Source organism: Eubalaena glacialis, chromosome 8 (genome assembly GCF_028564815.1).
Source record: "Eubalaena glacialis isolate mEubGla1 chromosome 8, mEubGla1.1.hap2.+ XY, whole genome shotgun sequence".
Classification (NCBI taxonomy): domain Eukaryota; kingdom Metazoa; phylum Chordata; class Mammalia; order Artiodactyla; family Balaenidae; genus Eubalaena; species Eubalaena glacialis.
In genome coordinates this window covers 24,332,880-24,404,968 of record NC_083723.1, presented here as the reverse complement: position 1 = coordinate 24,404,968, position 72,089 = coordinate 24,332,880, and the positions used below count along the sequence as shown (strand labels likewise).

At 36.5% G+C, this 72,089-nt stretch overlaps 1 protein-coding gene across 1 annotated transcript; it reads left to right on the top strand.

Annotated features, from left to right (window-relative positions):
* The first annotated feature begins 20,262 nt into the window (after nt 1-20,262).
* Nucleotides 20,263-67,906, top strand: LOC133097016 (guanine nucleotide-binding protein G(t) subunit alpha-3-like). The gene is given in 10 exon segments (XM_061199017.1): nt 20,263-20,380; nt 39,676-39,718; nt 40,612-40,711; nt 50,849-51,006; nt 55,558-55,686; nt 65,128-65,254; nt 65,451-65,586; nt 65,930-65,962; nt 67,723-67,869; nt 67,872-67,906. Coding segments are annotated over 10 exon segments (1,026 nt in total).
* Nucleotides 67,907-72,089: the final 4,183 nt, after the last annotated feature.

Genomic DNA, 72,089 nt, shown 5'->3' with positions numbered 1-72,089 from the left:
AACAACAAACATCTCAAATAAACAACCTAACCTTAAACCTAAACCAATTAGAGAAGGAAGAACAAAAAAAACCCCAACGTTAGCAGAAGGAAAGAAATCATAAAATCAGATTAGAAATAAATTAAAAAGAAATGAAGGCGACAATAGCAAAGATCAATAAAACTAAAAGCTGGTTCTCTGAGAAGATAAACAAAATTGATAACCCATTAGCCAGACTCAAGCAAAAAAGGAAGAAGACTCAAATCAATAGAATTAGAAATGAAAAGGTGAAGTAACAACTGACACAGCAGAAATACAAAGGAACATGAGAGATTACTACAAGCAACTATATGCCAATAAAACGGACAACCTGGAAGAAATGGACAAATTCTTAGAAAAGCACAACCTTCTGAGACTGAACCAGGAAGAAATAGAAAATATAAATAGACCAATCACAAGTACCAATCACAAGAAATTGAGACTGTGATTAGAAAACTTCCAACAAACAAAAGCCCAGGACCAGATGGCTTCACAGGCGAATTCTATCAAACACTTAGAGAAGAGCTAACACCTATCCTTCTCAAACTCTTCCAAAATATAGCAGAGGGAGGAACACTCCCAATCTCATCCTACGAGGCCACCATCACCCTGATACCAACAGCAGACAAATATACTACAAAAAAAGAAAATTACACACCAATATCTCTGATGAATATAGATGCAAAAATCCTCAACAAAATACTAGCAAACAGAATCCAAGAGCACATTAAAAGGATCATACACCATGATCAAGTGGGGTTTATCCCAGGAATGCAAGGATTCTTCAATACATGCAAATCAATCAATGTGATAAACCATATTAACAAACTGAAGGAGAAAAACCATATGATAATCTCAATAGCTGCAGAAACAGCTTCTGACAAAATTTAAAACCCATTTATGATAAAAACTCTCCAGAAAGTGTGCATAGAGGGAACCTACTTCAACATAATAAAGGCCATATATGACAAACCCACAGCCAACATCGTTCTCAATGGTGAAAAACTGGAACCATTTCCTCTAAGATCAGGAACAAGACAAGGTTGTCTACTCTTGCCACTATTAGTCAACATAATTTTGGAAGATTTAGCCACAGAAGTCAGAGAAGAAAAAGAAATAAAAGGAATCCAAATCGGAAAACAAAAAGTAAAGCTGTCACTGTTTGCAGATGACCTGATACTATACATAGAGAATCCTAAAGATGCTACCAGAAAACTACCAGAGCTGATCAATGAATTTGGTAAAGTAGCAGGATACAAAATTAATTCACAGAAATCTCTTGCATTCCTATACACTAATGATGAAATATCTGAAAGAGAAATTAAGGAAACACTCCCACTGCAACAAGAATAAAATACCTAGGAGTAAAACTACCTCAGGAGACAAAAGACCTGTATGCAGAAAACTATAAGACACTGATGAAAGAAATTAAAGACGATACAAACAGATTGGGAGATATACCATGTTCTTGGATTGGAAGAATCAACATTGTGAAAATGACTGTAGTACCCAAAGCAATCTACAGATTCAATGCAATACCTATCAAACCACCTATGGCATTTTTCACAGAACTAGAACAAAAAATTTCACAATTTGTATGGAAACACAAACGACCCCAAATAGCCAAAGCAATCTTGAGAAAGAAAAACGGAGCTGGAGGAATCAGGCTCCTGGACTTCAGACTATACTACAAAGCTACAGTAATCAAGACAGTATGGTACTGAGACAAAAACAGAAATATTGATCAATGGAACAGGATAGAAAGCCCAGAGATAAATTCACACACACATGGTCACCTTACCTTTGATAAAGGAGTCAAGAACATACAATGGAGAAAAGACAACCTCTTCAATAAGTGGTGCTGGGAAAACTGGACAGGTACATGTAGAAGAATGAAATTAGGAGACTCCCTAACACCATACCCAAAAATAAACTCAAAATGGATTAAAGACCTAAATGTAAGGCCAGACACTACACTATCCTCTTAGAGGATAACATAGGCAGAACACTCTATGACATAAATCACAGAAATATCCTTTTTGACCCACCTCCTAGAGAAATGGAAATACAAACAAAAATAAACAAATGGGACCTAATGAAACTTAAAAGCTTTTGCACAGCAAAGGAAACCATAAACAAGTTGAAAAGACAACCCTCAGAATGGAAGAAAATATTTGCAAATGAAGCAACTGACAAAGGATTAATCTCCAAAACTTACAAGCAGCTCATGCAGCTCAATATTAGAAGAACAAACAACTCAATCCAAAAATGGGCAGAAGACCTCAGTAGACATTTCTCCAAAGAAGATATAGATTGCCAACAAACACATGAAAGGATGCTCAACATTACTAATCATTAGAGAAATGCAAGTCAAAACTACAGTGAGGTATCACCTCACAGCAGTCAGAATGGCTATCATCAAAAAATCTAGAAACAATACATGTTAGAGAGGGTGTGGAGAAAAGGGAACCCTCTTGCACTGTTGGTGGGAATGTAAATTGATACTGGAGAACAGTATGGAGGTCCCTTAAAAAATTAAAAATAGGACTATCACACGACCCAGCAATCCCACAACTGGGCATATACCCCGAGAAAACCATAATTCAAAAAAGTCACGTACCACAATATTCATTGCAGCTCTATTTACAATAGCCAGGACATGGAAGCAACCTAAGTGTCCATCGACAGATGAATGGATAAAGAAATGTGGCACATACACACAATGGAATATTACTCAGCCATAAAAAGAAATGAAATTGAGTTATTTGTAGTGAGGTGGATGGACCTAGAGACTGTCATACAGAGTGAAGTAAGTCAGAAAGAGAAAAACAAATACCGTATGCTAACACATATATATGGAATCTAAAAAATAAAAGTGTTTTGAAGAACGTAGGGACAGCACAGGAATAAAGACGCGGCCGTAGAGAATGGACTTGAGGACACGGGGAGGGGTAGGGTAAGCTGGGACGAAGTGAGAGAGTGGCAAGGCCATATATACACTACCAAATGTAAAACAGGTAGCTAGTGGGAAGCAGCCGCATAGCACAGGGAGATCAGCTCAGTGCTTTGTGACCATCTAGAGGGGTGGGATAAGGAGGATGGGAGGGAGACTCAAGAGGGAGGAGATATTGGGATATATGTATATGTATAGCTGATTCACTTTGTTATAAAGCAGAAACTAACACACCATTGTAAAGCAATTATACTCCAATAAAGATGTTAAAAAAAAAAAAAAAACTCACAAGGTGGTGTCATCCCAGGCTTAGATTTCTTTCTCATATTTCTAAAATAATCTTCATTTTCAGAATAAAATAACTGTGTCTCTCTTGAGTACTAATCATGTATTTTCAAATGTCTATTATATGCTGCCTAAAGGAGACCTGCTGTTATAGCAAATCAGACAGATAAAATGTTAATCGTCTTATTTTCTATTTCAAATATGTTGTTTTTTCAGCTATCTTGTTCTTCTTTTCTATTTCAATCCTGTTTATTGATGCTATCATAATCTCAATTCAGAATTTAAATTGCCTTAGTACCCCATCATATTATAATCACACAGCAAATTCAATGGTATCACTATTTTTATTTTACAGATTAACTAACTGAGGCTCATGGAGATTTGGTATATGATTAAATTGACAGAAAGAGTGAAGGCAGGTTTTTGAGCCCAACTCTCTGACTCCAAAAGAAGGTATTCCTTCCACTGCATCGAGTTTTCATTTTATGCTCCTCTTTTCGTCAAGCATCTATTAGCTTTTTCTAGAAACTAGTTCTTATGTTTGTACATTATTTTAAAAATTACTTTTCCACATTTAATACCCTAATTCTCATCCTTATTTCCTAATGTTTTAATTACTGTAATAGACTCCTGACTTGAGAATCTATTTCTATTCCCTTTCTTCCCCGCCAGCTGACATGGTACTGGTGGGTTTATATTCTTAAGACATCACTTCTACTTGGCTACTCCCTTACTCAAAAATATTTATTGGCTCCTTCCAATCTTTATAGTAAACTTTCTACCTTGGAATACAATTCCCTTCACCATCTTCTTTCAATCTATTTTTCTAAGTATATCTCCCATTTTCCCCAAATACACACAGTCCTTGAGCCAAACTGATCTGTTCATGGCAACTCACCATGCTGTCTCTTAAACTTACCTGTGTCTATAGGGATTCCTGCCTCTGCTTCTCAGGACATGCCATTTTCTTCATCTGGAAAAGCCATAAATGCTACTCTGTACTGAATTCCTATGATCCTCCAGGAACCATGCTAGGAGTTTTACAGACATTATTTCTAATCTTCAAAAGAACATTGTAAACAAAAAACAAACAACCCAAATGAAAAATGGGCAGAAGATCTAAACAGACATTTCTCCAAAGAAGAAATACAGATGGCCAATAGGCACATGAAAAAGATGTTCAACATCACTAATTATTAGAGAAATGCAAATCAAAACCTCCATGAGGTACCTCCTCATGCTGGTCAGAATTGCCATCATGAAAAATTCTACAAATAGCAAATGCTGGAGAGGGTGTGGAGAAAAGGCAACTCTCCTACACTGTTGGTGGGAATGTTAGTTGATGCAGCCACTGTGGAAAACAGTGTGGAGGTTCCTCATAAGACTAAAAATAGAATTATCATATTATCCAGCAATCCTACTCTTGGACATACATCCAGACAAAACTATAATTTAAAAAGATGTATGCACTCCTACGTTCATAGCAGCACTATTCACAATAGCCCAAACATGTAAACAACCTAAATGTCCACTGACAGATGAATGGGTAAAGATGTGGTATATATGTATACAATGGAATACTACTCAGCCATAAAAAGAATGAATTAATGCCATTTGCAGCAAAAGGGGTGCAACTAGAGATGATCATACTAAGTGAAGTAAGTCAGAAGGAGAAAGACAAATACCATATGATATATCATTTACATGTGGAATCTAAAATATGACACAAATGAACCTACCCATGAAACAGAAACAGACTCACGGACCTAGAGAACAGACTGGCGGTTGCCAAGGGGGAGGGGGTTGGGAGAGGAATGGAGTGGGAATTTGGGGTTAGCAGATGTAAGCTTTTACATATAGAATGGATAAACAACAAGGTCCTCCTGTATAGCACAGAGAATTATATTCAGTATACTGTGATAAACCATAATGGAAAGAATATTTTAAAAAAGAATGTATATATATGTATAACTGAATCACTTCACTATACAGCAGAAATTAACACAACATTGTAAATCAAGTATACTTCAATAAAAAAATTAAAACTGAAGAAAAAGAACACTAAGCCTCTCACTCCTTAAATACTAAGGAATTTGTACAAGATGACACAATTACTAAGAAAATGGCATGTCTGCCTACAAATTACATGTCCTTTCAGTATTCTACACTGTGTTCTGAATGCCTTTTCTTTTATTTATTTTAAATTTTATCTATAATTAAAAGTATAGCTAAAATCATAACTTCTTCATATCACATTTCTTATATATAAAAGCATGTAAAAACCATAGGTCTCTCCTCTGAACTCCTTAAATCTTGTGTGTGTGTGTGTGTGTGTACAATTCTTTTGACATTAACTATAAACCTCATGTACCATAGTTCTCTTTTCATGTATACCTGTAGTGTTGTCCTAACTATATTTTATATTCTTCAAGAGTATCACTTTTCATTGTGACTACAGTTCAGAACTTCGATAGAAATGTAAGTAGGGTTGAATAGGCAGATAAATCACTTGACGAGTTGCCAGGGAAAGGATAATTCAATGAAGACGTGAAATTATTCTTTAGCTAGCACAATGAAGGGCGAGAAAAAGGCACAGTCATTGAAACAGGTTCATTTCTCTTCCTGCTCCCATCAAGCAGCCAGTAATGTCTCTCTAACCCATATGTGGGTGGAATATAGAAATGACAACAAACAAGAATGAAAATACAGGAACAGGGGTTAGCGTTTTTGTGACTGCTTTCAGGATTTCACGTGCTTCCGGTGGTACGGGAAAAGGAGGAAATAACCAGATTAGGATTCACGTAGCGTGAGTCATAGAAAGGGGGCCAAAGTTGGTACATACAGTGAAGTTCTGCAATAGCTGGGTGAGGTCTGAACCTTAACGCAGCGTTCACAGCAAGGGTTTGAACGGGCTGAGATGAATGGATTTTGCAGAGGGAGGTACCCCAGGAAATCTTAGAGTCCATATGCAGGCCAAACATGTAATATCGAAAAGCCACTTGCAGTTATTTAAATAAAAATGATTAAAATTAAATAAAATTTAGTTCCTTAGTTGTACTAGCCACACTTCAAGTGTTCACTAGCCACACACAGCTAGGGGATGCTGAACTGGGCTGTGCAGATACGGAACATTTCCTTTCACCGCAGAAGAGTTCTGACTTAAGTACCAATAACGTATAGTATTTCAGAGTTTTGTTTCCAAAGCCTACAGCGTGTCAATTAGTATGAGTAATAAGTTGGATACATAATTTAAATAAACTGCAGTAAGTTCAATTAGTACATATAGTATTTCAGAGTTTTGTTTCCAAAGCCTACAGCGTGTCAATTAGTATGAGTAATAAGTTGGATACATAATTTAAATAAATTGCAGTAAGTTCAATTAGTGCTATAAAAGTGGTGCCAGTAAAATTTTCTATTTTTCACAGAATATTACTTTCAAGTTAGGATGGAGTTGAAAGTACTCGATGCAGTTGCGTTTGAATTCGACATTAACATATTTTTTAAGTTTAGAAAGGGCAGTGTGGCAACAAGAAGAGCCCAAGGTTAATGATGAAAGGCATGAAGTTTCACAAAATGTGTGGGAAATAGTACGTGATTCCTTTTGATTAGGATTTAGAATAAACATAGGAAAGAAATGTAAAATTTAGGAGAAAGGTGGATTGAGATCAACTAGTGTAGGCTTAAAAGTTTGTCTTAAATTTAAACAATGGATGTGTCGTAAGAGACGTTGCCATTTGCTCCTTGGGAATATAAATCTTCCAGCCCCATGATGCCAGACTGAATAAGCGTGTCATTAAAAGAAAAGAGGAAGTGAGATTCTTTACGGGACTGCTCCAATAATCAGGGAGAGAGAGGGAACTATGTGTCTGGATAAGGGAGTTGGCAAAGGAAGTGGAAAGGGAGAAAAGGATTTGAAAGTGCTTTTGAGTGCTATCGAACTATATTAAACATAGGAAGAAAGGAAGAATCAGAAATGGCTCAGATTTCAAGTGTGAGGGATGAAGAGAATTACGCTGCTGCTCAAGGGAATGGGGGAGGGTTCATCAGGAACTATGGTGAGTTCACTTTCAAACACTTTCACTTTGAAGTGCTGTAGTACTAGCCACAAACTGAAGTGGGGGTGGTCTATGTGGCGGTAAACATTTGGGGTAAACAACTTCATCTCGTGATCGTTGAACCCTAAAGAGGAAATGAGATTGCCTGGAGAAGGAACAGGGGATTTAAAAGACAGAAACATGAAAAAACCTGGCTTTAGAAATGAGTAAGAGAGAAAGAATTTAGCAAAGACAAGGTGTGAAGGCAGAAAAGGAGAATAGCCCTAGCATGAAAGCCCTAGTGAGAGAGGCTTCAGAGGAATGAGTGGTTAGCAATCTCCAGGTTTGCAAAGAATTCAAGGACAACTCCTAAAAGAAAAAGGATTGGATGATTTGGAGAACGTGAATGGCTGTTGAGACATCTTTGGTAGAGCCGGATGGGTGGGGTTGCATGACTGATACAAGGAGTTATTTAAATAAGAGCTGATAAGGAAGTAGGTCACTATTTTATTCTTTTTCTTTTTTTCTTATATCTCCAACACATGTTCCCACTCTTGCTTACTATTTCACTAAGAAAAGCAACCAGAAGAGACATTTAAACCCTTCCACCATCACACCTAACCTCTATCTGCTTCTGTATTTAGTTACTTTTCCTTCTCTCTTGTTACTGTGAATGAACTGTCTGGTGTTCTAATAGAAAACAACCATCCACGGTGCACCACATCCCATTCCTCATCACCTACTGAAGGATATCACTTTGACAATACCATCCCTTCTCTATTATGCACTATCAAATTTTAACATTTTTCCTCTCCACTGTGTCTTTCTCATCAGCATATACAAAACCATCCTTTTTTTTTTTTAATTGGGGTATAGTTGCTTTATAATGTTGTGTTATTTTCTACTGTGCAACAAAGTGAATCAGCTACATGTATACATATATCCCCTCCCTCTTGGACCTCCCTCCCACCCCCTCTGCCCCCATCCTCCCACCTAGGTCACCACAGAGCACCGAGCTGAGGTCCCTGCGCTATACAGCAGGTTCCCACTAGCTAAGCTATCTGTTTTACACATGGTAGTGTATATATGTCAATCCCAATGTCCCAATTCATCCCTCCTTTCCCCCTGCCCTGTGTCCACACATCCTTTCTCTACATCTGCGTCTCTATTCCTGCCCCGTGAATAGGTTCATCGGTACCATTTTTCTAAATTCAACATATATGCATTAATATACGATATTTGTTTTTCTCCTTCTGACTTACTTCACTCTGTATGACATAGATGGACCAAAAGCAGCCTCTTTTCTTTTTTTAACATCTTCATTGGAGTATGATTGCTTTACAACGTTGTATTAGTTTCTGCTGTATAACAAAGTGAATCAGCTCTATGTATACATATATCCCCACATCCCCTTCCTCTTGCATCTCCCTCCCACCCTCCCTATCCCACCCCCCCTAGCCCACCCCTCTCGGTGGTCACAAAGCACTGAGCTGATCTCCCTGTGCTATGCGGCTGCTTCCCACTAGCTATCTATTTTACATTTGGTAGTGTATATATGTCAATGCTACTCTCTCACTTCATCCCAGCTTATCCTTCTCCCTCCCCGTGTCCTGAAGTCCATTCTCTACGTCTGCGTCTTTATTCCTGTCTTGCCCCTAGGTTCTTCAGAACCTTTTTTTTTTTTTAGATTCCATATATATGTGTTAGCATACGGTACGTTTTTCTCTTTCTGACTTACTTCACTCTGTATGACAGACTCTAGGACCATCCACCTCATTACAAATAACTCAATTTCGTTTCTTTTTATGGCTAATATTCCATTGTATATATGTGCCACATCTTCTTTATCCATTCATCTGATGTTGAACACTTAGGTTGCTTCCATGTCCTGGCTATTGTAAATAGAGCTGCAATGACCATTGTGGTACATGACTCTTTTTGAATTATGGTTTTCTCAGGGTATATGCCCAGTAGTGGGATTGCTGGGTCATATGGTAGTTTTATTTTTAGTTTTTTAAGGAACCTCCATACTGTTCTCCATAGTGGCTGTATCAGTTTACATTCCCACCAACAGGGTAAGAGGGTTCCCTTTTCTCCACACCCTCTCCAGCATGTACTGTTTCTAGATTTTTTGATGATGGCCATTCTGACTGGTGCAAGGTGATACCTCATTGTAGTTTTGATTTGCATTTCTTTAATGATTAGTGATGTTGAGCATCCTTTCATGTGTTTGTTGGCAATCTGTATATCTTCTTTGGAGAAATGTCTATTTAGGTCTTCTGCCCATTTTTGGATTGGGTTGTTTGTTTTTTTGATATTGAGCTACATGAGCTGCTTGTATATTGGGGGGATTAATCCTTTGTCAGTTGCTTCATTTGCAAATATTTTCTCCCATTCTGAGGGTTGTCTTTTCATCGTGTTTATGGTTTCCTTTGCTGTGCAAAAGCTTTTAAGTTTCATTAGGTCCCACTGTATTTTTGTTTGTATTCCCATTTCTCTAGGAGGTGGGTCAAAAAGGATCTTGTTGTGATTTATGTCAAAGAGTGTTCTCCCTATGTTTTCCTCTAAGAGTTTGATAGTGTCTGGCCTTACATTTAGGTCTTTAATCCATTTTGAGTTTATTTTTGTGTATGGTGTTAGGAAGTGTTCTAATTTCATTCTTTTACATGTGGCTGTCCCATTTTCCCAGCACCACTTATTGAAGAGGCTGTCTTTTCTCCATTGTATATTCTTGCCTCCTTTATCAAAGATAAGGTGACCATATGTGCGTGGGTTTATCTCTGGGCTTTCTATCCTGTCACATTGTTCTATATTTCTGTTTTTGTGTCAGTACCATACGGTCTTGATGACTGTAGCTTTGTAGTATAGTCTGAAGTCAGGGAGCCTGATTCCTCCAGCTCCATTTGTCTTTCTCAAGATTAAAGCAGCCTCTTTTGATCAACTTCCCCTACCAGTTACCATGCTAGTCCTCTCATTTCCTGTACAGGAAAGCACCTTGAAAGCAATGTCCATTGCAGTCTCTAATTTTTCTCCCTTACCCCCCCCCTTTTTTGTTCTTTTTTTTTTTTCCCACCCTTGACAATGCCTTGAAACCACTATTATCCAGGTCAATGTTTCTAAATTCTGTACCACCTCTAGAATCAGTCAACAGGGTACACTTCCCTGGGCCCTGCAACTTGGAAATTACTGCTCTGGCCCTTCACAGGCTGAGCTTCTCCTCAGTGGAGTTCAGGGGGCCAAGGGAAAATGCCCACCTGGAGCCTACACTCCTCCTGTAGCCCACACTCCAGGCAACCAGAACCCCATAACTTCCTGCTAAGATCATTTAAACCCACTTCACAATCTGCATGGGCCTCTTCTGTGAGTCTGACCACTCAGGAGTAGATCACACCACTGACATACTTACCCCTAGGCCAGAGGGCTTGCCAAAAGGGCTTGCCAAAAGGGATTGCCAAAAGGCAGCCTGTCTGTCGGCTGTTAACAGAGCTTGGCCAGGGCTTGCCTGTGCAAGAGTTCTCATGACAGAGCACTGAGTGGATAGTGGGAAGAGAAGGGGGTAGGATCCTTACACTTTCATATTTCACTAATGAAAAGGAGGCAAATTGTGTTAAATTTGAACATGTCTTTTCATAGCATTATCAAGTTACTTTTTTAAGTAAGAGGAAAGAATTTTTCTTTTAAGGTTGTAAGCTTGATTTATAACATAAATATTTAGATGTCTAGTACGCAGGCTTTGAATGATACTCTGGCCCTGGAAATGTTAGATGTAGGCCTTATTGGACTCAATGATTAATTCTCAGTATATTTTTTACTTGACCAGTCAGTAGCTTTTGACAGAGTTAGTCCATTTTCTTAAGACCCTTTCTTCCCTTGGCTTCTAGGAGGACAATCTATTCTCCAGACTCTTCTCCTTCCACGTTAGCAGCAACTTCTCAGACTTCTTTAAATGACCTTGGACACAGTCCCTGAACCTCTTTTCTCTCTTTACATGTTCCCTTGATTATTTCATCTACTTTTGTAGCTTTAAATGTCATTATCTGCTGATGACTTTCAAATTACATTCTAGCCCTCGTATGATATTACTTATATGTGGAATCTGAAAAAAATGATACAAACTAACTTATTTTCAAAACAGAAACAGACTCCCAGACAAAGAAAACAAACTTATGGTTATCAATGGGGAAAGCTGTAGGGGGATAGGGGGAGGGATAAATTAGGAGAATGGGATTAACATATACACACTACTATATATAAAATAGGTAAACAGCAAAGATCTACTGTATAGCACAGGGAGCTACACTCAATATCTTGTAATAACTTATCATGGAAAATTATCTGAAAAAGAATACATACATATGTGTATGTATGTATAACTGAATCACTTTGCTGTACACTTGAAACAAACACAACATTGTAAATTAACTATACCTCAGTTTAAAAAGTTATATTCTAGCCAAAATTCTGACATTGAAACGCATGTATGGGTAGCCTGCTTGAACACTTAATGTGGCTAATAATTTTTCATATATGATATTCAGAATTGAGCTCCTGATCTTTCTCCTCCAAATCTGCTTGTTCCATAGTATTCCTCATCTCAATATGTAGAAACTCCATTCTTACAATTACTCAAGCCCCTTTCTTTCTCTTAAACACTGCATCTCAAACCCTGCCAGTTCTACCTGTAACATGTGTCTGAAATCTGTCCATTTGTTACCATGGCAACAATCCAGCCTAAATCACGTTGCCTTTTACCCGGACTACTGCGAAATTTTCCTAATTTTCAACATGTTATCCATAATTCTCCTGTTAACATGTTGGTTCTATCAATTTATTCCCCTGGTCAAATCCCTGCAGTGTTTTCCAAACTCTCACAGGGTTAAGTCCTGAGCTAATTAAAGAGTCCCTCAATAATCTGAAGGACCCACCCCATGCTCACTCACTCTTTTCTTCTTCTACTACTGTCCCTGCACTCACTCTACTCCAGCCACCCGGGTTCCCTGTGATTCTTCATTCACACTAGGCCAATGCCTGCCTCAAAGCCTTCACAATTACTATTCCCTTTGCTCAGATTTGTCTTTCTCTAGATGTCTGTGTTTTCATTCCTCATCTCTTTGATGTCTTTGCCCAAATGTTACTGAAGTGAACATTCTGCTGCACCACTAAGAGCTCCTTTCACGACTGAAACACTTATTCTTCCAGCTACTGGCAGTGTTGGCAGCTGAGTACCTCTCCAGGGAGGGGTCCTTGACCAAAAGGAGCTGCCTTGCCCAAGCTTATAACTCTCACCTGAAAGCAACCCTCATCCAATGACTGGCAACTTGGGAGTATAAACGATAATCTCTCTTCTCAAGTACAATTTTGAAGAATCATTCCAGTTACAGACTCCCCAAAGGATCCGTTGAAGCCCTTGTTACAACTGCATATAGTTCACCCTTTCCTACTGCCGAGTTCTGCCTCCCTCCTTCCATACAGGTATATCTGCCAAAGGTGTTCTTCACCCCTCTTCTTCATGCAAATCTGCCTCAGATTCTGTTTCCAGGAAACTTAATCTGAGAGAGTTGGTACCAGGAGTGGTCCCTTAGAAGCAGACTGTAAATGGGATATTGGAACTAGATTACCCACCGCCCACCCTCAACCTTCAGCCAGCTGGGCAATTAGGCTCCATTACTGGTGGTAGGTTTATGACTGATAGCCCCCGGCTTGCAATAGCAGTTAAGTTTTTTAAAATTTCACTGGTAGTAATCTGAGATTGGAGATCAGTGAGAGACGATATATAAGTAAGAAAAATCTCAGTGTTTGAAAGAGTTAGGGCAAGTAGAAATTATAAGGACGGTAGCATCATGGTTGTTGCTGGGAGCTATCAATTCACTGAAAAATGACAATGGAAGGCCAAGGGTGATTAATCAGAAACTTAATGCAAAGTCCAAAAGTCAGAGGATCTCCTGTAGAGATGAAGGTGGAAAAAGTAATCATCAGGCATAGGACTTAATTATAAAGATAGGCGAGTCCAACAGAAGATTGAATTTTCAACCTTGGCAAGACTGTAACACCAAAGTCAAGGTCTTCATGGAAAGGAATGGGACCTAGATAATTAGAATAGCGACGCCTGAGTTGATGCATCAAAAACTCTTGAATCCTTAGATTCTACTTGGACCTTCTGAGCTAGCAAAAGTGTTACACAATTCCCTTTTGAAGATAACACCCCCTCTTGCATGAAGACAATGCAGAGTCCTTTGTCTTATAAGGTAATATTCAATCTAATGAGGATCTATACCCACTGCTTCAGGAGACCAGGTTAATAACTATAATCTACTTCTGACATAACCTGACCAGGGAAGTTCTGGACCTGCTACCAGAAGAAAGAGCTCACAAACCAAAAGAGCTCCAGAAACTAAGCAACATGTACTTGCAGGAGCTAGATGAGTGTATATGTATATTTATATACATTCCTATATATATTTGGATTTTAAGGGTGCTAGATCAAAGGAAGGTGGAACATAAGGTTGGATAAAGGAGAAGTATCATACAGAAGCCCTTTCCTATGATACAGGATGCCGACCCCCCTAGGAGACAGTACCAACATATTTTCTAGGATGGCTCTTAGAAGCCTAGATATAGTGTTGTCCCAGGGCAAATGGTAGAGGAAGGCAACAAAAGACTCAGAGAAGTTGGCTTCCTAGATTGGAAAAATAATCAGAGTTTAGGAAATGATCAAATAGATTTCCATGTATTAAAATAGTAAGGAATGCACTAGTGGGGGGAGGAATTTCAGCATTATTGAGATGGTTCTTTATAGGCAGAGGTTGAAGACAGAAAATGCAATTACTGACCTAGGTTTCCTCAAAGCAATGGGAATTATAAGACCCCAAAATAATAGAAACCGGGTACCAGCATTTAATTATGAGCACCAAAGCAGGTGTAATATTATAAGGAGAGTAAAGGTCAGAGTGGCAGCCAGCAGAGCCTGATATGCAGAGACCTATGGACATAGTTAATAGAACAGAGTGTTCTTAAGACCAAAATAAATGAACAGGCCATATGAGTACTGCTGAATTTAAACAACCCCAAGAGTCAAGGATAATTATTAGAGGGATAATGTCAAAAAATGTCTTGATCCCTTATCCTGTTTCCAGAACTGAGCTATTTCTCAGAGCCAGATCCCAAATACTGAAAGATCCTCATGAAGGAGAAATCTTCAACACCATGACAAATGTATAGAATGAAGATTCACTAAGCAAATCCTAGGAGGTCTGATTGGACTTTGATACGTGGGGACCAGCAGTAGCATTGCGGCCCTCATGTTAGAGTGGAGACATATGGGAACCAGGTAATAAGTGTATCCCGGACCACATCAATGTCACAGTGGGCCCAGTGGATTCACAGACCCAGCCAGTAGTTATTTCTCAATTCCCTGAATGTATAATTGGAATGAGTATATATCGCAGTTGGAATGAATGTACATGGCAGACTCCCCATTTTGCTTTTTTGGCTTGTACAGTAAGAGTTAGCGTAGTGAGGAACGTCAGATGGGAGCCTCTGTTACTGTCCCCACCCAGGCCCCAGCTGTCATGGTCCTTAAATGGAGTGGAGTGCCCCAGGCTTTGTGCTCCATTTCAGCATAAAGCTGAAGGACCATCTCAGCTTTGAAGCTCCCCAGAGGGTTGGCTAAGTTCCCTGTTGCAACTCCACTGCACTCCAGTTTCTCATTTCGCCAATATTGCTTCCTTCACTCACTCACATGGATGATTCCAAAGAACACTTTCCAGTAAACTTTCTGCATGCCTTTTTCATATAAAAGTCAGTTTTTATGGAACTTGACCTGAAACAATTACCTTTTCAGTTTGGTCTTTCTTGGATGTATTACATAAAATTCGAATCACTCATCCTTACCACTACCCCCATACTCCTTATGTTCATTCTCTGCTTTTTTTTTTTAAACACGTGTCACCATCTATAATTCTATATCCTTGAAATATTTAGTGTGTTTATTGTCTGTGTGAACCCCCCTACACACTCACACACTAGAATTTGAGCTCTGTGAGAGGAGGCATCTAATTCGTTTATTGCTGAATCTCCCATGCCTGGTATGTAACAATGGTTAAATATATCAATTGTTGAATAGATGAATTCCTGCCATTCTAGAGGTAATATTTCACATTTGCAATCATTTGGGAAGGAGAATCGTGCATTTCCAAGATGGAGCAAAGAGCTGTCAAACAGCATATATCTACTGATCACTCACTATTTGCTAATTCTTTCAATAAACAAGATTTTCTTCTATGTACTCTCAGTTTGGAGCTTACAAACAGAAGAGAGGTACCAGAGGGCATGGTCACTGCAAAATACTCTGCCTAGTTAATGAGGATGGACAAACTGATCGGCAGCAGATTCCTCTTAGGGATCTGAAAAGTAAAGAATCACTTAATGGGGGATAGTAGATGTGAAGCATATTGGAGAATATACAGATTAGGTTCTCTCTTAAAGGATGATTATATGAGAAAAAGTCAGCCATGGAAGATCAAGATATTCCTAGTGAGAATAAAAAGCATGAGTGAAAGCTAAGTTGCGACACCTAATTAGGAAGGAGGTAAAAGCCCGGCTCTAATAGAGAATGTGTTATGAGAAGTCATGGGAAGTACATTTGGAGAGTTGGGTGGTGCTGACTATATTATTGAGTGCATGGTGGTAGGATTAATATAGGAGACAGTGATAAATAAGAAGTTGTGGTGGAAATGTTGCATTAAAGAAATATAAAAGTTTTGGTTTTTAAAGAGACAATTTGGGACAGGAAGAGGTCCCACAGGATATAATTATCTCCTTTGTCAGTTAGGCTTGTAACATTTTTTATTTCCAATAATCATGGTATATAATTACATCCTAATCCATAAAGAGGAGTATGTAGAAAAATAAAGGTAGGAATCAACTGCAATGAATAAAAATACATATTTGCACTACCTCTGAAGATATAAGAGCTGCTTAAGGCTGGCACTGTAAACTTATACCACCATCTGAACGTACTAACTAACACCAATTTTTGCCCTATTCCCTCAAGATGGAAAGACTGCTCTCAGGAAGTCCCCAAAGACATGAGCTCTCTGGAGGAAATACCATGCACAGAGCTCCCAGAAGTGCACATCTGAGTACAATTAGCAAAGGAGGGATAGTTCGCCTCAAATATCATGGGAATACACAAGGATAAAGGTCATTGCTAAGGGAGCCAGGACTCAAACCGCCCAGGGACCCAATGCCTGAAGTCAACACCTCCTATTAGATATGGAAACAAAATAAAGAATAATACAGATGGCAACCTGATTTGACAATTTTCAGAAGGAGCTGAGCCACTGAAGCCACTTATTGAAGTCAGCCACATGTCACAATCTCAGGGGAAATCCAGCTTGATGACTATTTTAGATCCGGTAATACCGGCAAAAGAGACATCTCTAAAAACGTAGGTTGACATCTCAATACTAAAAGCAAATGGTAAATAATCGCACATTATCTCAAGCTAGATGTTGAAATATAAATGTAAAATGGTGATTATTCAAACTGTTTAAAGGCTAATGTCCCAGTCTGAAGATTCAACAGAGACCCTGACCAAAAATAGCCAGAGGAAAAATTATGACACCATATAAGCTTGCAGTATTTCAGTGACCTTTAGCGCTGAGGACTCACTCTCTGTATCTTACCTCCTCAATTTTCTTTCTTGCACAGCCTGTTGCCCAAAGAAGATGTTGCCAATCAGGTTTGTGACTCTTTTTTTAAAGGCAACGATGTTCTTAGAAGTCATTTTTGAATGACTATTTTAAAAGACCATGATGCTCCAACAGTGTGTTTTGCTTTGTGTGTATGTTTGGGTTGTGCATGCACATAGGTGTGTATCTGTGTGTGTGTGTGTGTATGTGTGTGTATGTGTGTACACAAAGTAATCTGCCTTTTTTACCTTGTCAATATATAAAACTCTAACATGATATGGTCTTGAATAGCTTTATGTTTCTGTTTTAAAGAATAAAATGTATGGCCATATTTTTCCTTGAACAAAAACATCGAATTTAGTTACCTTTTCCTATTGGCATCGTCTATCAATTTTCCCTTACTGTGGAGCAAGGTTTAACAATAGAAAGGGAGTGTGCTGGTGTTATTTTTAAGGCTGAGAAATAAAAGGGGGTAAATATTGGGCTAACAGTTGTCATTGTATCAATAGATATTGACATAATTTCTGACTAAAATTGGGCTTTTTTGTTGATTTTTTGAGTCACTCTAAAATTTTTAGGGTGTTGAGATAGACCCACTATGACGTTGAACCTTGGAAAGAAATGCTAACCATACTGTCACCTCAGCAGAGCACACACAAAAAAGGCCCCAGGTCTCTATCAATTTATTAAAAAGAAATAATTTTTGAACATTTCCTCTGGTTAGCACTGTGCCAAATACTATGGAGGACATCCAAGCTAATAAGATGTTGTGCTCACTCTAGCAGAATTTACTGTTTTATTGTCATCATTTTCTTGGGTCCAGAAAGCCATAATCCCAAGTGAAGCAACAAGGATTAATAGCTGTATTAACCTCGGCTCATTATTGAAGCTGTGTCCCAGGCACCCAGGGGAGAGGGATGGGAAAGAAGCCTTTCTCTTTTCTCTGGCTTTCTCCAGCCTCCCTCCCTTAAATATAGACACATGTTGAATTTTATGTCAAGATTATTTTAGTCACTGATTAAAAAAATCACATAATAATCTCATAAAGTTGATGACTAAACATTCTGGGTTACACAGAAAAGTGGAAATTCGTAATTTTATACAGTGCAGAAAATGCACAATTCTACTCCTGAAAGAGCTGGTCCGTTTTTGTCAGTAACACCCTTAGGAAGTCCTACTAAAACGCATACCCTTTCAAAGCCAGGGTATGTCCCCACCAAAAAGCTATGGGGTATATTTACCTGAATGCAATTATACAAAGTACCTTATCCATTCATAATTGCTATGGAACATGCAAGAGTCTTTTATATTCAAGGTACTTTACATTCAATTTTTATGTAAAAACAAAAGGCAAAAAGATTTTAACGGGGGCTTCCCTGGTGGCGCAGTGGTTGAGAATCCGCCTGCCAATGCAGGGGACACGGGTTTGATCCCTGGTCCAGGAAGACCCCACATGCCGCAGAGCAACTAAGCCCATGTGCCATAACTACTGAGCCTGCGCTCTAGAGCCCGCAAGCCACAACTACTGAGCCCGCGTGCTGCAACTACTGAAGCCCGTGCACCTAGAACCCGTGTTCCACAACGAAAGAAGCCACCGCAATGAGAAGCCCGCGCACTGCAACGAGGAGTAGCCCCCACTCACCGCAACTAGAGAAAGCCTGCGTGCAGCAAGGAAGACCCAATGCAGCCAAAAATAAATAAATAAAATAAATAAATTTATAAGAAAAATAAATAAAAGATTTTAACGTTTGTGATCTTGTGTTGCAGTTAGCATGGACTCTGTGTTCGTGGGTGAGTATAAATAAAGAAGTCATTGCAAATCTTGTTCCCTTGGGGCAGGCCCTTTGCATTGTAAAAGCAACACCACGTGATTTGCATGGACCCTCACATACCTACCTTTCCACATCCTTACACTATCATAACATGGCTTTGGATGGATGAAATCCAGAAAGTTTTGACTACACTTATGTATTGACAGCCTAATATTTTATGTGAAAAAGTAAACAAAGCAGGACTATGTATTGCATTTGACAGCCTGTTACCTTGTTCTATGAATATGCAAAAATTCACCTGTTCAGACTTTGCCCACGGTCCCACAAGAACAGCACCAACATGCTGATGGACTGACTATATTCTAACATTTCCCGGTTAGGCATGTTCACAAGTCCCAAAATGTGCACTGAGAGATTTGCCTGCTGCCACAGGTAGCCAACTCTGTTTATAAGGAAAACATCACTTGGCTACCTAAGCACTTTATGCTTCACATAAACAAAAAATCATACAACAGAATCTCTGTCCCCAAGCTTGCAGATCATCAAGAAGGACATGGGATCTATTGGGGTAGTCAAAAGGCATGGAACATATTTAGGTGTATTTACTGTTCTTACTTTTCAGGAGAAACCAAATGACCTAGTGTTAAAAAGAATATTGCTTTTTATTCCCTCGGTACCAAATCAATCAAAGTCCTTCCAGCAGAGCAGCTGTTGCTTAATGGCCCCAAAGAGTTAATGTACTGCCTGAATCAAACACATTTCAGTGTCTACACCAAGCAGATCCTCAATTAATGTTGATGGATTGACTTTCTCACAAGCAGTAAAAGCTCTATTTATAGAAATCGATCCTAAGAGATGAAAATAAATAATTTAAGAGCACTGTGTGTTGAATGCTATGTTTGGCAACACAGCAATGTGTATAGATGTAAGAACTACATGTATTTATTTCCATTTTTTAAATAAAAAGCTGTTTTCTAGTTGGCTGACAGATACTAAGTGTCAGTCATTTTGAGTCATTTGATAGTGATATTAGGGTGATTATGAAGAATTTCAAGACTCATATATCTAAAGACAAGACACAATCTTGTTCATTAGTAATTATAACTTTAAATCATGTAATAAAGATTGCTTATTAGTCAGAAACATTCTATTTGAACTGTTCATTTCAGATTATCTTTAGTGTACAGATTTTGACAACTTTCTACATTATTGTATGCTATTCTTTAAGGAAGAAGAGCAGGTTTGAAGATGTGTGAAAAGTAACCATTTAATCTGAAAGCATAAAGAATTTTCTCTTTAGCTGCCATAGGGTTGTATGGTTTTACCCTTTGATCAGGTGACAGCTCGAAAACATCTCCTTAGTCAAAGCAGAGTCTTAGAAAATGAGGGAATGGGCTATTGGGTATTTCAGCAGAGCATTGCTCTTACATCCTATGTCCAAACCAGAGCTGTGCTCTACATTTCAAAAAGTTTGAGCAAATAAACTGACAAGTATCAAACACTACAAGATGGGAAGTGGAATTAGTTCAGAGAGCAAGGAGTCAGCCAAAAGATCAAAAGAACTGGAGAAAAAGCTTCAGGAAGATGCTGAGCGAGATGCAAGAACTGTAAAGTTGCTGTTATTAGGTAATACCTTTTTTTTTCTTTTGCCTTTAAAACTCTGATTTTTTTTCAATTGTGATTTATTTACTTTTCTCAAACTTTAATTTCAAGGGTACTACCATATGGGAGATTTATTATCAAAATGTGTTTGGAACTTGACTTTGTGTGCTCTATAAATATTTACATGTTTGTTTAGCATTTTATTACATGTCTTTTGTTAAGCACAGAGACAAATATTTACTAGGTGGTTCAATTTCTCTATGTCAATAATCTTTTATTATTTTTAATAAAACTCATGGACATTTATTATTTTATTTTACCCTAGTCATTTCCTGAATACCAACTTTTTATATGGAAAACAACCCTTTAATTATAAGTTATAAAGATTTATGTCATTTTGTTTGAAAATATGTTGAGTTGTTTGATATGAACACTAATATGTTATTTAATTACTTGTACTGTTAAAACCAATTAGTCTCAAGTTATTTGGAGAGTAATGATAAAGTACTTTAAATTATACGAATAATATTATTTAGGCTTCTGAATACTGCCTGTGATATTGTCTGTATGATTGAAAAATACTCCATTTAAATCCTTTTAGGATATTTAAATATTCATTCAGGTCAGGAGTTACATCTCTTCTATCTTTTATTCCCTCAAAATTCAGCACAATATTTTACCACAACTATAAACTTAATAAATGTTTAATGAATTGAAAGAATAAAAACAATCTAGATGCCACACATTTTTCTAAAAATTTTAACATGTTATAGTCACTAGAAGATAAATATATTTTTGAAATAAAATAAAGACCTATGAAAAGAATACAAAACAGCTTTAATTTAATCATAGTTGTATGTTTTCTCCTACTCTTAGTTATACACAAAAGGACTTCATTTTATTTCAGAATTGTGAACCTTTCACACAACAAAATGCTCTCATTTGTGTGTATGTGTGTGTGTCTGTGTGTCCCTTTACTGTGTCTAATTTGCTCCCTGTAACAAGAGTATCACAAAAACGAACTATAGCATTCCCAGCACTTGCTCCTCCAAGGAAAGGAAATGTTTTCTCCCTTTATGCCCAAGTCCTGAGGCCTCACACTTGCCCACGGCACTTGCAAGTAACCACCAAGAGAGGCTGATAAGTTGGAAAGATGTAGGGGTCAGCTCTTATGAAATCAGAAAATAGACCTTCCCTAACACTCCAGAGTATTCTCCGAGGCTTTGATCAAGAGTCAAAGTAATAAGTGGACATAGAGAAAACAAAAGATGAGAGGGAAAACCAAGCATTTCTGCAAATGCATTCTGCGTCCTTCTTGTACTAAGAACAATGGCACAGGAATGGTGATACAATACATTAAGAATCCCTATGTTTGAATAAAATTTCAAAAGAAGAGACATTTTCAATATACCAATTATTTTTAGATTAAAGTGGTGGGCTAGATAAAGAGGAAAGGGTAACATTTTATAAGAAATATAAGAGTAGCCCCCGCTCGCCGCAACTAGAGAGAGCCCGCTCGCAGCAATGAAGACCCAACACAGCCAAAAATAAATTAAATAAATAAATAAATAAATAAAAGAGATATCAAAGAATCTTAGTGGTACTATTACATCTTTAACTTTCCTAAAACAATCACAATTGCACAAATTCATTTCCAATGTTACCATACAATAAGCTTGGATTCATCTGGTTCCAACAATATGTCACCGAACTTTTCTGTCACATCTTATTTACACAAAATGAATCAAATTCTCTTTAACTTTTCACATTTCAATGTCCAAACACTTGACTAAATTTTCCCTTCTGGACTCTATATGAGTTCTATATCTAATGATTAAGTTGTCAAAGTTCAAAACAATAAAGTTTTGTAACAACTCTGCTTCAATTCTCATGTTTTGAATTGAGAGCAAATTCTCTAACCTATAATCTTTATATTCAATTTGGCCTCATTATCATAAAAGCATTCAGTGGAACTAAACAAAACCTTCCCACCCTCAAATCCCCTCACTAATGAAATCTATCTAATTTCTCCCATCATTGAGACAATGATTCTCACTCATCAGTCTGGTCTGAGCAACTGTTTTTAAGTTTATCAGTGAGCGGATGTCATGTGGGACTAACCAGGTAAGCGTTGGTAGTAATCAGTCCCTGAGTCTAGCTCTATTTTTATAAAAATTAAAAATCTGAAAAAATTTTCAACAGAATTCATTCTTTATGTTGATCCTCTTGTTATCCAACGAATTTCTAAGTGCTTTAACACAACTTTCCAAATTTAACATGTGCTGTAGATATACCATGTGTATTATTGGACACAAGATTTCACTTAATCTGAAGAGCTACCTATATCAAAGTGCACTTTACAACTAAAGGATCACCTTGCAGACAGATTCTCTTTTACTGTACCTTTCAGACATTCAGTAAAATTATAGAAGAGATGCAAAATCTGTTCCTAGAAGCAGGCTTCTAGGAAACACTGGAGATGACATACATTCCTGGCTCATTTGATAACTGCTATCAAGACAATAATGTCATATACTTTAAAAAAAAATTAGCCTGTAAAGGTGCCCCAGGAAGAGTGCATTTTTATAAGAAAAACAAATGTTAATGAATAAGCTGTTCTCTTTTGTAAACTTCCTATGTTAGTTTTTTTTAAATCTTAATTTACAAATGTTTGATTAAACTTGTATTCTATTCAAAAGAAATACGTGTCATTTGATTGTGAAATCAATGTGGATCATGTTTGTTTTTCCTGTCTCCTTTCTTTATATTTATTATTTCAAATTTCAGTTCAAATTTATTTATTTACCACATTACTTTTTTTTTTACTTTTACAAATTTCTATCACATGAGCTAGTTAGATTCAAAGCTGCGAAGTATAGGGAAAAAATTAGTTTCGTTCTTTCTTCATATCTGAAACCTTGCCTCATTCACTCTACAATTTTTAGTTATGATATTGTAATGAGCTTTTAGCCAGTGATTCCCAACATTGTCATGGACTGTTCATCACTGGTGTTCTATTCCTTTAGTTCTAAAACCATTTATTTTTTATTTTTTTATGTGCTATCTTATAAGCATCACACTATCATTTTTTTAATGGTGCCGTCTGAGTTTTATCATTTTAAAATATTATTCTAGTCATCTGGCTCTTAGAAACATGAACCTGGATGGAGTCTAAAATTTCTTAATCTACTTTAAATATGTTTATATTTACTTACTAATCAACATCAAATTTTCCAAATTGGCCCACTTATTCAACAAGTGGATGTTTTAGAAGATGTTCCATTGTTTTAGTATGACAGTAGGAGAATTATAATAATTCTGACACTATGTAAAAGCCTGTTAGAAAATAATTGATAAAATAAAACTTGCAAAGCAGAATTAGCTAAATAGGTTTATCCACCTGGCAGAGTGGAGAGAATACAATTTACAATTCTGGTAGAGTAGAATGTGTTTTTAAGCCATTTGAGGTAAAATTGATTTGTTAATATTTTCATCAAGTGTTATGCTTTTTTCACTTCTCTGAATGACCTCAGCTAGACACATAACCTCAGAGAAATGATGGGTGTCAAAGCATTTGGTGAATTGTAAAAATCCAGACAAACGTGGTTTAACTCTTACTGTATAATAGATTCCTAGATCTGAAATAAATTGAATGTCAGTAAATGTATACAGGTTTTCTTCCTTTTATGTACATCAGGAGGAAAGAGGACATAAAATTCATATCAAAGTTGTTATTTATATTTTATTTGTTTAAATAGGTCTTTATTTTTAAAAAGTATTTCTATATATGAGTGGGAGTGGATGCAGAAAACTGGAGGTGTTCCTGAGTCACTGGCTAGAGTATAAATTCAACAAGTTTAAGAAGTTCTGTTCTGAATTTCTATTACACCAATAGAGTCAATGCCTGTCTGTGGATGTGATCACATACACAGATCCCCTGGAATAATTATGTTACACTTAAAACTTGCAAAGAAGAATTAGCAGAATTAGAAAGAAAAAAAATTCTTTCTCATCACTAGTGATAAGAATCTTGTGAACAACATGTAGAACTTATTCCTGAATAAGGCTTCCAATTTTTTAAATTAAAGTCGTTCTTTCCTTTTTGTAATATCAATACATTTTTGTTTTAAAATATTTTACAATATTTTATTTTGTTTCTAAAGATATCAATCTTGTGGGTGCACAAATATTTTTAATACAAATGTTTAAAATTGCTTTTCAGTAAATGGAGAGAAAACAGGAAGAAAAGGTCTACTTGGAGAGTTTCAAATCGTCTCAAAGCAATGAACTATTTGCACCATAGCAATTTGAAAGTTCCAGAGGAAAAGCCAAATATTTGCAGTTGTATTTATTTATAAAGAATGGAGGGGGGGGATCTGGGCAAGATGGCGGAAGAGTAAGACGCGGAGATCACCTTCCTAACCACAGATACATTAGAAATACATCTACACGTGGAACTGCTCCTACAGAATCCCCACTGAACGCTGGCAGAAGACGTCAGACCTCACAAAAGGCAAGAAACTCCCCACGTACTTGGGTAGGGCAAAAGAAAAAAGAAATAATAGAGACAAAAGAATAGGGACGGGACCTGCACCAGTGGGAGGGAGCCATGAAGGAGGAAAGGTTTCCACACACTAGGAATCCCTTCGTGGGCGGACACTGCGGGTGGAGGAGGGGGGAAGCTTCGGAGCCACAGAGGAGAGCGCAGCCACAGGGGTGCAGAGGGCAAAGCGGAGAGATTCCCGCACAGAGGCTCGGAGCCGAGCAGCACTCACCAGCCTGAGAGGCTTGTCTGCTCACCCGACGGGGCAGGCGGGGGCTGGGAGCTGAGGCGCGGGCTTCAGTAGGATCGCAGGGAGAGGACTGGGGTTGGCGGCGTGAACACAGCCTGAAGGGGTTAGCGCACCACAGATAGCCGGGAGGGAGTCTGGGAAAAAGTCTGCAGCTGCCGAAGAGGCAAGAGACTTTTTCTTGCCTCTTTGTTTCACGGTGCGCAAGGAGAGGGGATTCAGAGCGCCGCCTAAACGAGCTCCAGAGACGGGCGCGAGCCGCGGCTATCAGCGCGGACCCCAGAGACGGGCATGAGACACTAAGGCTGCTGCTGCCGCCACCAAGAAGCCTGTGTGCAAGCACAGGTCACTCTCCACACCACCCCTCCCGGGAGTCTGTGCAGCCCGCCACTGCCAGGCACCTGTGATCCAGGGACAACTTCCCCGGGAAGAACGCACGGCGTGCCTCGGGCTGCTGCAACGTCACGCTGGCCTCTGCCGCCGCAGGCTCGCCCTGCCTCCTCTGTACCGCTCCCTCCCCCCCGGCCTGAGTGAGCCAGAGCCCCCGAATCAGCTGCTCCTTTAACCCCGTCCTGTGTGAGCGAAGAACAGACGCCCTCAGGCGACCTACACGCAGAGGCGGGTCTAAATCCAAAGCTGAACCCCGGGAGCTGTACGAACAAAGAAGAGAAAGGGAAATCTCTCCCAGCAGCCTCAGAAGCAGCGGATTAAAGCTCCACAAACAACTTGATGTACCTGCATCTGTTGAATACCTGAATAGACAACAAAGCATCCCAAATTCAGGAGGTGGACTTTGGGAGCAGGATATATTAATTTTTCCCCTTTTCCTTTTTTTGTGAGTGTATATGTGTATGCTTCTGGGTGAGATTTTGTCTGTATAGCTTTGCTTTCACCATTTGTCCTAGGGTTCGGTCCATCCATTTTTTGTTGTTGTTGTTTTTTTTTACTTAAAAAAATTTTTTTTTTCTTAATAAATTTTTTCTTAATAATTTTTTCCTAAATAATTTTTCTTATTTTTATTTTAAAAAAATAAAAATTTTTTTTCTTAATAATTTTTTCCTTATTTTTATTATAAAAAATTAATAAATTTATTTTAAAAATTAAAATAAATTTTTTTCTTAATAAAAATTTTTCTTAATAATTTTTTTTCTTATTTTTTATTATAACAGCTTTATTCTATTTTATTTTATTTTATCCTCTTTCTTTCTTTCTATTTTTTCTCCCTTTTATTCCGAGCCATGTGGATGAAAGGCTCTTGGTGCTCCAGCCAGGCATCAGGGCTGTGCCTCTGAGGTGGGAGAGCCAACTTCAGGACACTGGTCCACAAGAGACCTCCCAGCCCCATGTAATACCAAATGGCGAAAATCTCTCAGACACCTCCATCTCAACATCAAGACCCAGCTTCACGCAACGACCAGCAAGCTACAGTGCTGGACACCCTATGCCAAACAACTAGCAAGACAGGAACACAGCCCCATCCATTAGCAGAGAGGCTGCCTAAAATCATAAGGCCACAGACACCCCAAAACACACCACCAGACGTGGACGTGCCCACCAGAAAGACAAGATCCAGCCTCATCCACCAGAACACAGGCACCAGTCCCCTCCACCAGGAAGCCTACACAACCCACTGAACCAACCTTAGCCACTGGGAACAGATACCAAAAACAACGGGAACTACGAACCTGCAGCCTGTGAAAAGGAGACCCCAAACACAGTAAGATAAGCAAAATGAGAAGACAGAAAAACACACAGCAGATGAAGGAGCAGGGTCAAAACACACCAGACCTAACAAATGAAGAGGAAATAGGCAGTCTACCTGAAAAAGAATTCAGAATAATGATAATAAAGATGATCCAAAATCTTGGAAATAGCATAGACAAAATGCAAGAAACATTTAACAAGGACATAGAAGAACTAAAGAGGAACCAAGCAACGATGAAGAGCACAATAAATGAAATTAAAAATACTCTAGATGGGATCAATAGCAGAATAACTGAGGCAGAAGAATGGGTAAGTGACCTGGAAGATAAAATAGTGGAAATAACTACTGCAGAGCAGAATAAAGAAAAAAGAATGAAAAGAACTGAGGACAGTCTCAGAGACCTCTGGGACAACATTAAACGCACCAACATTCGAATTATAGGGGTCCCAGAAGAAGAAGAGAAAAAGAAAGGGACTGAGAAAATATTTGAAGAGATTATAGTTGAAAACTTCCCTAATATGGGAAAGGAAATAGTTAATCAAGTCCTGGAAGCACAGAGAGTCCTATACAGGATAAATCCAAGGAGAAACATGACAAGACACATATTAATCAAACTATCAAAAATTAAATATAAAGAAAACATATTAAAAGCAGCAAGGGGAAAACAACAAATAACACACAAGGGAATCCCCATAAGGTTAACAGCTGATCTTTCAGCAGAAACTCTGCAAGCCAGAAGGGAGTGGCAGGATATACTTAAAGTGATGAAGGAGAAAAACCTACAACCAATATTACTCTACCCAGCAAGATTCTCATTCAGATTCAATGGAGAAATTAAAACCTTTACAGACAAGCAAAAGCTGAGAGAGTTCAGCACCACCAAACCAGCTTTACAACAAATGCTAAAGGAACTTCTCTAGGCAAGAAACACAAGAGAAGGAAAACACCTACAATAACAAACCCAAAACATTTAAGAATATGGGAATAGGAACATACATATCGATAATTACCTTAAATGTAAATGGATTAAATGCTCCCACCAAAAGACACAGACTGGCTGAATGGATACAAAAACAAGACCCGTATATATGCTGTCTAAAAGAGACCCACTTCAGACCTAGGGACACATACAGACTGAAAGTGAGGGGATGGAAAAATATATTCCATGCAAATGGAAATCAAAAGAAAGCTGGAGTAGCAATTCTCATATCAGACACAATAGACTTTAAAATAAAGACTATTACAAGAGACAAAGAAGGACACTATATAATGATCAAGGGATCGATCCAAGAAGAAGATATAACAATTGTATATATTTATGCACCCAACATAGGAGCACCTCAATACATAAGGCAAATGCTAACAGCCATAAAAGGGGAAATTGACAGTAACACAATCATAGTAGGGGACTTTAACACCCCACTTTCACCAATGGACAGATCATCCAAAATGGAAATCAATAAGGAAACACAAGCTTTAAATGATACATTAAACAAGATGGACTTAATTGATATTTATAGGACATTTCACCCAAAAACAACAGAATACACATTTTTCTCAAGTGCTCATGGAACATTCTCCAGGATAGATCATATCTTGGGTCACAAATCAAGCCTTGGTAAATTTAAGAAAATTGAAATTGTATCAAGTATCTTTTCCGACCACAATGCTATGAGACTAGATATCAATTACAGGAAAAGATCTGTACAAAATACAAACACATGGAGGCTACACAATACACTACTTAATAACGAAGTGATCACTGAAGAAATCAAAGGGGAAATCAAAAAATACCTAGAAACAAATGACAATGGAGACATGACGACCCAAAACCTATGGGATGCAGCAAAAGCAGTTCTAAGAGGGAAGTTTATAGCAATACAAGCCTACATCAAGAAACAGGAAACATCTCGAATAAACAAACTAACCTTGCACCTAAAGCAATTAGAGAAAGAAGAACAAAAAAACCCCAAAGCTAGCAGAAGGAAAGAAATCATAAAGATCAGATCAGAAATAACTGAAAAAGAAATGAAGGAGACAATAGCAAAGATCAATAAAACTAAAAGCTGGTTCTTTGAGAAGATAAACAAAATTGATAAACCATTAGCCAGACTCATCAAGAGAAAAAGGGAGAAGACTCAAATCAATAGAATCAGAAATGAAAAAGGAGAAGTAACAACTGACACTGCAGAAATACAAACGATCATGAGAGATTACTACAAGGAACTCTATGCCAATAAAATGGACAACCTAGAAGAAATGGACAAACTCTTAGAAATGCACAACCTGCCGAGACTGAACCAGGAAGAAATAGAAAATATGAACAGACCAATCACAAGCACTGAAATTGAAACTGTGATTAAAAATCTACCAACAAACAAAAGCCCAGGACCAGATGGCTTCACAGGCGAATTCTATCAAACATTTGGAGAAGAGCTAACACGTATCCTTCTCAAACTCTTCCAAAATATTGCAGAGAGAGGAACACTCCCCAACTCATTCTACGAGGCCACCATCACCCTGATACCAAAACCAGACAAAGATGCCACAAAGAAAGAAAACTACAGGCCAATATCACTGATGAACATAGATGCAAAAATCCTCAACAAAATACTAGCAAACAGAATCCAACAGCACATTAAAAGGATCATACACCATGATCAAGTGGGGTTTATTCCAGGAATGCAAGGATTCTTCAATATACGCAAATCAATCAACGTGATACATCATATTAACAAATTGAAGGAGGAAAACTGTATGATCATCTCAATAGATGCAGCGAAAGCTTTCGACAAAATTCAACACCCATTTATGATAAAAGCCCTGCAGAAAGTAGGCATAGAGGGAACTTTCCTCAACATAATAAAGGCCATATATGACAAACCCACAGCCAACATTGTCCTCAATGGTGAAAAACTGAAACCATTTCCACTAAGATCAGGAACAAGACAAGGTTGCCCACTCTCACCACTATTATTCAACATAGTTTTGGAAGTGTTAGCCACAGCAATCAGAGAAGAAAAAGAAATAAAAGGAATCCAAATCGGAAAAGAAGAAGTAAAGCTGTCACTGTTTGCAGGTGACATGATACTATACATAGAGAATCCTAAAGATGCTACCAGAAAACTACTAGAACTAATCAATGAATTTGGTAAAGTAGCAGGATACAAAGTTAATGCACAGAAATCTCTTGCATTCCTATACACTAATGATGAAAAATCTGAAAGTGAAATTAAGAAAACACTCCCATTTACCATTGCAACAAAAAGAATAAAATATCTAGGAATAAACCTACCTAAGGAGACAAAAGACCTGTATGCAGAAAATTATAGGACACTGATGAAAGAAATTAAAGATGATACAAATAGATGGAGAGATATACCATGTTCTTGGATTGGAAGAATCAACATTGTGAAAATGACTCTGCTACCCAAAGCAATCTACAGATTCAATGCAATCCCTATCAAACTACCACTGGCATTTTTCACAGAATTAGAACAAAAAATTTCACAATTTGTATGGAAACACAAAAAACCCCGAATAGCCAAAGCAATCTTGAGAAAGAAAAATGGAGCTGGAGGAATCAGGCTCCCTGACTTCAGACTATATTACAAAGCTACCGTAATCAAGACAGTATGGTACTGGCACAAAACCAGAAATATAGATCAATGGAACAGGATAGAAAGCCCAGAGATAAACCCACGCACATATGGTCACCTTATCTTTGATAAAGGAGGCAGGCATATACAGTGGAGAAAGGACAGCCTCTTCAATAAGTGGTGCTGGGAAAACTGGACAGGTACATGTAAAAGTATGAAATTAGAACACTCCCTGACACCATACACAAAAATAAACTCAAAATGGATTAAAGACCTAAATGTAAGGCCAGACACTATCAAACTCTTAGAGGAAAACATAGGCAGAACACTCTATGACATAAATCACAGCAAGATCTTTTTTGACCCAGCTCCTAGAGAAATGGAAATAAAAACACAAATAAACAAATGGGACCTAATGAAACTTAAAAGCTTTTGCACAGCAAAGGAAACCATAAACAAGACCAAAAGACAACCCTCAGAATGGGAGAAAATATTTGCAAATGAAGCAACTGACAAAGGATTAATCTCCAAGATTTACAAGCAGCTCATGCAGCTCAATAACAAAAAAACAAACAACCCAATCCAAAAATGGGCAGAAGACCTAAATAGACATTTCTCCAAAGAAGATATACAGATTGCCAACAGACACATGAAAGAATGCTCAACATCATTCATCATTAGAGAAATGCAAATCAAAACTACAATGAGGTATCATCTCACACCGGTCAGAATGGCCATCATCAAAAAATCTAGAAACAATAAATGCTGGAGAGGGTGTGGAGAAAAGGGAACACTCTTGCACTGTTGGTGGGAATGTAAATTGATACAGCCACTATGGAGAACAGTATGGAGGTTCCTTAAAAAACTAAAAATAGAACTACCATACGACCCAGCAATCCCACTACTGGGCATATACCCTGAGAAAACCATAATTCAAAAAGAGTCATGTACCAAAATGTTCATTGCAGCTCTATTTAAAACAAAGCATAAATATGTGTGTGTATATATATATATATATATATATATATACACACACACACACACACGTGTTGTGTAAATTTATATATATATGAAACAAGACAAATGACACAGTGTTTGGTAAGGTGAAGGGTATAAAAGGTATAAAATATAGGTTTCTAATGCATTATTTTCTGAATCTTCCATAGGTTTATAAGATTATTAAAATTAAAATTTGGGAAAAATAAGTGCATTTTTTTTGGCAAAAGAAAATATGGGAATATATCTGTAAATTCATGCACATTTCCTTACAAATGAATTCTATGAGATATCTCATGAGCATATCACTTTAAAATCACATAAACTTTTTAAGGAAATTCTTCTCAATGCATTATTTGATAACCTTGACAACTAAATTTGGCCAATCTCCTTGACAAATACAGATCCAAACACCAAACCAAAATATTAGCAAACTGAGTCCAACAATGTATAAAATGTACTTAAAAAAAAAAAAAAAGCCAGAGGTGGGAAGGGTGTTATCTCAAGAATGCCTTGTTGAAATACTATTAGAAGATTAATATATTCACATTATCAAAGGAGAAAGATCATGATTATGACAGGAGATACACGCATGTGCGCACGTACGCGTGCGCCTACACACACACACACACACACACACTAAATAAACTTCTTTTTATCCATTCCAGATAAAAACTTTTATCACACTAGGAATAGAAGACAATTCCTTAAACAGGATAAATAGTATGTACAAAAACCTGCAGTAATTGTCATATTTAATGGGCAACATTTAGCATCATTAACAACAGATAGTGAACAAGGACTTATGATGATGAATGGGCCTGACAGTTTCCTGCCCTTGACCTTCTCCACTTCAATGCTCTTATCAGGGATTTGTGTAAAGATAGATAAGGCAACATTTCACATTTGAGTAAGATTCAGAATTTGGAAGGATATAGTGACAGGAAAGTCAATATTCCAAGTGATCTCAACTAGCAGAAATGCTTGGCCCAAATGAGCAAAATGGAATTTAACAGATATCTTCAACTGAGGCTCAAAATCAACTATATTCATGCAGTATACACATGTAGTATGTGGGAGAATCTGTTTGCTAAGAGGTGATGTGAAAAAAGTAGCAACAAATTAACTGCTACAAGCTCAATATAGGTTAAAAAAAAAAAAATGTAATAAAGCTACAAAAAAACCCCCAAGAAACAAAAAAGAAAAGAAGAAGAAAAGAGGCAAACTAATCATGGTCTCTATTAAGAAAAGTGTTCTATTTAGAAATAAGTACCAGGATTGAGGCAGACCTATGTTGCACCCCTATCTTACTACATCAGAATATGTGTGCTCTCAATAAAATCACCTGATATCTGTGGCACCATTTTCAGTAGGACAGTGTTTCAAAAGGACATTGGCTCTTGCATGGAGTGTGGTTCAGAGGGTAAGGAATCTAAAACTCATGTTCCACCAGAAAGGATTAAAGGAGTGGAACATATTATACTTGAAAAGTCTCTTGGAAAAGAGGTGGAGCATGCTTCAAATAATAGAGAATGTTGAGAGCTCACTGTAAGTTAGAGTATGTATCAGGTACTTTATATGTTAATCTACCCAAATCCTAAGAGGTAGATACTAATAAGCCAATTTTATGAAAGAGGATACTCTCAGAAATTAATTTTGATCAAGACACCCAAAGTCAGCAATGAGTACACGCTCACTTTTATTTAATTCCAAAGCATGAGTTTGCTTATTACATTGTTCTACTCTGTCTAGGCTATTTGAAGGGTTGTAATGTGGAAGAGACAGATAAGTTTGTTGTTGCTCAATAAGAAAGAGGAATAGTGAGTGTAATAAAATCCAGTTGCTTCAAAAAGGGTTACCCTAAAAATCTTTTATGCCAACAGTCCACCAACAAATGACAAGCAGGCACTGCAAACCCATATGTCTATGAAAGTTCACTTCTTCCATATTAATTAAAATAAGTGATTTTAAAGTAATTTATGTTTTGACATCATTTTGATATTGACATTACCAGTGCATACCTAAAAAGAAAGCAACAGGGCTTTCCTGGTGGTGCAGTGGTTAAGAATCCACCTGCCAATGCAGGGGACATGGGTTCGAGCCCTGGTCCAGGAAGATCCCACATGCCGTGGAGCAACTAAGCCCATGCACCACAACCACTGAGCCTGCGTTCTAGAGCCTGCGAGCCACAACTACTGAGCCCTCATGTCACAACTACTGAAGCCCACGTGCCTAGAGCCCGTGCTCTGCAACAAGAGAAGCCACTGCAATGAGAAGTCCGCGCACTGCAACGGAAGAGTAGCCCCCGCTCGCCGCAACTAGAGAAAGCCCGCGCGCAGCAGTGAAGACCCAACACAGCCAAAAATAAAAAATAAATAAATAAATAAAATAAAATAATTTTTTTAAAAAGCAACATTATAGCATTAATATGCGAGTCAGGAGACTTAATTTCTTTGTTTTAAAGTAGGTCTGGGACTTTGGATGAGTATCATAATCTCTACTAGATTCATTTTTCTCATGCATAGAAGGAAGATACGTGCACAGCTGGTTGATTTCTAAGGTTTCATTCTTCTGCACAATTATGTGATTTTAAGACCACCTACAAAAAAGCTTCTGCATGATTGATTATAAGTCAGAGTTCATTTTCATTTTGCCTGTTTTAACAAGTTGTATGAAATGAGTGATCAGGCCTCAAGTGTGTTCAGGTGAAATTCAGTTACAGGTATAAATATCATGTAGCTTTAAAAATTTTTTGGTATTTGCAAATGAAAATGTGGAATAAAATCTCTAATTTATACCTATTAAGAATAAAATAATTTGTGAGTATCAAAGTATGAATTAATTATAAATTTAAATATTTAATTATTTGAAACACTTTCTACTTCTAAGAAATAAATGCATATCTCGTTAAAATTCCCTTGATACCCCTTGACCCCTTAGTGATGACCACAAACAGGAAGGAAGAGATTATTTCAGTATGCCCTTGGCCTGTGTAAACATGCTATTGTGATTTCTATATTTGGCTCTCTAACATGGTCTCATCTTACAAGAATGGAATGATTATTGTGAACTAAGACATAGAAACGTTGTAAGAAAGGGACTCAGTAATTTATTAACTTTGCCGTGGGGTTCCAAATAATAGATGAGATTTTGGACAGATGGGCTTCTCTTCAGGAATTTTCCTGTTAATGTTGTAGTTGCCTATACTGGACCTTCATATGGAAGCCTGAAGTCACCATATAGAGGAAGAAATGATCCAGGTACCTTTTTTAAAAGTTTTCCAAAAGAAAATATTAATGTTTCATACGGAGTTTCATTGATGAGTACATACTATTTTTCAAAAGCAATTATTTATTTCACACACATCATGAAAGATTAGTTACCAACAATCTTTGGATAATAGCATACCCACTAGTGTCAGAAATAATTCTGAAAACTTGCCAGGTCTTAGTGTCATCAGTATGATTACCAACTGGCCGTATTTGTGAAGTATAAAAGACCATTTTAAATGTATATTAACTCTCTCAGTCTAAAAATCACTTTTTCCCCAAATTTATAATAAATTTTTGACTAAGTAATACAGAGTTAATATAATGAAATTTGGTTGTGATTATTTAAAAATTTTTTGTGTGTCCAATAGTGGTTCTTAATTGATACTGTATTTGTCCATGACACATATGCTGGTACAATTCTGGAAAATTCTTTACACACTTTTTAAATTATTCTCATGGTAGATAACTGAAATTAAATGAAAATTATCTAAACTATTTTTACTTCATTGTAGAAATCATAGATATTATAGCATTATGTAAGGAAATGTAATTGATAGTCAGAAATGAGACATTCTTTTCTCATTCTCACATTTTCTCCAAAGTTTTTCCCCCCAGTATTTCCACTCTAGTTGAAGAAAATGCAGTATTAAACACACCTGAATGGACAAGTACTGGAATTCCTAATGGGCCTACTGGTTTTCCTCCCACTTCGCCGTAACTCTGAAATTTTCCATACAGCAAAATTGAGAACATATATTTAGAGAAGATATTCTACAAATCTTTCAGCTGTGTAGGATGATGCTACAATTTCTAATGCCTACTTCTACTGTTGGAGTTTTTTAAAAAACTACCAAGAACAGTTTTATAATCTTATTGGACAACTTTTCTTTCAAAGTGATGCACAGCCTGGAGCAAAATAGCAAATTATATAAAGCCAGCAAACCAAGATACTGTGCAAAGCTCCTTGATTTACTCGTCACTGTCACAAACAAATAACGCTCAGCCATGCAAAATAATACAGCCAGTTGTCTTCCGAAAGCATGAGGTGAGATTTTAATATGATTTTCATTTTAATCTCAAATGTTTCATTCTTGGACATGGCAGCCTCTGTTAAATGAAACAGTTATGCCCAATCTGTGAGTTCCTGTTTGATTACATTAAAAGTCTATGAAGAAAGATTAGCAAATTGCTGAGACTGATTTTGCATTTATCAACTTTGTTGCCGGATTTCACACTGTGTGGTGTGGACCACACTACCCTAAAACCATAAAGCCAAGTATGCTGGAGGTTTACCCAAGAGGAGGAATCGATAAATCATCACCGGCTATAAAATCTTATTTCCCATAGCTTCACCGTTCTGATTCCCTCAATATCCTGTAAGGTGGGCAGCTCTTTCAGATAAGTGCGGAAACTGGACATATTTAAATATGCCTAAGAAAAAAAAACTTTGCATATTTAAATATGCCTAAGGAAAAAAAAAGTAGAATTAGATTGAGGTGTCGTTATGTCTGTTCATCACAGCTTAAGAAAACATGGAGTCAGGCAGAAATGATTCTATGTGAAGAAACTGATACAAAACACAGAGGACAAAATTGTATTTTTCAAGCATTCAATATGAGTTTAAAGAATGTATTTGTTTCATTGAGATTCTACTATTAGGCACTGTTCTAGGTGCTTCAGATACGTAAGTGAACAAAACAGGCTAATTTCCCTGCCCTTGTTGAATTTACCTTGCAGTCTTGGAAGATAGACAGGAAAAGTTAAAAACAACATGTGAATAATTTGTAACTTTGTAGAATGAGATAAGTGCTGGGAAAAAAGTGGGGTAAGGAAAGGAAGATAGCGGGTGACAGTGGGGTTAAAAGTTTAAATAGGGTAGTCAGGGTCCTCTGATTCAATATGGATTTTCATATAATTTGAATAAAATTCTGAGATTCAGGGTTACCAGAAGTCATATTATTTTTGCTCACATAAAGTCATACTAGTTTTGGTAAAACAAGGCAGTTGATTGCCATGCTGGTAAGGGATATGTTTATGTCTGTTAATTAGTTTTTCTGAATTTGGGTTTCTCCTGGAAATTCTTTAAATTGCCTTAGTTGTGCTACTTTGAAATTTGTCCAAAATTAACAAGCACACAGACTTTGAAGATGTCCTGTGACCCAATTTCACAGTAATGTATCAAGGCCTTTGCTTCTCTTAAGGATACAGAAATTAGTATAAGACTAAAAATTTACTCATTGGCATGTTATATCAGGTCCTTGGTCAATATCATATTTCAATGATATTCACATATTTCACATATTTCATTGATGAATGGTAATTATAACCTGAGGATACATTTTAAAAGATATGATTTCATATCAATTATAAAACACTGAGTTTTCCTCAATGCTTTAGAGTTTAGTGATTCTATATAAAACTTTTATGAACAAATGTGTATTATCAGGTTTTACCAACTCATGGTGACTCCCTGATTTTCTCCCATCTATAAAACCAGAACATCCAAACTTCAAGAAATTGCCTGACATCACTAAAAAGTCTACAAATAACAAATGCTGGAGAGGGTGTAGAGAAAAGGGAGCCCTTCTACACTGTGGAAAACAGCATGCAGGTTCCTCAGAAAACTAAAAATAGAATTACCATATGATCCAGCAACCCCATTCCTGGGCATATATTCAGACAAAACTCTAATTCAAAAAGATACATGCACCCCTATGTTCATAGCAGCACTGTTCACAGTAGCCAAGACATGGAAAGAACCTAACTGTCCATCGACAGATGAATGGATAAAGAAGATGTGGAACATATGTACAATGGAATATTACTCAGCCATAAAAGAGAACGAAATAATGCCATTTGCAGCAACATGGATGCAAGTAGAGATGATCATACTAAGTGAAGTAAGTCAGAAAGAGAAAGACAAATACCGTATGATATCACTTATGTGTGGAATCTAAAATATGACACAAATGAACCTATCTATGAAACAGAAACAGAATAAGGGACATAAGGAACAGACTGGTGGCTGCCAAGGGAATGGGGGTGGGAGAGGGATGGATTGGGAGTTTGGGATTAGCAGATGCAAACTATTATATTTAGAATGGTTAAACAACAAGGTCCTACTGTATAGCACAGGGAACTATATTCAATATCCTGTGATAAACCATAATGGAAAAGAATATGTAAAAGGATGTGTGTGTGTATATATGTATGTATGTGTGTATGTGTGTGTATATATATATATATATATATATATATATATATATATATATAAATGGGTCACTTTTCTCTACAAAAGTAATTAACACAACACTGTAAATCAACTATACTTCAATTTTAAAAAAGTTGCCTGAATTTGCTCCTTCCCCACCCACATCCCTTACATGTTTAGGACTCATAGATGAGTAAAAAAATTGAAAGTTTGTTTTTATGGTCTATCCATACCCTACATATTATAGTAGTTTTAATCAAATTCTCTCATCATTTTCACTCTCAAGAGTCATATTCCTTTTTAGTCTCTTTTCATACAGTTGCCATTTTTATTCTATTAATCATTTTGAACATCCTTATATGAATTCTCCTGAGTCCCATTGCATTTATCCTTACAAATCACTTCAAATTGATTTTGGTTTGTTGTCATTTAAGAGTCAATGTTCTTTTTCCACATGGACATTCAGTTGCTCCCACATCATTTGTGTAATACATGTAGGGTATCTTTAGACTGTTCTGTTTTACAAAACACTGCAACGTTTCTTATGACCTTGATTCTCAGATAACATCACTTTATGTTTTATTCTGTGTTGTAGTTTGCAAATGATTTCATGCGTATTATGTCATTATGGTCTTCTAATAATCTTGAGGTAAGTATTCTCAGTTTATAGATGAGGAAACTAAGAGGTTAAAGGATTTACTGAAGATCTCTCTCTCTCACACACACACACATGCACGCACACACACACACACACACACACACATGAGCACACACACAAGCACAGAGCCAAATCCTCAAATCTAAGTAATCACACTTTATTTCAGTACTTCTTGGTTTTCACTTCCCAAATAAATACGCCTTACGGGTAAAGGAGACTCAAGAAATATGCTCAAAAGGCCTTGAAGCATAGCCTGAAATAATCACTGATCTTTTCATTAAAAGTTCATGTTTTAAATTTTTTAAATCATGTGAATTTTGTATCTTTCTACATGTTTGCCAACCATATCGAAATAAAGTTGTACATTGCATATCATCAACTAAATAGATGTCCCAGATAAATGCAACTGGTTCTCTATGACATTACCGCCACCCCGCCCCTCGCCCAGGAATGTGTAATCCATTTTGAGACATTCCTATATCACTGTTATCCCACATTCTCTTTAGGTTTGCTTAGTATTATTAACAACTTTCCTATGCTTAAATCAAAGAGAGAGTGCCTGTATAGCAAGGTAAACATAATGACAAAAACAAGAGCCCATCCTTCAATCAAAATAGTCTTTGAACTCTTCTGGAAATAAAAGATTATTGTCTCAGGTTTTGTTTTTCCTTGCTATTTAATCAAATAGGATATAGGAGGAGACATTCTGGGAGAATGAGAGTGATATAGAGACTATGAAGTTGGGACCATTTTGGGGGCGAGTTGCAAACCCAGGAGATAGAAGCGTTCCAAATTATGTTTGAATGCAATAGAATTTTTTCCTGATGGTATACACTTCTTGTTTTAGAAAATACACTCCACCTTGGAGCCAGACCTATATCTGAATCTAATATCAAAATAGAGGGGTTGCTACTATCTTTGAAAGTAGACAACTAATAATACCTTTCAAGACTTGATGGATTACTCTCCTTTTTATGTAGGAGAGGTGTCTGTAAAAGATTTACCCACAAGAAAGTGATAGTCACAGGTTTTAATATCTATATGAACTTGGTGTATCAGTTGACAACACTCCTATCTTTCTGTTGCAGGAGCAGGAGAATCTGGAAAAAGTACCATTGTGAAACAAATGAAGTAGGTATTTTAAACGTTTAATATTTGATTTCTGTCTGTCGGTGTATTTGCCCATTACAAAAATAAATACTTTTGGAAAATCTGATGGATAGTCTCTAAATCACAGGTAGTGGCAGAGCTGTCACATTTCCTGTGCAAATATTCCTCCTATCCTTCAGCAGAAAGCCTAACAGATGAGTAATACTGTAATTTCCATTTTTCTTTTGCATTTTGCCTCTCAAACTTAATAGCAATTATGTTTTAAATATATTAGTATAGGTATGATTTATGGTCTTAATATTGTTAGCATAAGCCATAAACATTTCAAAATATGTCAGTGATCCATTTGAATTTAGGAGGAAACAATATTTTTAACTTAATTGGCAGTTGGTATATCTGGGAATGAAATGCATATTTAAAGTTTTTACCATCACGGATTTCAATTTATTTTTGCATTTATTTTCTCTACATTTTTTTCTCTTTCTAATAAAATACATAGACCTGAATTTCTTAATAAGGACATTATGAACACAAAAATGCTGTAATTCAAGAATGCGATGTTTAAATGAGTAAAATGGCATTGATAAGGGGAGATGAATATGTGAAATCTCATGGCTCTGTCACTGCTGGAGAATTTTAAAGGAACATTATTGCTAGAGGAGAAGAAGATAATGAAAAATAAGCTCAAAAATGATTATGTTTGAGGATCTTGTTCTTTGGAACATATCCTGTGAGGGGATGATCCTAGTTCATGCTGAAATTATCTGTTTGTAATCTAAACCAGGTTCTTTTCCTTCTTCCTAGGTAATAATGTCATGTACGTTCCATAACAACCAGTATTTAAGTCCCACTTTTGAAATCTTCTGTCACCTCTATCTGCAACAAATTTTTGACCTTTTTTCCTGTCTTTGAAGAACAGGACTTCTTGATCATGATCTCCAATCACGCTGCTTTGGGGGTCTCAGCTCCATCCTGCCCCCAGGTCATCTCACATTCCCTTATAACACCACGGCTGTGTTCACCTGTTCTTTTCCTTCAGGTTGTAATCATGCTTGGATCCCTCTTACCTTTCTTACCTCTCTGTTCTCTATGGGGTTAAATGCAGTTAAAACAACAACCACAACTATTTGGCTATATAAAAATTAAAACAAAGAAAAAATAGAAAACTAGAAAAATATCTATAATAAATATGATAGATAAATGATGAATATACAGATTAAGAACAACAATAAGCTGCCCAATATATAGAAATAGGATAAGACTATGAATCAACAGTTCAAAGACAAAATTCAAATATCTATTAAATATATATTTTTAGTTTAACTTCACTAATAAAAAGTAAATAAAAATTAAAGCAATAATGAGTTATTTTTCATCTTAGTAAATTAGTGAACAATAATTTAAAAATAATATTACCCAATAGGGTGAAGTTTTGAGAAGTGAATATTTCTCATGACTACCTGTAAAATTATATGCTACAGAAAAATTGTAGAAATAATTTTTGTAATATACACAGGAAGCTGGGAAAATAATTATTGATTTTCTAAATACATTTCTGATCATTTTAATAATGAAATAATTTAAATGTTAAAATGTATAAACATAAAATAATGTAAATATGAAAATACGGAAATTTATGTACAAAGATATTTATATCAGTCTTATTTAAAACAATTAAATATGGGAAAGAATAAAGTACTTTAAAATAAAACACAAGCAAATAGATTGTGAAATTATAGGACTATTTACCCTTCAATTAATATTTTACATTCATTACAAGTTATATGTAGGTGAGAAACTCCTAATAAAAGAAAATACTTACATTAAGTGAAAAACCAAGATACAAGATTGCACAGAAATCTTTATCTTTATCTTATCTATTTATGATAAAATAGATAATTTTTTAAAGTGGGAAAACACATACTGATATTGAAAAAATTTTCTGTCAGTAGTAGGATTTAAAGTAACATTGCACTTTTATTTTGAATATTGCTGAGCTTTTCACATTTTCTACAATGAGCAAATATTACTTCTATTATTAAAAAAGCATCATTCTCCTCCTTCTGCCCCATCCCTCTTTTCTTGTCTCAGTAGAGTTTCCATTAAGAATAGTCAACACTAGCTCTCTTCTTCCACTTTCCATCTGTCCTTCAACCATTTCCATCGCTCTTGCCTCTGGCACGTCACAGAAATTGCCCTTATAAATGTCAGTTATGATTTCCTAATTGCCATTTTTTAGGAAGTGATCATGAGTCCTTATTTTAATTCCACTTGACTTCATTGAGTTTTTCCCTCTTAAAACTTTACCCTGGCTTCTAGGATCACTCCCTTTCCCAGTTCACCTCCAAACTCTACTATCCTCCCGGATTCTTTGACTACATCTTCACTGTTGGTGTCTCTACTGTATCAGGTCCTCTTCTCTGCTTACTCTACGCCTTCATCACATGAAAATCACTGAAGTCCACTGATTTTCACAATCATCTTCAAGGGGACTGTCCCAGAATATTTCTTCCAAACTCAGACACTTTATCTGAACTAGGGAAGCAGATAATATCTACCTCTATATTCTATGGATAGGTCTAAATCAGAATAAACAACATTAAACTTATCTGTCCCTCTGGCCTGTAGTCCCCTACAATGAATCACAGCAACAGCAGCCTCTAAAGAAATAAATCTAGGTGTAGTTATACTGACCCCTCACTCTCTTACCAAGTTATGCTACATCTATGTAAGGTATGTTTCCCAACATGTCACTTAACCCTACTGTCACTGCCTCTGTTCAAAACCTCAGCATTTCTGACCTGGATTAATAATGGCATCTTGCTGTGTTGTTTCTACTTCCCCCTCTCTTCCTTCCACTGCATTATCCACACTGCCACCAACTGATCTCTGAAAAAATGATTGTATCTCCTTCATAAATTTAACGCTTCACCTATACTATCAAGATGAAACTCCTAGACGTGGTAAATCAACAGTTCAGAATCCAGCTCTTGCCTATCTCTTCATCCTAACATCCCATAATTTCCCCCTTCCTACTTTCTGCTTCAGAAATGCTGGGCGTAAACAGTTCTATGGACTACCATGCTATGGGTGACAATACAGCTTAGTGGCTAAGATCCCAGGCTCTAAAAGCAGACTGTGTTTGTTGAACAGCTGTACTACACACTGACATTGTAAGCCAGGGATAGCGTCTTAATGTATCTATGCCTACGTTTCTTACCTGTAAAATGTAGGTGATAATTTTACCTACTTTAAACTAGGGCTTATTGTAAGAAAAAAGACACAGAAAACACTTAAAACAATGTTTGGCACATACTGAAAGCTTGATCATTGTAAGCATCTATTTGGTCACACTGATCCTTCTGCCTAAAATGTTCTTTTTCCTTTTGACTATCTGGAAATAACTATTTATCCTTGAAAAATCAGCTGATCGTCACTGCTGCCAGGCAGTCTCCCCTGATCCCTTACAACCACTCCCAATAGAGTTGATCACTAGTTTTCTAGTTCATCATACCACCTGCCAGTATTTTTGCTATACATTATCACACTGTACAAAAATAAGATTTCATGCCCTACCTTCCTATAATCTACTACTCTCCAACAGAACTTTCTGCGGTGACAGGAATGTTACACCTGTGCTCTCCATATGTGGCTAGTGTGATTGAGGAACTAAACTTTTAATTTTACTTAATTTTATTTAACATGTCTGGTGGCTACTGTATGAGACAATGGAGCACTAGTCTGTTTTTAGGGAGGAGGGACTTTTATAATTCATTCATTCTCTTCAGTGTATGAAATATGTTACTGAAAATGCCCAGTAAATGCTTATTAAGTTGAACAGATCTAGGAATGAACTTCCAGGTAGAGAGCTCTGCCTCACAGCAATTGCAGTCCTTAGAAAAGCAACATTGCTTAAGTCCTACTACAACTGGATTTTGTTAACTGTGCTTTTGTCAGTTTGCTTGGTGATAGATATTTCCTCATCCTTTGAGAAAACGATAGCGATCAGAATCTGTTCCAGGAAGAAAACCTAAATGCCCCCAAGTTTATTTATAATTGCCTTTTAAATTTAATAATTAAAGTAATATTCTAATTTCAATTTTTGACAGAGAACTGGGATTTCTTTAATGAACTTATTCCTGATCTATCCATAAAGACATTTTACCGTTTTTTTTCTACAGCCTTTAATTGACTATTTTGTTCACTTATTTAAGTTATTTAATTGTTTGCTACAGCAGGACAAACATGGCCATTTTTGAAGTAGAAATACAGCCATTACTGGCAATCAAATATTAAAAACAATAAATAATAGGTATAGGTACTGCCTTTACTCCTTTCACTAAGAGTCCTTGTATTTGAAGGTTTTAATATCTTGGGAGGCATTTGTGTTGTTTTTTCCCCCTATGCTAAAGCCTCTATGTGTATGGATGCAACACAAATCTTTAGTAATATGTCATTCAAATGATGCCTAATGAACACACAAGCACTTTTAAAAGCAATAAGAAAAAAACAAAAACAAAACAGAAAGGAACCAGAACATATTATGCAAAAAAGTGATTAGCATACACAAAGACCTTAACTTTCAATAGGTGTGTATTCCAAAACTAGTAGTAAAACTTTGAGTTCTGATTGAATGAGTGGAAGGGAAAGAAGAGTTCAGCCAAATGAAATGTCTAGGCATTTCAACTTTGAGAACTCAGTGGCACGTACACACATGGAACAGTGACAATGGATTTAACAGAGGGTAATTACCGCCATTAAAGAGGGTGCCTTTGTTACTGTTATAAATAGAAAATAGGCACTCCTATTTTCCAGTGTGTCTTAAGTGATAGGACAAGATGTGAATGTTATGCTAAATTACTTCATTTCCTCTGGACATCATGTTATAAACACTACAGAAAGTTTCAGAACTCTGTGTATATCTTTGTCCTCGGAATCTTGAAATCTTTCTCTTGAAAAGAAATAACCTTGCTAAGTAAAAAGCTAATTACTGACCCTTAAGAGACAACCTAGTATAATCCCCTTATTTAAAGATGTAAAAAAAAGAAGGGCCAGAGAGGATTAGCAAGTTGACCTGCATTAAATAGCCAGAGTTTAGGGCAAAACCCACTTTTCCTGGCTTCCATTATAGTGCTTTTCCCTATACAAGGATTTTTGTAAAAATATTTTTAACAATTAGGATTATTTCTTTTATTTTCTTTCTTCTAAGCAATAATAGTTCCTCAAACAGGCTTTCCTTCTGCAGTCCTTTGAGGATGATTTAGCAATGTTTGAATTTGCATGTGTAATATTCCATTTATTTGCATCACAAACTTGCCAACTGCTACTTAAATATATTTTTTGTTTCATGCAGCCCCATGTTTGCAAATCACTGATGCCAGTCATCACTAAATACCTGAAATGTGTTGGTTAAGAGTCTTAATGATCTGGCATGCAGGTGGAGTGAAAATAGACTCTGTACATTGCTGCCATTATGCTAACTACAAAATAGAAATAAATGTCATTTATTCAAACCCTCCATTAAATGGTGTAAACAGAGTAACTTAAGCACCACTAAGCAATTGACATAACTTCTTAGGAGTACTTATGTCCTCAACTATCAAGCATCACAGTTGTCAGGTACTACATAGCTCATATTTTGATTTCAATTAATGTAGATTATAGCAGTTTCAATCACATTCTTCAGTATTTGATTTTAAGATTAATACACTCTCTACCTGGCTTAAACTGTTTATTCAACAGATAATTGCTAAGCACTTTGCTTATGTGTGGCTTTCAGAGATCTGGTGTCCTATGGCTTTCAATTTAGCTTTCAATTTACTTACACAGTTTACATATTTCAATTTATTTTATACAGTTTGTACATCATCACACAGATTGCCATTCAAAGAGAGAAAGTATCCTAACCAAAAATATACATGAACTTTATTAGTCACTGGTTCTGTAAGTCTGGACAAGTTACTTAAGTTTCAGATTTTTCATCCACAAAGTGTTAGTGCTTTCATCATTAAATTACAATGACTATTACAGGAGGAAGCAAAACCATAAGAAACCCACATAAACACAAAGTATTGAAGAATGTAAGCTCCCAGGAAATATTAGGTATTTTTACTTTCCAATAATCCCATTGAATGCAGGCTCATTAACACTTATGTATTGAAGTCTACACATCCAATACCAGTTGAAAAAGTTTTTTTTCATTAAACTATTATTTATATGGCAGACATCTGACTGGACACTAGGAATATACTGAGGAATCAGCAGTAAATGAGATGGAAATAGTATTTGCCCTCTAGAGAAGAAAGATTGGTGTTGAACAAGTAATTACAAAGCATGAGCTATTTCAAAAGAGCAGCATAGCTGGATATGGAGCTAAATCCCCCTCATGTGTAGAGAGAATTACTGAGAAAGGGAAAACTATCACTAATGAGGATGGGGCGGAACTAATAAATTTCCCTTCGGAAATGTTGAGTTTGTAATTCTGTGAGCTATCCACATGTATGAACAGTTGAAAATGTGCATTTGAAGTTCAAAGGGGATATTTGGTTAGAGACTTAAGTCTCAGTGTTACTGCCATACCCTTACACTAAGGCATATAATTTACACTAAGGAAGGGGATGGGATGGAAGAGATCAAGGGCTTAGATTGAGAAGAGAAGGGCACTAAGGAGAATGGAGACTTAGGTAACAATGTTGAAAAACTACAACATTTTCCGGTCATTTGAGAGGAATAGGAAACTTTGGAGAAAATGATGGAACAGTAAGAAGAAAACCAGGAGAATATGGAATCACGGAATTTGAGTGAAGTGCTCCAAAGGAAGGTGATCTAAATTGAAAGGTCTTAAGAGGTCAAGAAGGTAGTATATTTAAAAGAATCTAATGGATTTAATAATGTAGAGATTATGGGAGAGGTTTCAGAAAAGTTGTGAATGCAGAATCCAATGAAGTGCGTTCAGAAATGAGTAGATATGAGAACAGTTTAAAGAACTATCGCTGAGGAGTATGAGAGAGAGAGAATCTGTAGTTGAAGGGGAATACAGCTAAAGGGGGGTCATTCTTGTTTCTTTTGGTTTAATGTTTGATAAACTAATTTCATGAGTATATAACTTTTAAAGAGGGTAAAGTTGAAGAAACAAGAGGGGGAAATAATAAAGGCATTTACTTACTCTCTCTGAATATTACTATATTCTATTTTAGAGCATCTAAAGCAATCACTAGACCAACATAAAAGGATGCTGAAAATTAACAACACTTTAATTACACATTTTGGGTGTTGTGACCATCTTTGACATAGCACCCTATGAAGTGAATCCTATAATTTCAACTAAAGAACACTGATTCCTCAAGATGTTCTCTGATAAAAGTTCTGTAATCAAATAAGTTTGGGATACATATGTACTATAACAACTTATTGGAAATTTACCAACAGTATTTGTAAGCAAAGGCTCTGAAAATCCTGTAGTTAAAACTTGGTATTCTGAACCTGGCAGTTCTGCAAATTATTAGGCTATAATATCCTGTCCTTCCATTGATATATCAATATTTTTTCCGCTATCTTTTGAAGTATGATTCTAGGGTTCAGAATGAGTTCCACAAGTTTCTAGGATCATGTGAGGTCCCTAATATTGATGAAGAAAGTCTGAGTAACTTGTTGAGGAAACATGTATTTCACTTTCTATGCAACATAATTCTAGAACTATCCAACATTAAGAGAATGAGCTATTCTAGAACCACCATAATTCCCAAGCTTTTCCAAATACATGATAGGGAAATAAAATTTCTTTAGGATGCCACTCATACCCACTGTGAATTATTTGAAACTTTTGGAAAATTATTAGACATCCCTTAAAACTTCTCTAGAACATGAGGTCTGAGCTAATTAGTATATTCATTTTACTGATTCATCCATTCAACAATATTTCAGGGACATGTACTATGTGTTAGGTCTTTCTTGGTTTTAAGGATATGGAAATGAACAAACAATAAAATCTCTGCCTTCATATGCTTATAGTCTAATATAAAAGATATAAAGAACTGTGTACTATATAGGTAGCAATAAGTGCTATGAAGAAAAATCAAGGAGGTTAAGGGGCTAGAAAGTGATGAAAGAATGAAAGAAAGGGTGGTAGGGAAGGCATTCTTGAGGAGGTGGTATTTGGGAAGAGATGAAGATTTGGGAAGATTTCAATGAAGTAGGAAGTGAGTCACAGGAAACGCACGAAGAGATCAGCCATTCTCAAAAGCTCTGAAATGGGGGCTTGGTGAGTTCAAGGAATAGTAAGGAGTCCAGTGTGTCTTGAGGAAAGAGGGACAAAAGTGCAGGGGTAGGGGGGAGGCAGGAAATAAAATTAGAAAGGAAGACGTGGCTAAAAATGTAGAGCCTTGTGAGCCACAGTAAGGAATTTGGAATTTTATTCTGAGTTTGATGGGAAATTACTGGAGTTTTTTTTTTTTTTTTAATCTGGAAGTAAGAAAATAGGTAGGAGTTTGATGTTCAATCAATTTGGCTGTTATATAGAAGACTGTTCATAATAGCTGTTAATTTTGGTGTGATGTATTTCAAAAATTCAAATTTCATTGGTGGGCCCAATTCCTTAAACAATATCAATTTGGACTCTTTAATTATCATCAACCCTTTGATAACTGTAGAAGAACTTCAAGAATTGAATTGCAGTATGTCTAATACGATATTATTTATGGTTAAAAAAATATGTTGCCAGGGATTCTCAACTCAGGCTGCACATTTGAGACACCTGGGAGATTTTTAAAACTACCTTTGCAGACCGTGACACCTGGAGATTCATACTCATTTTGTTTGGGTTGGGGTCCTGGTATCGATATTTTTTAAAAAGTACCCCACATGTTCACAATATGCAGCCTGGTTTGAAAATCACCACCATCGACTTTACCTCTGCATGCAGTACACTAAAATATAAAAGGTCTTGAAAGACAAAACCAAACTGATAGGATGGCTTGCCCTTGGGGAAGCTAATAATAAATGATGATCAAAGAGGACTTTATGACATTTAAATGCTCAAGGTGAGACTATATTCTTGATACCTCTACAAATAAAGTATATGTAAATTTAAAATGGTGACTATTTAAAAGAATGAAAGAGTATATAATAGCTTGTTTTGTAAAGCTTACAAGGCATGTGATTTTTTTCCCTTTAGGGACAATACTGTTTGAGCAGCTGTTGCACTGCATATTTGTCCTAAATGGCACTTTAGTATGGAAGGAGGCAAATAGGATGATGCCAGCAAAGTGATCGGATCATATTTCACTAATTTGCACTTTTCTATCACATCAAACTAATCGGGAAGAAGGATTTTAAAGTTCACCTTTTGTTGATGCAATAAAATAGGATCAAAGCCCTTGATTTGGGCCAGTTAAAGTTTGTGGCCTAGTGGTCATCTGATCAGTTTGGTTTGGCAATAAAATCCGATTGCGAAGAAAGATGAAATAAGGTTTTTAGTCTCAACAGAGCCTCTCTTTAACAATGAGAGATATACCCTTAGTTCTTCATGCAAAGAGCAGATTTTTAGTAAAATGGTGACAGAAGCCTGCCATAGATTTCAAATAATAATAAATTGAATTATATCAGAAAGTCATCAGGTTCTTATTGGACATACTTCACTAGTATCCACCTGATTTTGCAGAAAATACATTTGGGTTTGACTCTTCAATGCTTATTGTCTTCACTGATTTGGCAAACTTACCTCCAAGTTTTAGATTCGTCATTTGTAAGATGGAGAAAATATTGTGTCTGTGTGACTACTGTTGTCAGGATTATGTAAAATATTACAAGTGCTAAATGTCATGTGAGTTGTTATAATAATATGCACTCAAAAGAGTTAGAGCAAGAAAGAGCATGAGATTTGGAGTCTGACAACCAAGATTTGAGCCCAGATTTCTTCATTTGCTTGGCCTAGCATCATGGTCAATAACTGAATTATTCTGAAATCCACATTCTTAATCAAAAATTTTTTTGTTGTAAACCATTTTTTGATTATTAGTTTAAGTAAACTGTGGACTACATTATTTACTCAAACTTTTATTTCCTTCTGCCCTTGTCACTTCCAAATATGCCATCAGGAGTAACACAATGCTTGCTTTTACTTTTCTCCTTTTCCTCTTTTTACTTTACTTCCTTCCCATCTCTTTTCCTAATGAAGTCTCAACTCTGCCCTATCGATTTGCCCCAAAGGCACGCAAGTGACAACACCTATAAGGATGTTCAAAAACTGGGTGGATCAAAATGTTTACCATTGCTGGGCTTCCCTGGTGGCACAGTGGTTGAGAATCCGCCTGCCAATGCAGGTGCAGGGGACACAGCTTTGAGCCCTGGTCCGGGAAGATCCCACATGTCACAGAGCAACTAAGCCCGTGCACCACAACTTCTGAGCCCGTGTGCTGCAACTACTGAAGCCCGCTCACCTAGAGCCTGTGCTCCGCAACAGAAGAAGCCACCGCAATGAGAAGCCCGCGCACCTCAACGAAGAGTAGCCCCCGCTCGCCGCAACTAGAGAAAGCCCGCTCGCAGCAACGAAGACTCAACGCAGCCAAAAATAAAATTAATTAATTAATTTTAAAAAAAAGTTTACCATTGCTAATTTTTATGATTACAAAGAGGTACGTGATGGCAAATAATACTGTATATCAATACATTTTTTTAAACTATAATTTTAGAGTACTGAGTTTTAATTTCCTTTTTTACTCTAATTCTTACTTGGTATTTTTGTTTCCTGGAAAATATACGGCCATGATCAATAATGTGTCTGACTAGATCAGGTTCATTACCCTTTGACACTAGCATTTTGGTCGTCTAGAAGCTCAGTGGACTCACACTAAAATATTGTTATCCCTTTTTACATCACATTTAGAAGTCAGCGATATATACCAAAATATCCTAATTTCTCCATGTAATAGTTCACAGTTCTTGCAATGAAAAACTTTTCTGGACATGAGCCAATCATTATAAGGAACTTGAGTTCTAATGTATTAACCTGAAAATATAGTGACTAGATGCTCAATGAAATTATTACTGAATGAAATAAGAATCACCAAATTGAAATGCTCTATTGGAAAAAGAAGAATATGTGATCCCAAATAACAACGTATTTTTATCCTTCTCACAAAAACAATGCTATAGGAAGACCAAAGACAACTTTATGCGATAACAAATACCCTGGAAGATGGCAGCACGACGCCTGAATTGGCTGAGGTAATAAAACGACTGTGGAGAGATCCAGGAATTCAGGCCTGCTTTGAAAGGGCATCTGAATATCAGCTCAACGACTCAGCAGCTTAGTAAGTGAATGCATTTTGACAGGAACTGTAGTTGAAACATTTACATTTAAGAATTGTAACTCTGTATGCTCTACATTTGTAATCACAAATGATGAAAGTAAATGGCTTTACATTTTATCATACTAAAAAGCAAGTGAAGAGAAAGAAAAAAAGATCAAGATGATGTAAATAAGATGTAAAAAACATAACCACAGGAGCATTTTAAATAACTAATTTTGAACCTATATGTCTGAGAAGATATATATGTTGTAAATATTTTCTCCCAATTAAAAAGATTTAATCCTTACACACTAAGTTCAACATGAACACAGACTGGTAACATGCACACTGAGGTCTTGGGCTATTCACTTCATCTCTATTCAAGTTACTAAAATCATCTTCTAAAATGACCTTATTAATGATACATGCTTTGGCTCCATTGGTTTGATGGGCATGATATAGCATTTTAGAAGAAAGTTATGTATTGATTTGAAAAACATTTGTATACTGTGGGATTCTTTTTGAGTCTCAAGCAAGATTATATAATTTTCACAACTAATATCAACCAGTTAGCAATGTTTAGCCATAAGGAAATTAGGATGTTGTAACAATGTTTATAATTTCATTATCAAAATGATTTTAAATTTCCATTTTAGTAAGTGGTCCTTGACCTGTCCCATGGTTACATGCTTATAAGCATGTGTGCACATGCATGTAAATATAACGTACTTATTCTATATTTCTGTCCATGCATATGAATGTGTAAAAGGGTACAAATAACAGTTCTTCTGAGGCTCCCAACAGAACATGCTAGCAGTACTTTAAAAAACAGTTAAGTAAAAGTTAAACAAATGAAAGATTATTTGAGGACAGAACAGTAAAATTTGCATGATGCTTCAGATTTTTAAGCATAACGAGTAGGAGGATTATGGAGAGAAAACAAACCATATAAATTCTAGGAAAACATAACAACAGTCTTCTGTGATTGTTCATTCGTTTTCATTTTAAATTCCAAAATCCAATGGACATATTGCCCTTGGAGGAAAGTCCTACTCTTATCTCTCTGATGACCTAGAGAATGGATATCATCCTGTGATTACATCAACAATGTTTTAATACTACTCTATAGTATAAAACATTGCTTTTTGATATGAATCATTGACAAAGGCAGTCACAATCAGAAACTGAATTATGGAATATTCTCATAAAATGTTGCTTAGCAATGTTCTGGGGAGAGAAGAAGAGAAGGATAGTTCAGTACTTGTAATTCATACATTTAGTTTCAGATACACATTACTGGGTAAACATTTTCCCTTAAAATAATGTAACTTGTATTTGCAATTATATTATCATTACGTTTACCAAATTATTTGCTCTTTGATAACAAAAAAATTTTACATATTGTATACCCAAAATGGGCAAATAGAATGACATTTTTTAATTTTTCCTAGACTTTCTAATCTTTAATTTTAGCTTTTTTCTTTGTTTTTTGACACATAAAATATATTTTTCACTGGGACTATCACATTTCAGATTCATATTAAAAGCATTTGTTTGTTCTTCAAGTTTAACAAATCTACACAATATCTATTTGCATCTATTTTTGTGAATGTCGCCAGTAATGTAATGATTTTTAACCACTCACATCGATTTGCAAAGAGCCGTAGAATAACGACAGAAAAAAGAAAGTTTTCATTTAAAATTTAAAAATTTAAATGTTAACTTTCTTTTCCCTTAGGGATTCTTAAAAGGAAGATTAAGTAAAAGCTTGCTAAGAAAAATAGGTGAATGGCCATTGCTTTCTTCCAAAAATTAACAGCCGATTTTTTTCTTTCAAATACTTAATTACATTCACGTTTTAAAACTAAATACACTCTCAGATTGATAACACATCCATTTTATTTCATATGCATTATATAGGGCAGGGGTCTTTCTCTTCCTTCTCCTCACTTCCTCTCTACCTCCCCTCCGTCTTTTCCTTTCTTTCCTTCCTTCTGTCTATTTATTCATCCACCCGTCCATCCATCCATCCATTTTTTTTGTGAAAGTGAGATATTTGTTATTCTCTCAAACCTAGCAACCCTTTAAGTTGAGGCCAGCAAAGAGGTGAGTCCTAATCAGAGAATGTTGTTTGTTGGCAACATAACAACCCTCCCCTAATCAGTACTAGCAAACTGAAAGAAAAGGGTCATGACAGTGGGAAAAATTTTAATTAATACTTCATGGTTTGCTGATTGGGCTGTCCAGTGTGTGACTTAAACTCCACATTTAAAGATTCAACATGGACTTTACTAGCAGAATACTATTTTTATATGATTAGAAAAAGAATCAGGTATTTTTTAAGTGATTTGAGCTATATGTATTCAGGGCCTTAAGTTTTAGACCACAGGCTTGAGCACCCAAATTCTATATTTGTTTATTAAAATGAACATCTTAAATGCAAATTTGTCACTCTGCTACTGCTTCTGCTTTGCTTGAGATCATTTATGCATGCAAATAAAAGTACATTAAAATGTGTCTTTACCAAAGCATTCATTTAGCTATCATTAAAATGAATTTAATCTCTATCATGGCAGGTATGTTTTTGTTTGGTTTGGTTTGGTTTGGTTTTTGCTGCTGCATGAACCAGCTGACCAGTAGTATACTACCACATATGCAGCCTGAGTTAACAGGAAATTCACCAAGGACCTGGCTTCAAAAATCGAAAATAGATAAACTAGAACATTTTTCCAATACTTTCTTCTGATATTTCTATCTTGATTTGTCTTTTTTAATAAAATTAAACTTTATTAGGATAAAACATGGTGATAAATTTTCACATTATACATGTATGTGTTTCTGAAGTGTGACTGTCTATTGGTCCTTGGCCAAAATCCCTTTGAGGCACTTGGCAATTCTTAGTTTATTTCAGCTTAAAATCAGAAAGATCCTCCAAGAATAAATTATCTATATTGCTGTTGAATTTATTAAAAAATAAAATAAAATAGCATTGGCTTTCAAGGCATTGTGCTAGGCGCTAACGCATATAGCTCTTCAGCTTAGTCCCTGAAAACTTCAACTGCTGAGTAATAACTAATATTCAGTTAGATTATACCTCTCAAATTCTGTCTAGATGGATGCATGCCCATTATGATCTTTCTATTTAGGTTATATGTATAAACTTGGTTCAATATAATGGGCAATTTTGTCATTAAAAACCTTACCAGGCTATTGCTATCTCTATTTAACAATTTTATAGAAATAGCCATATTGCTAAGCTCCTAAAGCCTTAGTATCAAAAGTGTATAATAAGTGATTTTCAACCGTTTTTAAAGCAGTAAAACAGTTTGTTTTAGTCCAAGGACATGATCTGGTTTGAAGGATGAAGCTAAGAACAGTTTGTTTCCTCTAATCTAACAGACTCTTCTAGAGCACACAGCTTAATCAGATTCACTCCTGCCTCTCACCACCCGTGAGAGATCCTGTGGGCAAAAGGAGGACAGTATTTCTCCTGGTAACAGTAGGGCTTTTAAATATGGCCTCTGGTGAAGAGTGAAGGACACACTGAGGCACTGATGGAAGCGAAGAGGAGGTTGGAGAGGATACAGTGTGGAAATTCAGCTTGCTATCCCCAGGAGTGTGATTCGGGAGTGGGTCAGCAATTGCATGAACTAGTTCCAGCATGAACCAGCAAGAAAGTCAAAAGTTTCTTCTGTTACTGAGCTAACTGGATATAGTCATGGTTCTTAATGAAAACTATTCCGATTCTTAAACTAAACAATCCAGGAGAAACAACACAACCACCATCAAATTATGACATTAAAACCAGTCACTCTCTTAAAATTTGAAGGGCCTACATACAAACAACAGCCTTTTGAGACTAGTCTAGTGACCATCATTACAAGGTAGCATTTTGGGGGATGATCTAAGTCCTATAAGGGGGCTTCCCTGTGGCGCAGTGGTTGGGAATCCGCCTGCCAATGCAGGGGACATGGGTTTGATCCCTGGTCTGGGAGGATCCCACATGCCGCGGAGCAACTAGGCCCCTGCGCCACAACTACTGAGCCCACAAGCCACAACTACTGAGCCCACGAGCCACGGCTGCTGAGCACGCGTGCCTAGAGCGCATGCTCCACTACAAGAGAAGCCACCGCAATGGGAAGCCCGTGCACCGCAACGAAGAGTGGCCCCTGCTGGTCGCAACTAGAGAAAGCCCGCGTGCAGCAATGAAGACCCAACGCAGCCAAAAATAGATAAATAAAATAAATAATAAGTCCTATAAGGAGAGCTTTCTTCTCAAATGTCTATTCAGACGCCAGTGAATCCATCACATCATCCTTATAAAATACAAGCTAAGGCAGCATTCATCCTTTAAAAAAGGTCCCACAGGTCAGCTGTGTGTCACACTCAGTGCTCTGCAATATCCCAGCCACCATGTTCTTGTAATTCTGAGGAGCAGAGTTTGAAAAGCACCAGTCTGGAGTTTAATAATTTTAATGGACTCTAAACTAAAAATTCATTTGTACTCAATACTGATATCTTCTAGTACAAAGTTAAAATTATATATGCTATTTTGTTTGTTTTTCTTATTAGCTACCTGAACGATTTGGACAGAATAGCAGCTCCTGGCTACGTCCCAAATGAGCAACATGTTCTACACTCTCGAGTGAAAACAACTAGAATCACTGAAACTCAATTCTCCTTTAAAGACTTGCATTTCAGGTATGATCCAATGTCTTTTTGAACTCTCAACAGAAATATGCATCAGACACAATATTTCTTCATGGAGAAGAGCTGTAACCCATGGTCAAGTGCAGTGAGTCCTTGGGCATGCTCACTAGGCCTCAGGTACTTTCAGTACCACTGTCTTTCATTGCCCTCCTGTAGCTCTACATGCCAACCCTCATCCTGAGCCTCATCCTTTCCCTCCAGTAAAAGTGCCTCTGTCTTGAGCAGGTGGAAGCTAGATTTTATTTTCCTCATAGTTGAAACTGATATCCTACTTTGAAAAAAAAAAAAAGGAAATATATTTAAATAACATTTAACCAACAGGTGCCAGGGATCGTATTTCCTGTGCCTTCCTACTCTCCCATTTGCTTGAAATATTCTTAATTTGTTTTCTTAATTTTAAAAAATGCAAATAATTGAGAATTATTTGAATGTGACGCTATTTACTGGAATAACAAGGCCTATTTTATAAGCATGGTTTGGGTATAAAAATGAGTCCATTATTTTCATTGCTGTTGCATTATCAAGACACTCCTAGAAATTCTATTGTAAAATTACTCATTTACTATACCGAGAAATAGAAATCCATACCAGACTGTTAGAAAATGGCCCTTGACACTTAAGTACTTCTCCCTATGATTGCAGATGAGATGGAGTATTCAACATTAAAACCATGTTCTAGATGTACCCCTTGGTAATGAAAAAACATCAGTAAAAACATAGTTCAGTCATTCATGTACGTGATAATGGAAATATTTTTTAAAAGTATAAAAACTAAAAAAAAAGGTGACATGAATTATTTGTATCCATTTATGAGGAAAATTTGTTTCAGTGGGATCAAAGTTTAATATTTTTTAAGTATTAAAACTACTGACACATAATATCTCATTAGAATAGTTATTATTTGGATGGCCAGGATATTTTCAAGTTAATATGGAAGAAAGCCCTTCAAAATTTACCCCTCATTTTCAGGCCCACAAATAGTTAATTTTCTGAAAGATGAACCAAAGATCAAACCAGGATAAAGGAACTGCAAAGACTGGGATGGACATCTCTCTTGGCAAATGTAAGCTGTTTGTCTTCGGGCTTGTCATCACTGTGGTACAGTTCCTCTTTAGCAACTACTTTCTCCAGACTCCTGATCTTTGGTCCAGTTTTCAGAGTTTTCCTTTGAGAACCCAAGTCCAATTCCTCCTCTCTGCCCCTCCTAAGCCTGTCCAAGCATTTGTGGCACACTCACTTTTCTCTCTTACTCTCCTTTCTCCTCTACAAATTTCTCACTGAAACACAGACTAGAAGCTGAGTGTAGGCCTTGGGGCTAATTCTACCAAGGTCCCAATCCCAGGTTCTCCATTAATTAGCAGCAGTTTTTGAGGAATAAAGCTACTTTTTCTTTACTTGCCTCATGAGGTTGTTGTGAAGATTATTTGAAATGAAGTACCAGCACAGAGTTATAACTTGGTGTTCGCTTACCTTACATAAGCTAATGGAATTTTCTGGATCCTAGATTGTCTGGATCATAATAAGCCACTTTTAAAACTTAATGCCGCACACTGAACACCTAGAAGCTCCCAATCCCGGTCATTCTCTACAGCATCAACCAATTCAGTATCTTGTCAGAAATAGTCACTAGCATGAATTATCTTTTTAATACATCTGTTCCTTGAACATTCCAAGCCTTAGAGTCTTCACACTTACTGTTCTCCTTGCCTAAAATGCTCTGACCCTGGATCTCTGCAAGGACTGGCCTCTTCTTATCACTAAGTTTCCAAATCAAAGGCTGTCTCCTCATGGAGCCTTGACCATCCTATCTACTAACAATCCCTTAATATCCCTGTCACTACTATACCCTGCAGAGTGTGGGTAAGCACATAAGAACAAGCTCTCAGGAGTGGGGGGAGGGAGGGCAGCCTGATTTTTGGCCCTTGATGAGTCCCTGGGTGTAAACACCCTGACAATAGCCAATTTCAACCTACCAACATGATGTCACTAAATGTAGAGTTGGGAAGAAATACGAACAAACAGTTCTTTCTAGCCGCGCCAATGTGAGCCAGTACCATTACACAACTGATAATATTACACTATTTTTCTCTTTTTAAACGTACCAATATATGAAATTGCCTTGTTTCTTTATCAGTTTGTTCTTTTTGCTTCTATTTCTGCGTCGCGTGCTCTGAGCTCCAGAAGGCCAGGGGCCATATTTGCTTACAACTCTATTTCCTGTGATTATCACACTGACTAACCCAGAGCAGGCACACAGTCAATCCTGGCTGGAGGAATAAATGTACTATGCCAGGCAACTATGAACACTACCTTCACACCCTTACTGTAACACGATGAATGGGCATTGCTATCCTTACGTAGGATAAATGGTCAAGAAATGGAGGCTAAAACAAAGTAAAAGGTTTCCCCAAGATGATACACAGAAGTGCTAGAAATGTGATTAAAAGGCATATCTTCCTAACTTGAAATATCACACTTCTTACACTGCTTATCACTGATGGGCTATAAGGTAAATTGGGCTGGAAACCATTATTTTTCTGTACAGTAAGTGCTTCCTCCAGTGTTGTTGGTCATTCACAATTCCCTTCAGAGAGAAGAGGGAAGGGGGAATAAAACAACAGCCTATTGGGGAGGTATCTTTCAGTTGTCAGGGCTCTGTGGTACTTCACCAGTCTGTGTTTCTAAAACGAGGGTAGATGCGACAATTGCCAATGAACACATAAAACCTCAGAAAATCATGTTCATTTCCTGAAACATCAAGTTCACTCAGTACCAAGTAATATCATATTCATACATTTTTTAAAATCATTTTTTGAATATTATACAGCATTTGCATTAGGATGCTAGACTTACATCAGTGCATCATCATTTTCCTGTCCTTTTGTAATTCTCTGGTTAATTTTGTAAAGCATTTTAAGTTGTATAAGTGATCTATTCTACTTTCGTACATCACCGGCCCTTATGAAGGAATGAGAAAGGTCTTGCTAATTCTCTATTACAGTATTGATGTTAAAATGTAAGATGCTTGTGAATTGGATTGTGAAGCTCAGTTAAGACTTATTTTGACATAACATTTTCTATACTATGCAACTATTACCTCTTTCGCACCCACTAAAACAGGTTTTGAGCTCTTTTGTTTTCTTAATAGGTTTTGCTTTCTCTCTGGCTTAAGAGGGTGTGTTATTAAAGGCACTGTCTATGAGGAAGAGAATGTGGAGAATTTCTCTAAAAACAAATATTTAAACAATAAAATTTTGAAAATACTTAAATTTTACTATAAAACGTAAAAAACACAGCTATGCATACTTTTAAGGAATTATTTTAATCATTTAAATACATTTTTAAGTTTCGTCACAGCAATTGAGATATATTAATCCCTTAATAAATTCTCACAGCTAAATCACATTTTTTCAAGTGCTAAATAGGATTATCCTAAAGCACATAGGCTTTTGCAGTGTAAAATTTCATAGTATTTCAAAATAGGAATTGTAAAAATAAGGTACCTTCCAACTTCATTTCAGTAAGTGCCCAGGTACTCACATTAGCATTGATTTGTATTCACATAGCATAAATCACCCTAAGACTATTTAAAACTAAAGACTTAATTTACATATTAAATTCAAGAACTGTAGAATTTTAAACAGGAACATCAAAATGAAAAAGTTCTCTCTGTCAAAGTATTGTATCATCCTCATGTATCACCTAATTTAATGCAAATTTCCTTAGAGCTCTTATCAAACCAGAACTCCAACTGTCAAACTGGTAAAATTAATTCTCTTTACAGAAGTTACTAAGTAAACAGAAAATGCAATGCAAATGTGAGCCCTTTTATTGCTATAAAATAATTCCGCAGGGCAAAGAACTTACATATTTACAAGGATTTATCAGTTGTAGAGAAGTCCTTTCTTCCTAATTGCTTTATGATTAAAAAATAGAAATGAAAGGACATAAAACTATACGGAAGCTAGGGAAAAGAGGTCAGCAACCATTGCAACATAGAGCTTTAGATTTTGTACCTGTGACATAACAATTTGCAACAGTGTTTAGTGGATCTATGGTATGAAATAAATTATAATTGTTTTGAATTTAAAGTTGAATCATGTGCACTATGTTCCTTTCTGTGGGAGTATGAGACAGCTTAGGAGTGAGTCTGGTTGTCTACCCAGCAGCTATATCCCAACTTAGCTTTGTTATTCTCTATTAGATCTCACATAGCAGTAACTCATGTATAACTACACCCTTGTTTCAGGTATGTTCATGGTTAATGTTACCAAAATTATAAGCTATATAAGATGATGTCTAATTTATTCTCATGATAGAATTTACTTTAATGACTTTAAAAATTATATTATTCAATAATCAGAGAATTATCTAGTGGGCATTTTAAGTTACACACACACATTTAGTAGGAAATATATGATGGTATTAACAATTATGGGAGTCTAGAGACCCAGGTTCCCTTATGGTTGTAAATCCTTTTGATTCTGTTTTTAATAACAAGCAATTAAGGGATTTAGAATGACCTCTGTGCATATACTTTTTAACTGCAAGCATCTGCCCTAATCTATTTTCAGAACTGGGTACCAGGGAAAGACTTGGTTAAGCCATTTTGCTGTGGCTGTGTAGTGGTGACACAGATCTGTTGGCCCTGACATAGGTAGCCACCTTAGGATTTTATACCTAGACTTGTTGTGCTGATCAATTTATAATGTATATAAATGTCAAATCACTGTGTTGTACACCTGAAATAATATAATTTTGTATGTCAACTATACTTCAATAAAAAATTTTAAAGTTATACCATTTCTGATATAGTCAAATATGTTGAATAAATCCCATTCAACAGAATAGTTTAAAATAAATTTCTACTCAGATTAGATCCTGTTTTTCTGTGGTCAAATATATAAATGATGTCAGAAATTGTTATTTTTCCAAGAGAGTCACATGCATATAGGATGAGCAAAGACATCTCACAAATAAATTAGCTGCAGTAACATTATTAATTTTTAGCTATCTTAGACTATTCAATGAGTTTGCAAACACTATAAAGGGCATATTATTCCATAATAGTCTATTCTGATATGAAATGTAAATAATCTTGTGTGGCCAAATATTTAGCCAACTGTTTAACTAATAAAACTCAATAACTTTCCCAACTGTTTAAAATGGACTATAAAACTCAACTGTTTAGCCAACTGTTTAATATAAAGCCATAAAACTCTGATGGCTTGCAATATATTAATATCATGGGCAGTTTAACAAATAATTGATGTTCAGTTGTCGCTAAAAAGCCTAGCCTGTGAATTTTTAGTTACATCATACATTTCAGGAATTTAAACCCATTTTCTTTACTATTTAAGAATCCTTACTTAAATATCAGACTTAAGGAAACATGTATTACATACATACATACATACATAAATAAGTAAATAAATAAATAAAACCTTTCCAAAATGAGAATTCCAAGTTCCATTTAAAGTCTCTAAAGCTCTAGTTATCTTAACTATTCAGGGAATTAAGGTTATTCAAGCTATATCACATATCCATTCACGTCATTAATTATCCCAGTAGATTTGGCCAATCCAGATATTCAGTCAGCAAGTATACAGGTTTTCCTCTGATTTCCATTACTGTTTTTCTCAGAATAGTTATGATGGAGTGTATATTTACATTTCTTCCGTGCTCCACTTTGGGAATCTCCAAATTTTTTCAGTGGTTATAATGCCTTACACCTCTAAACTAAGCCCCAAATTAAAATTTAGATGAAGAGCTAAACATGAAAAGAGAAGTGTAAAAAACAAATTACAACAGCAGCAAGACAAAATGTAACCTTTCTTAGAGCTAACGTAATATCCAGGAGAATCAATATAAAAGCAAAACTCCAGCCACTGGTCTGATTTGCTATATTAGCATTTCAGTTCAATAATAGCAGACAGCATTAGAGAAACGGTCAATGCTCTCTGGACCTATGTCCTAACGTCAATCTGCACAGAAAAAAAAAACCAACTATTTATCAAGTGAGTCATAAAATAAGAGGATTATTAGCATGCAATCTAAGATAGACTTTCAGAAGCCATTTTACCAACATGAATAAAACCCAAAGACTGAGTAATCTTTGTCCTCCCTTCCTTGGGAGAGAGCTAAGCATATTTAAACATGTTTATTAGAGGCTATAAGATGTGTTGAGAGAACAGTGGGCTAAGGGTCATATTACATAACTTATACCCCTTACCAACTGTGTATATTTGACTGAAGAGGAGAATAGCTCTCTCTTACACATAGGTGTTAATATCAACAGCAGGCTACAGAGAAGCTGAATTATCAAACTCAGGAGATAGCCAGAAGGTCCATTTAAAGAATGCAACAAAACCATTGGGAAGGGGAAAGTTTTAAAGTTTTGCCCAGTCACCTGTTCAATAACACAAAGAGTTACTGTCTGACCTGGGGAAAGAAGACTCCCTAACAAAGATAATTCCAATCTACTTGGTGAGGGTTTGAAAGCTAACAGTAGACACTATTTAGTACTAGTTAGACACCTCTAGTCTAAGTAAGTAGACTTAACGAGCTTCACAACAAAGCTTAACAACGTTCACAGTGTAACTGTCATACACAAAGAACCTATCACGGCGCCTGGTACACAGCAGACTCAAATATCAGTTGAATTAATAAACCTCGGGCAAGTTGCTTAAAGGGCTCATAAAAAAATAGGAATAATAACTGTACCTATCTTATAAGTTTATGGTGAAGTTTAAATAATTGTTGGTTAAAAGTTTAAAAGTCTGAATGCATATTTATTATCCTTGCTTCCATAAGAATGCTTACTGAATTTTAAAAATTAAATTTGTTGGCTAATTTTTACATAATATAACCTAAAGTCAATACCGTCCTCTTCCTCCACTTTTATCACAAGTCTGAAACTGCAGAGGATGTGGTAATTAGCAGCACTTATAATAGTCTTTATTGTCACTGAATTTAAATTTCCAAACCACATAGCGATTGAATTCCTAAACGTTGTCTTCAATATTGTGAGCAACTTCTCTTTCAATCTACTATTAAATGGAGTGATTTTGCATTGGTACATATATATATTTGAGGAATTTTAGTTCTATATATCTGTTCTCCACTTGGTTATGTGAAAGGTAAAGTACTAACACTACAATGTGTTGTACTTTTGATTATCTTCAGTAAGTCAGCTGGTTGACGTTTAATACCCCAACATAGTTATTACCTTTGAAATCTCTGTACAGCTAGGATGCTCCCTGGTACTTAATATCTTAGGATTAAGCTATTATGAAAGCCCCATAATTTTTCCTTTGCCTCTGCTCTCTTCCTCATCAAATCTATCTTCTGAACTCAGATCAAAGTGACTTACCATAACAATAGGCAAACAAAAACAAACAAATGTTAATTCCCTACCCCCAAATCTCCTATAGATCCCCATTGACTACAATATAAAAACTAATCTTCTCAAGTAATGTAAAAGACACAGTAAATCTATTTCTGGCCTAACACCTCAGGCTTACTCCAACCTGCTCAAAACTTTTGCTCTTGCTGCCTCTATTCTTTTTACACAACTATCATCTTCTGCAGTTTCTGATCACTCCATTTCAAATTACAACCCACCCTCTACACTTCCTATCAGATACTGATATCCTAAGTGTATTCACACACCCACACACAAACACACACGCACATAAACACCACCATCATCCACTTAGAAGGTTCTCAAGACTGAGTCATCTCTGGCACCTGAAATATAATAAATGCTCAATAAATAAATATTTGTTGAATAAATGAATAAGTATCAGGCCATATACCTCAATGTTTTTACCTTAATCTTCACATTTCTAAAAATATAATTATTTGCCCCAAGCATGCCATGTTCTCTCATTCTTTGATGACTTGTACATGCACTTTTTGTAAAAATCCTCCCCCCATTCCATTAACATGGATTCTATTCATTTATTTGCAAGTATTTATTGCATGTCTATTATGTGTTAGGCACAGTGCCTGGTACTGGGAATATAGCCATCACTAATATAGATAAGGTCCCTGCCCTCATGAGGCCACTATTCTATTAGGGAGATGATAGCTATTAAACATGTGAAAAAATAAACCACTTATTTATAGATTGTGACAGTTACTACAAAAGAAATAAAGAGAGTGATACAATAGAAAGTAAATGGGCAATGGAAAGAGTTAAGAATTTACATGGACACTCAAGGTGGTTACTTGTGAAGGAGATATTAAGACCTGAAAGTTGAGAAAGAAGCAGCCTTATGGAAGGAAGAAAGGAACTGTGTCACGTGGAAAGAAGATGAACTACACAAAAGTCCTGAGATAGCAAAAAGTTAGATTTATGTTAAAGGAACTGTTACATGGTCCCTCAGGCTGATTTAAATCTTCCTCTGGGCTCACATTTTACCTTATATATTAGAATATTACATAATATTATAATAATGTATTTTTCTCTTTACAGGACAGCAAGCTCTTTGAAGATAGTGACCAGTCCTTTTTTTTTTTTAAGTGGGAAAGGCAATTTTAGTAACAATTCAAAATTCAGAAGCCATAAAGAAGAAAAGAACATTTATAAATAAAATTATATAAAAATAAAAGTATATGGAAAAAACCACCATACGCAATAGCAAGTGACAATACACAGGGAATACATAGATAAACTGTGAAAACATGGACAAAAAGTTAATTCCCTTATTTTATGTTAGGAAAAATCCAAGAACCTTACAGAAAGGAGTTCAAATGATGTTGTAAGCTTTTAACACTTACGAGACAAATGCTGTATTTACTCAATCATTAAAGCAACCTCACAATATAGGTATTGTTATTATCATTTATTCGTCAGGAACCTAAGGTGCAGAGAGGTTAAGTAACTTGCCCAAGGTTATCCAGCTTATAGGGGACAGAGTGACCATGTCCTTTTATCCTTGTGTTGGTAGGCCTAGCACAGTGTCTAGTACATAGAACACAAATGATAATTGAATGAATGAATGGAGGTAAGAGGAGCTAAGAGAATAGGGAAGACTCGTAGTATCAGAACTATGGTAGCTTCCAATCTTCTTGTGGGCTCTGGATATTTAAGAATATACATAGACTTTGATCAAAATCCCTAAGATCAATAGATGTCTTACTAAAACTCTAAACTACTGTAAATTTTCCAGTTGCTCAAAGTCAGTATGTGAATTATTTTGCTCCAGCCTGCATGAATACCAAAAACATAAATAAATGTTCTCTTTTTCTCTAGTCCTTGAGCTGCAAATTGGCCAAGCAAGTCTTACTTTATAATCAGTAAAAACTGAAAGACTACCTTTTAAACAGATGGGAGCATTCATTTATAAGTCCAAATGTTCATCTTAATGTAAATTTTGGAGGATATTTGTATGATTCTTTATTCTGTTATTTTTGTTTTTTTTAAAGAATGTTTGATGTAGGTGGACAGACCTGAGAGAAAGAAATGGATTCACTACTTGAAGGAGTTACATGAATTATATTTTGTGCTGCACTCAGTGCCTATGACATGGTCTTGGTGGAAGATGAAGAAGTGGTAAATGTAAAAGGAAAACATGGTCAAGGTAAAAAATAAGCAGTTGTGCTTTCCAATATGAATACCCCATTTCCCAACTCAGTTAAGACCTTCCAAAGACAGATGTTATTTCTAGATCCTTGTTCATAATGCCCACCATTAATATCTTGCAAATAACAATCCTACACATTTTCATCTTTTATATCTAACAGAACAGAACAGAATGCATGAAAGCCTTCACCTGTTCAACAGTATCTGTAATCACAAGTACTTTGCAACCACCTCCAGTGTCCTGTTTCTCAATAAAAATGACCTCTTTCAAGAAAAAGTAATCGGGCTTCCCTGGTGGCGCAGTGGTTGAGAATCTGCCTGCCAATGCAGGGGACCCGGGTTCGAGCCCTGGTCTGGGAAGATCCCACATGCCGCGGAGCAACTGGGCCCGTGAGCCACAACTACTGAGCCTGCGCATCTGGAGCCTGTGGTCCGCAACAAGAGAGGCCGCGATAGTGAGGGGCCCGCGCACCGCGATGAAGAGTGGCCCCCGCTTGCCACAACTAGAGAAAGCCCTTGCACAGAAACGAAGACCCAACACAGCCAAAAATAAATAAATTAAAAAAAAAAAAAATTCTATCATGAAGACTTTGATGTGAATTCTATTAAAAAAAAAAAAAAAAGGAAAAGAAAAAGTAACCAAAGTGCATCTTAGTATCTGCTTTCCAGAGTACAGTGGTAAGATACTTTTCTTTTAATTCCATAGTAGTAAAATTTTGTATAGAGATACATTTTTTCTATCTGGATCTTGATGTGTAATATTTAGGAGGTTGAGGCTTATGATACTTTTTTGAGTCATGTATATGATCCAACCTGGGAAGAATCTTACAAATAAAGAGGAAACCCTCTCTACACTGCCTGCATTAAAGCAAAGCTCTAATGAATAAAGGGGAGGTGGTTAGATAGACCAGGGTTGCTACTCTATGTAATGTATAATGACACTGCAAACTATATTATCTTAAACATTATAATAGGAGTGTAAATTGTATTCCAAATTGGCATTTTTTTATATATTTCCTAATGAAACCTTGGAATGTTGTACCTCAGTGGCTCTTCAAAGTCAGAATTAAGTCTCCGGAGGAATAGCTTGAATGAATGAGAAGAGTGACATCTATTTTTCCAATTTTCCTAGCTCCTAGAGTTTCAGTACTGACCCTCTTAGCCAATGACTATAAATGTCAGTTTCTCTAAAAGGGTTGTGTTTCTTTTGGAGACTTTTTTTTTCTTTTTGGTAAATAGTTATATGCCCTGTTGTTGATGAAATTGCGTAAGATGGAAATAGTTATGATTTAAACACAAATATAAACCCAATGTCACCACTTAAGATATGTGGGTAGCCCAGATGTGCCAGGGGTGTTGAATTGTGTCAAAGTAGCTGTTTGTGCTCATCTATAATGAGTACTTATATTTTTCTTATTTGTAAACATAATTATGTTTACATATTTATCATATGATTGAATATAATCATGCTTCTGTACTGAATGTTACCAATTAAATATAGAATCATAATTCAGGGCTGTATGTTTTCTTTTAAGTAATCATCTTTATTTCTCAGAGCAATTTTTAGTTTATGAAAAAAATAAACAGAAAAAAGTTTCTACATACTCCCTCTCTGGCCAGCTCCCACAATTTCCCCTATTATAAACATCCGGAAGTGGTGTGGTACATTTGCTACAATTGATGAACAGATATTCATATATTATTAACTGAAGTCCGTATTTTAGGTTAGGGTTAACTCTTTGTGTTGCACAGTTCAATGGGTTATGCCAAAGTCATGTCAATGTACCCACCATTACAGCATTATACAAAATAGTTTCACTGCCCTAAAAATGCCTGTGCTCCACGTCTTCCCTGCCCTCAACCCTTGAAACCATTCATCTTTTTACTATTTCTGTAGTTTTGCCCTTCCCAGAATGTCATAGAGCTGAAATCATACAGTAAGCGCCCCTCACTTTTTGGCTTTCATTCACACAATTCTTCGTCTCTCCTAGCTATCCCTCAACGTCCAGCTCAAATACCAACTAATTATGTAGTCCACTCATCTATAATTTCCATTCTTTTCTTCTTTTATTTCATATTAATACCCATGCACACAACACATGCACACATTTACATGCATAATCTTTGACATATATATGGGCTTTTTTACTCACTCACTTTGTTATATAAATATATTAGTGTTTCTGCCCTATTGTGAGCTTTTTGATGCAGAGGTTACATTTTAGCCACCTGAAGCCCCCACAGAGGTAAGCACAGTTCCCAACACAAAGTAGATGTTGTGTAAACCTCTGATAATTAACCATTGCCATTTTGATTTTTCAATCCTGAGAACATCAAATAGCACACAAAGTAAAATCCTAAAACTTATTGATATTACTAATAATTTTACGCTTTTTAAATGCAGTTAAAGTTTACTTCTTTAATTTTTTTTTAACAAGGTCCAAATACATTTGAAGATGCAAGGAACTACATCAAGAACCAGTTTCTAGACCTGAATTTAAGAAAAGATAAGGAAATTTATTCCCACATGACCTGTGCTACAGATACTCAAAATGTCAAGTTCGCGTTTGACACCGTTACAGATATAATAAAGAGAATCTGAAAGACTGTGGGCTCTTCTAATCAATCCTTTTTTCTTCCACTCTTGCTCATGTACACTTTTCAATACATAAAAGGTGCTGTGTGATGTGTTTAGTTTAATAGATATTAACTTGTATGACTAGTGTTGTATGGCAAAATTTTTCACACAAAAATTTTAATGTGTTGTCACCTGCATGTGGATAAGTTTTGATTTCTCTGAGATATTGAGGATTGGGGTGTCTTTGATGTCCTCAGTTCTGAAAACTGATACCTTTTGGTAACACGATAACTGTACATATCAGTGACACTGAATTTGCTTGGAAGTAAATTCTGCACTGTGGCCTATTTTTAATGATAGAGCAATGGGAAAAAAAGCAAGGTATTCCATATTACTTCCACTGGCCAGACTTTGAGAGGCATTCACTTTTGCTGATAACGTAACCATGCCTGTAACTGTAGAAACTATTCAAAGATGACGCATGTGGTGTTTTACTGGTGTTTATTTTACTGAAGACTCCTATTCAGCCACCTGCAAATGCAATGTTCACTATACATGTACCTGTTGATGGAAATTACATATGCAAAAGAAATGCATCCAATTTTTATTTGCTACTTTTCCTTAGAAAATAATCATTAATGCTGAATTTACCTTTAGAATTGAGGATTTCAATAATATATTTTTGCACCAATCTGACTGAAAATAGGGGCCCACGTGTGGTCAAGAACACAGCGTAAGGCTGCTCAGGCTGAACAAAGTCTTCAATGGAGTACCCGTTTCCTACATTTTATTCCAGAGCAGCATGGAACATTATTGTAATTGATGGTTTGGGGACAATACATCGAGACCTCAAGAGAAAAAAATAATTCAACGCCTTAGCACTAGTGTGTTTTGGCTTTGTGAATAAGAAGTAGGAAGTAAGAGTGAGTAATTAGGAGACTTTTTTAAAAGAGAAACATTGAACTTCTTGTTAGTAGTGTATCGTGCTGTCTAAACGTGACACCGGATGCTAGTGGTCAAAGCCTACTCTTTAAAAGCTAATTTGGTGCTTTACAAATAAAATCATTATTTATAAACAGAAAAGATGACTTTTTTAAAGTGTGCACTATTTACAACATATACTTTTTAAGCATGTCTGATATCATTTACTCTCTCCACTTGCAGAAGGTGATATATAAATCAGAATAGGAGATCCGTGCTTAAGATCTATAACTTCTTTGAAAAGAGAGCTAATTAGGTTAGTGTAACTAGATGAGATGAAAGGAACATAAATTAAGCAATTTGCGAATCTGTAGCTCAGGCGGATTTAGGTGGCCCTGTCTCAGTGTCACTACTTCACTGTTCTGTAACACATTTCCATTCTAAACATGCAAGAATGATCACTATTCAATCAGTAAGATTGACTAGAGTGTTTCTGGCTTTATTTTCAAAAACACAAGGAGTTATTAACAAATACAGTCAAATAAAAACGTTACTATAGTAAGAACAATTAATTTGAAATTTCTTTGCAAAATATAAGTTATTAAGGAGCCTAAGATACCAAAGACAAAAAGTGTACAAGAAAATATTTAGTTCAGGTATTCAATAAATTTTTCTGGCTAAGATCCATTATCTATATGACAACAACCCAACATTTTGCTAGGAGCTAGTCAATGCTTTGAGATCTTAAATTAAGATTAGAAATTCTGTCATTTCATCCATTGCTTTGTTTTTGTTCTCCTGCTCTACTTTAATCTGTTTTCCTCTAACAGTGTGAAAAGAATGTTCCAGAAAAGAATATTTTTTGAAATACTACTATTATAACTTAGATTTTGACTCTGACTTACCTTTAGGGTTCCTCTTTTAGATAACATAGGTAGAAAGGGTGAGGTCAGAAATGGTCTTTTAAAAATACATAACTCATTTCAATCTTTGCAAAAATTAACAGGCATCAGTATGTATTTATGAATATTGTTCTCTGAGAACTTTAAGAAATGTTAAATTACCAAACTAAAATTAGAGGTCAGTTTGGATTATTTATAAAAAAAAAAAAAAACCTGTTCAATTCCTTCCAATCCTAGAACTGAACTTTAAAAAACTTTTCTTCACAATCAAAAATAGTTGCTATGCTAAACGACAACTTTAATTAAGAGAAATTTTTAGTTGGAAAATATAAAATAAATGTTTCCATTATTTCTTTAATGATTGCACTCCTTAAAAATTGAGTCTATTTCTGATTTTACTTTTTAAATTTTTTAATAAAAAAGGGGTTGGAGTGGATACACAGTATTTTGGGTTAATTAAAGAAAGCAGCAAAATGGGAAATATGGGAAGATACACTTCAGCTGGAAGAAACTCACCCTGAGACCAGAAATGTTAAAGTTGGTTAGAATCAAAGCATCTGTTTCTGGGGGTGGAGTCAAGATGGCATACTAGGAGGACGCAGAATGTGCGTCTCCTCACAACTAGGGCACCTAAGGAGATGGGAGGAACCTCCAGTGACCGGATAGGACGTGGGGCGTGGGGAATGAGGGGGGAGGAGAAGTGGAGGCGGGACAGGACTGGCACCCCTGAGGGGCAGCTGGGGGAGGGGGAGGGATCCCACGCCCGAAGGGGGATGGTGGGGGGACCACTGGGAGGGCAGAGGATCAAAAGGGAGCGTGGCCAGGTTTCCCCTGCCCACTTGGACCCCCAGGAACTTGTTGAGATCCCAGGCCTGATCCTCTGCACACCTAGGCCCCCTCCAGCCAGCAGGTCCTGAGGGAGTGGGAGCAAAAGTAAAGGCCGGACCTCCAGGACAGCACCCCTGAGGGGCGGCTGGGGGAGGGGAGGAGTTTCTACACCCAGCAGGGCCCATCCACGGTTAGGGGTCCAGCGGCAGCAGCGATGGGGGAGACCCTGGGGGAGACAGTGGGGGAGGGGCATGAAGGAACGGAAGGGAATGGGGCCAGTGCTTTCCCTGTCCACATAGGCATCAGGGAGACTGTTGGGCTCCTGGGCCTAATCCTCTGCCCTCGAGCCTCCCTCCTACTGCACAGAACCCAAGCCCCACCCCTACACCCCCACCCAGGGCCCTACCTCTACACTCGGAGACCCCCTGTGAGACCCCCTCCAACGAGCTGGGCCTAAACCCCACCCACACACCCTCACTCACAGCCCTACCTCCAAACTCTGGAACCCCACACTCCAGAGGCCCTCCTTTCCCCTTCTGCACAGGTCCTAAGCAGAGGCCCCACCCCACGCTTGCACGTGGCCCTGCCTAGGCCCCGCACTATGCTCAATCATCACCCCCCCACCCGTCTAGGTCCTGCCCCCATAGCCAAGGCTTTTTTTTTTTCTTCTTTCCTCTTTTAGATTGGGGGTCTGTTTTACTTTGTTGATTCATTGTTGCTGATACTTTTATATTTTTATTTTTCCTAACAAATCTTTTATTTTTCTAATTTTATTTTATTCTTTATACTTTGTTAGTGATCTCTCCTTTTGGCTTGCTCTCTCCCCACCCTTATTTTCTTTTCTTTTTTCTGTCATGGTTTTATTTAACCTTGTTGCAGTTGTTTCAATTATAGTTTTATTTTTCCTAATATATTCTTTATCTTTCTAATTTTATTTTGTTTTTTATTCTTTGATACTGTACTGTACCTTCTTCTTCTTTTTTTTTTTTTTTTTTTTACTGTGCCACAGAGTTTGCAGGATCTTGGTTCCCAGGCCAGAGGTCAGGCCCAAGCTCCTGTGGTGGGAACTCTGAGTCCAAACCACTGGACTAACAAAACCTCAGACCCCAGGGAATATCAATCAGAGTGAGGCCTCCCAGAGGTCCTCATCTCAGCACCTAGGACCCAGCTCTATCCAACTGCCTGCAAACTCCAGTGCTGCATATCTCAGGCCAAACAACAAGTAAGACAGAAATACAGCACCACCCATCAAAAAAAAAAAAATGAAATGACAAAAAAATTTGTTACAGATGAAGGAGCAAGGTAAAAACCTACAAGGCCAAATAAATGAAGATGAAATAGGCAACCTACCTAAAAAAGAATTCAGAGTAATGACAGTAAAGATGATCCAAAATCTCAGAAAGAGAATGCAGAAAATACAAGAAACATTTAACAAGGATCTACAAGAACTAAAGAGCAAATAAACAGTGAGGAACAACACAATTACTGAAATTAAAAATACTCTGGAAGGAATCAATAACAGAATAACTGAGGCAGAAGAACAGATAAGTAACCTCAAAGACAAAATGTTGGAAAT